Source organism: Lactuca serriola, chromosome 7 (genome assembly GCF_051521515.1).
Source record: "Lactuca serriola cultivar US96UC23 chromosome 7, Lser_US96UC23_V15, whole genome shotgun sequence".
In the NCBI taxonomy this organism is placed as follows: Eukaryota; Viridiplantae; Streptophyta; class Magnoliopsida; order Asterales; family Asteraceae; genus Lactuca; species Lactuca serriola.
The window spans coordinates 24,228,913-24,297,067 of NC_136414.1; the positions used below are offsets into that span (position 1 = coordinate 24,228,913).

At 35.5% G+C, this 68,155-nt stretch overlaps 7 protein-coding genes across 8 annotated transcripts; 2 read left to right on the forward strand and 5 right to left on the reverse strand.

The window, feature by feature from the left end:
* Positions 1-1,211: 1,211 nt before the first annotated feature.
* On the forward strand, positions 1,212-2,361 carry LOC145062521 (antimicrobial ginkbilobin-2-like protein). The gene is made up of 2 exons (XM_079010115.1): positions 1,212-1,990; positions 2,078-2,361. The coding sequence occupies exons 1-2, from the start codon at positions 1,237-1,239 to the stop codon at positions 2,155-2,157; spliced, it is 834 nt and encodes a 277-aa protein (XP_078866241.1). The 5' UTR covers positions 1,212-1,236; the 3' UTR covers positions 2,158-2,361.
* Positions 2,362-9,838: 7,477 nt separating this feature from the next.
* LOC145063801 (antimicrobial ginkbilobin-2-like protein) lies at positions 9,839-10,588 on the forward strand. The gene has a single exon (XM_079011383.1). The coding sequence runs from the start codon at positions 9,839-9,841 to the stop codon at positions 10,586-10,588; it is 750 nt and encodes a 249-aa protein (XP_078867509.1).
* A 470-nt stretch (positions 10,589-11,058) lies between these two features.
* Positions 11,059-13,580, reverse strand: LOC145063508 (kinesin-like protein KIN-14C). Its single transcript, XM_079011106.1, has 9 exons — positions 13,334-13,580; positions 12,670-12,915; positions 12,419-12,563; positions 12,240-12,349; positions 12,016-12,135; positions 11,879-11,935; positions 11,562-11,798; positions 11,387-11,461; positions 11,059-11,288 (listed from the first exon to the last, which is right to left on the reverse strand). The coding sequence occupies exons 1-9, from the start codon at positions 13,382-13,384 to the stop codon at positions 11,256-11,258; spliced, it is 1,074 nt and encodes a 357-aa protein (XP_078867232.1). The 5' UTR covers positions 13,385-13,580; the 3' UTR covers positions 11,059-11,255.
* Positions 13,581-39,404: 25,824 nt separating this feature from the next.
* Positions 39,405-41,493, reverse strand: LOC145061481 (kinesin-like protein KIN-14C). Of its 2 annotated transcripts, XM_079008963.1 has the most exons (7): positions 41,285-41,493; positions 40,765-40,941; positions 40,547-40,666; positions 40,209-40,463; positions 39,925-40,042; positions 39,768-39,809; positions 39,405-39,662 (listed from the first exon to the last, which is right to left on the reverse strand). In XM_079008963.1, exons 1-6 carry the CDS (start codon positions 41,324-41,326, stop codon positions 39,781-39,783), a joined length of 741 nt encoding a protein of 246 aa, XP_078865089.1. In that variant the 5' UTR covers positions 41,327-41,493; the 3' UTR covers positions 39,405-39,662; positions 39,768-39,780. The 2 variants fall into 2 exon arrangements, with proteins under 2 accessions (XP_078865089.1, XP_078865088.1); XM_079008962.1 differs by having other exon boundaries at positions 39,405-39,809.
* A 223-nt stretch (positions 41,494-41,716) lies between these two features.
* LOC145061482 (transcription factor bHLH115-like) lies at positions 41,717-43,997 on the reverse strand. The gene is made up of 5 exons (XM_079008964.1): positions 43,631-43,997; positions 43,184-43,246; positions 43,033-43,104; positions 42,660-42,822; positions 41,717-42,193 (listed from the first exon to the last, which is right to left on the reverse strand). Exons 1-5 carry the CDS (start codon positions 43,777-43,779, stop codon positions 41,933-41,935), a joined length of 708 nt encoding a protein of 235 aa, XP_078865090.1. The 5' UTR covers positions 43,780-43,997; the 3' UTR covers positions 41,717-41,932.
* A 5,393-nt stretch (positions 43,998-49,390) lies between these two features.
* Positions 49,391-51,650, reverse strand: CXXS1 (thioredoxin family protein CXXS1). The gene is made up of 3 exons (XM_079009796.1): positions 51,444-51,650; positions 50,141-50,263; positions 49,391-49,811 (listed from the first exon to the last, which is right to left on the reverse strand). The coding sequence occupies exons 1-3, from the start codon at positions 51,612-51,614 to the stop codon at positions 49,659-49,661; spliced, it is 447 nt and encodes a 148-aa protein (XP_078865922.1). The 5' UTR covers positions 51,615-51,650; the 3' UTR covers positions 49,391-49,658.
* A 3,764-nt stretch (positions 51,651-55,414) lies between these two features.
* Positions 55,415-60,062, reverse strand: LOC145061959 (kinesin-like protein KIN-14C). The gene is made up of 17 exons (XM_079009556.1): positions 59,802-60,062; positions 59,058-59,318; positions 58,824-58,968; positions 58,645-58,754; positions 58,435-58,554; positions 58,115-58,318; positions 57,839-58,048; positions 57,695-57,769; positions 57,461-57,607; positions 57,246-57,381; positions 56,983-57,092; positions 56,732-56,893; positions 56,462-56,634; positions 56,306-56,387; positions 56,118-56,222; positions 55,929-56,033; positions 55,415-55,835 (listed from the first exon to the last, which is right to left on the reverse strand). The coding sequence occupies exons 1-17, from the start codon at positions 59,835-59,837 to the stop codon at positions 55,659-55,661; spliced, it is 2,358 nt and encodes a 785-aa protein (XP_078865682.1). The 5' UTR covers positions 59,838-60,062; the 3' UTR covers positions 55,415-55,658.
* Between the last annotated feature and the right edge of the window lie 8,093 nt (positions 60,063-68,155).

Below are 68,155 nucleotides of genomic sequence, written 5' to 3' on the forward strand. Positions count from 1 at the left end.
AAAATGGGAAGAAGATGGAAAGCAGGAAATTAAAATTTGCAATTTACTCTAATTTTTATTGTAATTTTTTTGGTCTATTTTCTTTGGTTCTTATTTCTCTTTCATAAGGAAGTTCGTTTTTTAATCTCAATACTAGGTATATAAAACAAAAAAATATAGTATATGCGACTAATTAACTTAAGTGTACCCTCGCGATTTTCCAAATATTTTTCTAATTACTCTTTTTACTAAATAAGAGTGTATTATTATTTTGGGTAAGGTTCGAAAAAATCCTAAAATTTTATCCTAATTTAATAACTACCGGTAAAATTAGCGATTTGACTAAATCATCACTAAATTTTATCCTAAAATTTTATCAGCTAATTTAATATTTAGGTGTCCAAATCAGTAATAAAACCGATAAAATATATGTTATATGGAGAAAATTGTCAAATCATCACTAAATTTTAATTTAGGACTTGTACATAAATTATAGTAAAACAATGAGACTTTAGCGAAACACTTAAGTAATGAAACCGGTAAATCAGGAAAAAATGGTCAAATCGCAATTTTTATCGGTAATTTATGCTTTTTCGTAAACAAATTTTAGTTTGGAATTTTTTCGTAATTACGGTAAAATTTTAGGACTTTTTCGAAGATTCCTTACTATTTTACGTAAAAACACCAAAATTGCTACAAGAAGTTCTCAGAAAAATAATCAAATTTTATTTTAAGAACTAGAAATATAGTTGTACCTTAATGAATGTGACTCATCCTATCCTCATTGATCTGGTCTCCCCGAAAAAGGATAACCGTCATTAGTAAAGCTTTGCTTGGATCTAAGGTGAAAGTACGTAGGATATATGAAAGTTTCACAGATTTTTTTAAGGTGAAAGTAGGACATATGACACTTCACATGTACACGTTTTGTAAATGCATAGGTTTTTTTTCTAATGATTCTCAAACACAGACGAGTATTTTAACATAATATTCCACATATGTAGTTAAAATATAAACTGGGCCTTTATTTTAATACTAAACTGTTTTACTATTAATTATCTTATCATATTTAAATTCCTTTATGACTTATGTTATGAATTAGTCACTTGACCATGTCCAAAACTTGGTTAATTAGACTTTCATAATTCAGTTTAAGTGTTTAACACGTATGGTTTACCATTTAATTCAACTCATTATCCAAAATTCGAGCTTATTAATAGGCCAAACTCTAAGAATAACTAAAGCATCAATTCAAAGATGGAGAAGTTTATGTTATGCACATTAATGTTGTTTGTCATGACAGGGTTTGTTCATGTAAACGGTATTCTCCATTTGGGTTCTGAATGCTCACAAACTGGAAACACAACTGGTAATACCATCTACCAAGCAAACCTTAAAACCCTTTTAGATTCACTAGTCAACGACTCACCTCTTCAAGGAGGATTCCTGAATACCACCATCGGAACTGGTTCAAATCAAGTGTATGGTCTTGCATGGTGTCGAGCAGATGTTTCTCCTATCACATGCTCCAAGTGTTTGAACGAATCCATTAGCGTACCTTTAAGAGATTGTCCCGAAAGCAAAGACTTGGTGATATGGTCGAGTTTGTGCAGTTTAAGGTTCTCAAACGAGAGTTTCTTTGGTGAACTTTGGAACAGCTCTTCGTCATCCAGCTATGGTGGAAACACACTTGATGAAGCTTCAGTGTTTTCAAGAGGATTTGCGATGATGGAAGCATTAGGAAGGAATGTTTCTGATCGACCATTGATGTTTGATACTGATGTTATTGATGCTGGGAATGATGGGAAGAGATACGGGTTGGGTCAGTGTAGTAGAGATTTGAGCAAGTTGGATTGTGAAAATTGTTTGGAGGAGCTTTTAGTGACTTATCGAAGGTTTGTGATGAATCGAACTGGGTGGGAGATGTTAGGAGTGAGTTGTGGTTTGTGGTATGATGATGTTCAGTTCTCTGACGACGATTCAGGGTTGACTCCAACACCAATCGGCTCGGGTACGAGTATTTGACTTTTATTTTTAACTTATAAAAACTTAATTACAGAACAATTATCAAATATTAATTGATTAATGTGTGATGTAGGAGTTGGAGAGAGGTTGTGCACAGGAGATTATGTGATCTTGGCTTTTGTAGCATTTCTTTTATTCCATTGGATTGCATGACTTCTACAATTCTACTATGCATAAAAATTATGGTTTGGATAGAAATGCAAATAGTTCTTTTTAGGGTTGTTAATTTGCTAAATGAATGGTATATGTGATAATTCCTTACTGTTTTATAATCTTTAGTTTTAAATAAAAATGTATTAGTTGTTTAAACAAAAAGTATTTGATAATAAATTGCAATTCGCACTCTGTTTATTGAAATCCATATATATGTGGACCAAAAAGGTTATAGTTTGTTTTTCTTTTTTTCTTTTTTTTTTTTTTTTTTTGCACTACAAGAAAAAGTGGATTTGCAATGGAATGAATCTGTTGCAAAAGGATTTATGTTATGAATTTTGTAGTAGTGCGTCCATTGTGAATTCTGTAGTCCTATTTCCGTAGCTAATTTCATTCCATTTATTTCATCGTAAGTTATGTTGTAGTGGATCCATAGTAACTTCCGTAAGCATATCGTTGTAGCATATTCTATGGTGATAACTCCCTAGCAAAATCCATGGTGATGACTCCTTAGTTAAATTTATGGTGATGATTCCCTAGCAAGTTCTGTGGTTATCACTCCCTATCAAAATTTATGGTGATAACTCTCTAGCTAAATTAATGGTGGTGAGTCACTAGCAACTTCAATATTCTTGGTTCCATGGGTAAATTTATGGTCTAGATTCTATAACATATTTCATTGCAAATTACGTAGTCATGATTCCATAACAAAGTCCGTTGCCACGTTTCTGTAGCACAATCCATAGACCAGTGGCGGATGCTCTTAGAGGCCAGAGGGGGCCATGGCCCCCTTGGTTTTAAGGGTTAGAACAGGTACATATATGGTTATTTAACAATAAAAATTCATCAAAATGACTAATGGCCCCCTTGATTTTAAGCTCTACATGCGTCTATAGATAAGTTAAATTTTTTTTTTTGGAAAGTTATCAACCAAATCAGAAGACAATATAACTCATTAACAAAATTACAAATATATCGGAAAATCACTAACAAATCAAAACAATCTTTCTTTCAACTGTGTAAATGTTAAACTCTACAAAAAACCATAATCGTATCTAGTTTACAATTAACTCAAGCTTTGAGTTTAAATAAATCAGTAAACCCTAAAAAATAATTGGTACCGACAGAAAAGAATTTCTGAAATCTACCCGAAGAATAACACAGTCATCGGAAAGTTCATCTCTTGACCTTTCTCCATGCGCTCTCTTTGCTTCCTCTCCACCGGTCGCCAGATTTCTTTCTTTCTCCGTGAGCTTTCTCTCATCTAGTGTTCACTAGATTACTAATCTTGAAACTATGCTTGTTGTCGCTTTAATTTCTCTCTCGTCTCCTCTCTATCAGAAGTTGTAAGTTATCTCTTCCCTCTCAATATCTTTCTTTCTCTCACAGTTATTAAATAAGATTGTAATAGTGGGTATATCCCGTATATCTATATGAAAATACTAAACATACAAAAGTTTAGACTTAAAGCTGCAAAACACTTAAAAACAAAAGTCTTGGACTTAAAGCTGCAACACACTTAAAGAAGCATGTATTACTTTATTATAAAAAAATCAACTAATTCCGGTAATTATTAAGCGTATATAAGATTTCTATAAACAATAAAAAAATCATTAAAATCTATTACAATTTATTGGTTAGAAAGCGAAACGGATAAAGTCATAATGTGTATATATACATATGTTGTATTAACAATTGTGTTTTCTTTTTATCATCAAAACCAGTTGTCAATATACGTTTAGAATATATAACAGTTGAAAACTTTTGTTAATTAATTTTGTTATGTATTATTGCGCATCAACATAAATAAACAATATACTCTTGAAGGGTTTGTAATTCGGTACAAAAAATTGTTTATATAAATTTCTTTTGATGTTTTGGTTTCGGCCCCCTAATCATAATGGTCATGTTCCGCCCCTGCCATAGACGTATTTTCTTAGTAAAATCCATGGAAGTATTTTGTAGCAACAGTCATAGGAAATTATCAACAAACTGCTATAGCAAATTTTGTAGAAATATTTTTGTTGCAAAGCTACATAGCTACGGATGGATATTAATTTACAAATTAATTCTCTATTATTTTGTATGAATATATAAAAACAAAAATAACAAAAATATAAAATAAGATTTATACCATAAAATAAAACAAAAAAGATTCATTACATAGAAACAAAAACTGACCTAATTTAAAATAAACCACAAACAAAGAAGTACTCTATGATCTCCTAATTTTACAGTTTTTTAAAAGTGTTAATAACTGTCATTGTCGATTATAGTTGTCGTTCAAGTTTGTCACGCGATTCTTATGTTGTTGTAACTCTCCAAAAATCAAAGAAATTTAAAATTTTCAAAAGCAACCATTAACCAAAATTGTTTACAAAAGGAGTCACTGTTTCAAAAATATTATTTCAAAATCAGAGTTTTCCCAAGACCCAGTGACATAAAATAGGAAGATGTGCACGATCTCATTTACTTTTCCCGATCAACTGAAGTACCTGAAATCATAACAAACAACTATAAGCATGAAGCTTAGTAAGTTCCCCCAAAATACCACCACATAACATAACAAACAACAGCATGCATACAGAACCTTCAGCATGACTGGACCGTCACACCGGCCTACAGACTATCTGGACTGCTCTCAGAGCCTTCAGCATGACTGGACCGCCGCACCGAGCCTACAGCCTATCTGGACCGCTCTCCAGGCCTTCGGCCTGACTGGACCGCCTCGCAGACCTTCAGTCTATCCGAACTGCCATGGGTATCTTGGCCTTTAGTACCAGCTGGTCTACCTCAACCCAGTAAACCATAACAACATATCGATATAAACATTATCAGGTTTGTTGACTCACAGCACAAAGTACTACATTCTCAACCCAACCACACTACAGATCACTGCAGCATAGCAACATTCTAATTACTAGGATACAGATGTAACAAATTACTACAATATAGCAACATCGTATACACCAGGATACATAACCTAGTGGTTCGACATTGGTGCCTTTGACCCACAAGTACAGTGAGGAAAACTCACCTGAATCAAAGAACCTTGAAAGACTACGATATGTTGTTCCCTTCTGCATTGCTTGCTCCCGCGAATCCACTAACACCATAACCAGATAACATCTTAATCAATAGCCTTGACCCAAGGTCAAACTTGTTCAAGAAGTCAACAGTCAAAAGAGTCAACAAAAGTCAAATTCCAAGGTTGTTTAAGTACACCCTGCGTACTCAACTAACGCCCAACGTACCCAAGATGGTTTAGTTCACCCAACGTACGAAAATTACGCCCAGCATACTCGAGTTGGTTCCATCCTTTCCATTAAGCACTTAATCCCTTAAGGACATTTCATCCAAACTCATATCTAGCCTCAAAACATTGTCTTAAGTCATAAAGTTTCCACATTTATAACTTTCCATGGCTAGGGAAGGTCCAAAAGCTAAAAGTCTAACTTATTAATCCATTAATACATCCTTGGATGGAAGGGATAGAAGGACCAAGATCACATATTTATGGTTCCTAATAGCTCCATAATGGATAAAGTTTCCAACTTTATCCATTAGAATGGTCCTAATAAGCAAGATCTAGTCTTTAAGTCTCAAAGGGACCAAAAGTGCATCTTTTTCAACTTAATCCATTAAGTCCAAGTCTCCAACCTTTAGATCTGAATCAATATCATGTTTAGATAGATAAAGTTTCCAATTTTATCCACAACAAGGTCAAAAACTTTCAAGAGCTAAACTTCAAGCACTTAAAGTAACCAAAAGCTCATAACACCCAAAACTAGCTAGATCTAACAATTTCATCATCAAGATTCAAACTTTATACCTCCAGAAGAAAGAACAATGTGAAGAAGGTGTGGATCTACAAGATCCAATGCAACCAATTCTTCTTCAATGAGTTCCTTCCTCTCCAAGGTGAACCAATAACACTCCAAAGCACTTAAAAACATCTTCTTTTTGCTCACAAAGCTCAAAATAGGGTTAGGGTTGCAAGATAGGGTATTGGAGAGGTGGAGCCTAAGAATGGAGTGGGTTTGAGGAAGTTAAGGAGCTTAAATAGGGCTCAAACCACGAAAATAGGGTTTGGGCATTGATCACGTACGCCCAGCGTACTAAGGATACCCTAGTACGCCCAACGTACGCCCTACGTACGCGACTATCCCAAAAATCGTCCTAACTTCAAACGGTCGTAGCTTCTTCATTCCAACTCCATTTTCGACGTTCTTTATAACCACATAAAGGTGTTGAAGAGCTATAAAATATTATATAAATATCTTGGACTAAAAAATTCTCAAGCAAAAATCCATATTCCATGCAAGAACTCGGCTTGTGACTTTTCCCTTTCTACCCTTCGGCCCAAAACACAATTAAAGGGTAAAATCTCTTAACTATCATTACCTCCTTCCAAAAGGACTAAACTTTGCCTCCTTAAGGACCAAAACCTTACACAATCGACTTCTAGTTCATGGCTCATAAATGACAAGAAACATGATGTAATAATTCTCCCCCACTTAAATTAGATTTCGTCCTCGAAATCAGCTCTCGCTTCTACTTAACAATGGAACCCTTAACCGAAAACCCACATATTTGATCGGCTCTAAACCACCTCGTCTAATCGTCTTCATGATAATCCTTCACATAACTGCACCATCGCGACGAGAACCAACCGGAAAACAGAACCCCTTACTATTTACTGTTGTTGAAACCTCCACTCAAAAACAAGGTTACTCCCAACGCGAGTCTCATCTATATAACCGCTGTAGAGAATCATGTACAACGCTAGGATATTCCACAACTTCATAGCTATAAGACCAAACTTCTAGTGTGAACCACAAAGTCGCGGATTCTCAAAACTACAATCATCAAATCAACTATATCAATATGCTTCCCGAGAACGAGAACCCATCAGATCTAAACTTTAGAACCCATATTCCAGGACTGATATTCATTCATTCTTTGAACCTACCCCTTGCCCTTGACTAAGAACACCACCAAACACGCGGAATGAAGTACTCAAAACACATCGATTGCAAATTTCAACCAATTCCAAATCCATAAGATGTATCAAAAACCTTAAATAAATCCTTGACTCCATGACACACCATTACCAACCGCTACTCCTACGAGCAAAGCTGATCAATCCAAGAATTTTAACATTGCATCCAACCCTTATCAGCTGGGGTGTACCCTCACTTGGCAAATCACTCGATGCATTCACAATGAACTTCATGACTCGATACTCCGTAACCTATACCCAACCTTGGTAACCAAACCCCTAATAACATCTCACGAATAAACAAGATTTATAATGCAAACACTCGGCAAGAGACTTTCTGATGCACGACTGATACTCCCAACAACCCTTAACTGCTCACTTTATCCAAACTAGCTGGTTCGTGAGTCTCCAGACTTCCAACAATGCACCAACACCGAAAGTACCACATATAGAAGAAATAAACAATCACGATCACTAGGCCCACAGCCTATGTCTGGAAGGCTCCCAATATTACATTGATCTTATCGACATTCCATCATTCGCCTGGAAACTCACGACCAGCACCACGCAGCCTAAAGATACTTAACCTCATTCAACTGCCTTGCATGAACCCAATCAACGTCCTTCTCAATGCTAACTGAACGCAACAATGTTATACTCTTTTACCACGCACAATTTCTTTCACAGTACAAGCTGCTACCAACGCAAAATCCGATGAAAACATGGTCGCGTGTTTTAAGATATCTAATTTATATACATTGTATCCGTATTAGTAGTATATAACTAAGTTTTCTCACAAACAATCACGTGTTTTAAGATATTTTTAATTAAAATATGAATATTTGAAAAAAAAAGAGTGTTTTGCCGCATCATGGTTATTACTATGCGGATTTTTCTTGGAACGATAAGTGTTCTTTCATAATTAATTTAATGTTATTAATATTTTTTGTTGTACGCCTTAAAGGCATCAAACATACGATAATGAGTTTTTATATTAACTTCGTATAAATATAATTATTTCAAAGTTAATAATAGTGATATGATTATTTTATCAGTATTTAATAAGGTTTTTTTGTTACAAATGTTATAGTAGACATTGTAGTATTTTTATGTTATTAAAAATTGTAGTATTTATGTTTTTCATATATTTGTTATTCATTAAATACATAAACTAACATACAATTTATATACAATTTACAGGCCTTAAAATGGTCAATAAAATCATCAAATATTTATTTTTTATACTATTTGTTATTCGTTATATGCATAAACCAATATATGTTTTATATACATTTATTAACATTGTTTTTTCATTTATAAATATTAAATCACAATTTATAGAATTAAAAGAAGGGTTAAATAATTGTGTGGATGTGTGTGTTTTCCGTTAAAAAAAACTATATAAATATATTCTTGTGCAACGTACGATGATTAAAAACTATATAAATATATTCGTCAGTTTTGAGGATAAGAGGGATAATATACTTGCAATTTAATCTTATTTGTATTGTAATTTTTTGTCTATTTCCTTGTTATTTCTATTTACTAGGTGTGTGACCCTTATATTATACGGGTTGATTAAAACAAAATGTTAATATAAATGATTAAATGGAAAATTTATTTGAATTTGAAATTTGAGATAACTGAAAATTATGAGAAAAAAAACATGCAAAAAATAAATAAATTAAAATTATGTGTTTAGTTATCAAATTTACGTACTAAACGGGTAAATTATAACAAAATGCTAAACATAAAGGTTTAAACTGTAAATTTATTTAAAATTGAAATTAAAATTTAGAATTTGAAATTTGAAATTAATAGTCATTATGGTAGGTTTAATTTATGGAAGTTAAATTAATGATATATTGGAAATAAAAAATAAAGTAAATGACAAGTGGAAAATAAATATATCTCAAAATTATGACAAAATGACATGTGGCCAATTGAATGAGAGAATGACATGTGGCAAAACCATTCTTATTTATTAGGGTAGATAAGTAAGTCATTTTTTTAATCTCAATACTAGACGTACAAAACAAAAAATATAGTATATGTGACTAACTTAATTGTACTCTCACGATTTTCCAAATATTTTTTCTAATTATTCTTTTTTACTTTTAATAATAGTGTGTTATGATTTTTCATAAGTAACAACACCAAAATTGCTACAAGATGTTCTCTAAAAATAATCAAATTTTATTTTAAGAACTAGAAATGTAGTTATACCTTAATGAATGTGATCATCCTATCCTTATTGACACCAAACTATCTAAAGTTAATCAGTCTTGAGACGTTGATCTGGTCTCCCGGAAAAGGATAAACGTCATTAGTAGAGCTTGCTTGTATATAAGGAGAAAGTAGGATATATGAAAGTTCCACATATTTTTTTTAAGGTGAAAGTAGGACATATGACATTTTCCCATGTACACGTTTTGTAAATGCATAGGTTTTTTTTCGGATTATTCTAAAACACGACGACTATATCTCGACATAAAATTCCACATATGTAGTTAATATAAAAATGCGCCTTTATTTTAATACTACAATGTTTTACTATTTATTATCTTATCATAAAAAAATATAAAATCCTTCGACTTATGCTATGAATTAGTCATTTGACCATGTCCAAAACTTGGTTATTAATAGGCCAAAGTCTAAGAACAAAACACCAATTCAAAGATGGAGAAGTTTATGCTATGCACATTAATGTTGTTTGTTATGACAAGGTTTGTTCATGTAAACGGTAAAATTCTCTATTTGGGTTCTAAATGCTCACAAACAAGGAACACAACTGGTAATTATATCACCATCTACCAAGCTAACCTTAAAACCCTTTTAGATTCCCTAGCCAACAACTCACCTCTTCAAGGAGGATTCATGAATACCACCATCGGAACTGGTTCTAATCAAGTTTATGGTCTTGCATGGTGTCGAGCAGATGTTTCTCCTACCACATGCTCCAAGTGTTTGAACGAAACCATTCGTGTACCTCTAAGAGATTGTCCCGATAGCAAAGGCTTGGTGATATGGTCGAGTTTGTGTAGTTTAAGGTTCTCAAACGAGAGTTTCTTTGGTGAACTTTGGAACAGGTCTTCGTCATCCGGCTATGGTAGACACACACTTGATGAAGCTTCAATGTTTTCAAGAGGGTTTTCGATGATGCAAGCATTAGGAAGAAATGTTTCTAATCAAGCATTGATGTTTGATACTGGTGTTATTGATGTTGGGAATGATGGGAAGAGATACGGGTTGGGTCAGTGTAGTCGTGATTTGAGCAAGTTTGATTGTGAAAAGTGTTTGGAGAAGCTTCTAGTGATTTATCAAAGGTTTGTATTGAATCGGACTGGATGGGAGATGTTGGGAGTGAGTTGTGGCTTGTGGTATGATGATGTTAAGTTCTATGACAACGATTCAGGGTTGACTACTTGAGTCAGACACCAATCGGCTCCGGTATGAGTATTTTAATTTTACATCTGACTTTTAAAAACTTAATTACAGAGTAATTAATAAAATATTAATTGATTAATGTGATGTTGGAGATGGAGAAAGGTTGTGCAAAGGAGATTATGTGATCTTGGCTTTTGTAGCATTTCTTTTATTCCATTGGATTGCATGACATAGAATCTTACTATATATATATGACTTATATCTTCATCTTAATAATTATGGTTTGGATTGAAATGCAAATAGTCACAAATAGGTATATAAACTATCTGTATTTTTCACATAAAAAGGTATCATCAGAATGTAAGAAACTCAAACTTTATGATCACAAAATACACTTATTTATAGTTTTGTAAAAGAAAAAAATAGTTTGTTAGTTGTTAAACCATTTACGACATTCACCCAAATCAAAAACCATGTTCCATGGTGTTTGCAAATACAATAACCAAAATTAAGAACCTAAGAAAATTGATAATTTTTATTTTACCAACAAAAGATTAACGCAATAGAGAAAAGTCAAACCCACTATTCAAAAATATCGAGCAAGGTCAAAATCTGGATACCTTCAAGCTAAAGTTGTTATTTTTTAAACGGAATTTATTTCCAATCTACACAAAATCTGGCTACTTAAGAAAAGTCAAACATACCTCTGTTATTGATACATTATGTTCTTCCCTTTTAGCTCCTGAAATTATAAAAATAACAAATATTAAAACCCAAATGAACATTGAATTATTTGTCTAGACCAATTTTTTTTTTTAAATGAAGAGGATGTAAATGTACCTTTATTTTTTTATTTGCAGCATCTAACTGAAGTTGGAGCACAGATATTTGCTCTCTTTGAGAGGAACAAGTCTTCTATAAAACAAAGAGGGAATGGAAAAATGTTTAACATATTGGCACCTCATTATAATAGAAAGATGAGAAATTAACGTGTTAATGAAAAGACTAAACTAACCTCCATAGCAATCGATTTTAACCTTAATATACTACACTCAGCAGCAGCAGTGTGCCCTGTTTTTTCTCTTTCTCTTTCCTTTTCTCTGTATCTATATCTTACAATTTCAGAACCTAACTCCTGTAATTGTGACAGGTGGCGTTCACGATCTTCCCTTAGTTGAGTCAATTCATCTCTGAGGATAGCCACCTCTTTTACAGCCATTTCTTTTTGTTTCACTGCATCATCTCGTGAATCCTTTGATAATAACACAGGGTCAAATTGGGAACAAAGTAGTAAAATGTACTTTCAGCCAAAGTAATAGATGAAAGACTTACTTTAGCAGAAGTGAGTTCATTTTGCAACCTCTTATACATATTTTCTTGTGTTTTCACCTGAAACAGATGATTTGAAATCAAAAAACTACATTTTGTAGTTTTACTTCTGTAAATGTTGATTCTCTTATTTATATTACCTTCTCATTAGCAATCGATGCATTCTGTTCAGCCTTTAAAAGCTTCTCCTTTAGAGAATCTTGATTCTTTTCTAAAGCCATCCTAGCTTCTTTTTCTTTATTGTGAAAATCAATGGCATTCTAGTAATTAATACATGAGATTTGAGATAAGATCATAAGAATAAGAAACAAACGAGATATGATTGATAACACAGAGTTGTTAGACTTTGTATCATAAGGCTTACTAGCTTCTGTGACTCTTCATTTGCCAAACTTTTTTTTAAAGTAGATATATTGTTTTCCAATTTGATAATAGATGAGTTCAAATCTTCCTCCTTAAGTTTCATTGCAGCCTCTGTAAACAGATAAAAAAGACTGTTGAGATGAAGTTGTTTCTTATATATTGAAGTTACTTTACTTTTACCAGTTTCCACACGTTTTCTTTCTGAAGAATCCAGCAATGTACGCAAGTGATCCTTTTCTTTAACAAGATCTTCAAGATTCTCTTGAAACCATTTTATACAAACCTTGAGCTGTTTAATATACTCTCTCATCCACTCATGTTTTCCCTGAAATATAAAAGATGAATTGATGTTATACCATAAGTAAACGAAATGCAGCTCAATATGCAATAGGAACAGAAATCAAGCATAAGATAACATAAGAAAGTCATACCTTTGAATCAAACTTGTTCCCTTTAAACTTGTCATTCAATAGCACATCGACCTCCTCCTCCTTTGTAGATTCAACAATTTCCCACTCAGAAACCTGAGTTTCAGAGGGTGCTACAGTAACATCCTTTTGATTGTTTCTTGAGGCAAGTGATTGACTGCATCCACTTGCAGTTGTTGAGGCCATCATCCAACCAATGTCAATTTCCCTAAGCTTATCAATAAAAGCATCATCGATAGCTTGATTATTCTGCAAGTACATTACGAGATCAAGTCAGTAACTGTTAACAAAAACCCTAAATAGAATCTATGAAACATAACCATGATTAATTCAAAAACGTTGTTGAACAACAATAGATTCTTATCAAGTATTCATCACTGATAGATTGCTAGAAAACATCCAAGAGATGAAACGAGATTTGCGCAAATATAAATCGACTTGTATGTATGATCAAAACAATCCGGATATAATCAACGTCGGTGGACATGAAATCAGAGCTAAACAAACAAGAATATAGCGAGCACACGATATCCAAAACAGACTATCAATGACAATAAAAACAGAGAAAACGATCAAGCAACAAATACGCAAGTTATACACGAATACAAAAGCACATATTTCACGGTCACCGAGCATGATTTCAAATTTAGATTAATCAGAAACTTACATTCACAGGACTGCGAGGATCAGACGGCTTGTTTTGGTTCCGAGAATTCATTATTTGAATATGGAGAGCTTTGTGTGAAATTGCACCAAATTTGAAGTGAATTAAATGTAAACGATGTGTTACTGTCTATCTCCGATATCGTATCTCTCCCTAAATTTTGGAAATTTGAATCGAGGATAATCATCCAACTCGGCTAAAAGTAATCTTCTATAATTTCTTCCTTGTCCACATACTAACCCAATTCAACACAATTTTTAGAATACATTAACAATTTAAGTTACACTTTAGGAAATGTATAAAAACCTTCGGTTGCATTTGGGTACCCAAAAATAGTTTTTATTTTTCGTTTTTCTTTTTATCTTTTCAGTTTATTTTTTCTATTTTTATTTTTTATTGAAAAATTTAAAAAACGCGTTTAGCTAAAACTTATTCATTTTTCATTTTTAGTTTTAGAAAATTAAAAATATGTTTAGATTTGTATTTTTCTATCGTTTTTATTTTTTGAAAACGGTAGTGGTGGTAGGGTGGAGGAGGCGGTGGTAACGGGTCAGCGGCGTTGGTGGTGATGACAGGCCATGGTGGTGGCGGCAGTAATTTTGGAAGTGGTCGTGATGGTGGCAGCGGTGGTGTTGGTGTTGGTGATGAGGTAGTGGTGGTGGTGATGGTGATGGTAGGTCGGTGATTGTGGTAGTGGTATTGGGTGGGTGTGTTTGTGTGTGTGGGTGTATGTGTATGTGTTTGTGGGGGTGGGTAGGTGTTTGTGCGTGTTTATGGGTGTGTGTGTGTGTGTGTGTTTGTGTTTGTGGGGCCGGGGGTGGGGGTGGGGGTGGGAGGGTGGGTTTGTGTGTGTGTGTTCGTGGGGGTGGGGTGAGGGTAAGGATGGGTGTGTGTGTGTTAGGGGGTGTGGGGGTGTATGTGTGTTCATTGGGGTGGGGATAGGTGTGAGTATGTGTGTGTTTGTGGGGGTAGGTGTATGGATGGGGTGGGTTGGCGGTAAGTATGTGTGTGGGTGTGGGTGTGTGTGTTCGTGGGGGTGGGGGTGGGGGGGGGGGGGGGGGTAGGGATGGGTGTGTTTTGGGGGAGGGGGTTATTTGTGTGCGTGTGTGTGTGTGTTCGTGGGGGTTAGGATGTGTGTGTGTATGTATGTGTTTGTAAGGGTGGGTGTTTGCGTATGTGTGGGTGTGGGTGTATATGTAAGGGTGGGGTAGGTTTGGGAGTTGGTGAGTGTGGGTGTGGATAGGTAGGGGTGTGGTGGGTTGGGGTGTTAAGGTGGGGGTAGGTAGAGGTGGATGGAGTGGGAGTAGGCGTGTGTTTATATTTTAGAATTAGAAAATATGGAAAACAATGATTATCAATTTTCCAAAAATTTCCAACTTCTTTGGACTTTTAGAAAACGGAAAATTTTCATTTTCCATGAAAATTTTTAAAAAAATAGATGAACTAAACGCGTTTTTAAAAAAAATATTTAAAAAAATCAGAAAACGGCTCATTTTTTCGCAACTAAACGCAACCTTAAATTTTTAAGTTCTTATCAATTTTACCCAAAGTTATATTTTAGGTGCATTAATACCTCAAATTTGTAGACTTTGTTCATATTTGCCATTTATTTGGTTTTCAGGTGACTTCATGCTTAGGTGTCACTGACGTGTGGCTGCCACATCAACATGTTTTGTCCATATCTATAAAATGGAAGGGTAAGGAAGAAAACATAGGATCCGAGATTCGAACCCACGGCCTCACATTCTCCATGACAATTGCATTACCATCGATTTGGTTAATGTATTTGTAAGAAATTATATATAATATATATAAACTATAATATTTTATTTTTGTTGTTGTTATTACTTATTACTATAAATACGATCAAAACTCCGACAAGCATCTTCAATGAGACCAAAACTCCGATGACCATCTCCAGCGAGACCAAAACGACACCACACCATCGTTAGTGAGACCAAAACCCTAAAGCCACGGTCGTCCTGAAGACAAACCTACCACAATGCCCTGAAAGCCACCATCGGATGCCACCTCCGCCACTCAAAAACCACCACCACTACCATCAACCATCGCCAAATAGATCTAGTTCAGGAAGGCGATGAAAAAGAAGATTTAGCCAAGAAGGGAGGAAGACGGGGTAGATGGTGACGATAATGGAATGGAGAGAAGCGGCGAAGTGGCTATTGTCGGCGATTCATGTGTTTTTCAGTGGTTTTCTTCAACAATCTTGGCTTTCTTCAACAATCTGGTGGTTTCAATGGTGGGGGAATGACTTCCAGAGGTTCTAAGGGTGAAGTTGTAGGAGATTCTTAGTGATGGAAGAGGAAAATTTCAGATATGCCGATGGTGGTTGTCGATGGTTTTGGTGTCGCATGAGTACAAGTGTTATCGGTCGTAGATATGTTAGAGGTGTAATTGAGAGATGGAGAGGAAAAGAGTGTCTTGGTTCCAGCTCTATAGAATATATTTAATTTCAAAGAAATATATTCAAATAAACTAATTTTGCTTGGTGGTAAGGAAGCTACCATGGATAATGTGAGGTTGTGAGTTTGAATATCGAATCCCACTTTTTCTTCCTCAACCCTTTCATTTTGCAGATGTGGACAAAACATGTTGGTGTGGCAACCAAACGTCATCTCCACGTCAGCTAATACCGACACATAAGCACAAAGTCACCTAGGAACCGGATAAATGGGAAATATGAACAAAAGTCTACAAATTTGAGGCATTAACGCACCTAAAATACGAACTTTGGTAAACCCGACAAAAACTTGAAAACGTAAGGGTTTTTTTGGCATTTTCCCTTTATTAAATAGGAATAATGCCATAAAAATCCTTAAGTTGGCAAAAAAATAATTGTTTTATTTTAAAACGAATTTTATGTACTTTAAAGTCGGATATTCACTCGATTTTTTGTATTTATGACATTTAGCAGGTTTCTAACCTTTTAACCGGTTAACCTAACCAAATAAAAATCCTATTGAAATGGTCAACACTGTTATATTACCCCCCCCCCTCCCTCTTTTTCCCTCAATCAAGTGCAATACCACAGTTCTCGTACACTCGAGTACACTCGAATGACAACATCAAAAACAAAATCAAGTGTCGGTGGAGTTTCAAGATGCAAGAATATGTGTTATGTACAACGTATAATCCATTCCAGGGTTTTGTGGTTTTCCCAATTATCAAGTAAATATGTTATATTGATGTCTCCCACCATCACCCTTTCTTCAGGTAAAAGTTTTTTTATTTTGTAAGAACCTGAAGGTGAAGGTGAAGGTGATTGTTGTTTTATTTCAAAGGGAGAATTTCGTTTACACCCTTGTTAAACGTCAAAATATCATATATCTCCGACCTAACTTCAAAATATCATATTTACTCTTATTAAGCTATCAAAATATCAAATTCACCCAAATCCTATTTGTTAACATTTTTTAAGCATTTTTTTATTTTAAAATCATTATTATTGAAAAAAAAAAAACTAAATGGACCATATTGTCCCTCCCTTCTAAATTACAGGAACCACTTTGGATGTCCAACCGCATGCTTATGTATCAACTTAAAAACTACATAAGGCGATATGAATAATACAAATGACAATAAAACAGAGAGTTGAAGAATCTCTATTTCATAACGTACCAAAGGGACAAGATATGTCACCATATAAAACTTTGACTCTGTAACATGATTCTATTTTGGAATTTATCTTTCTGTTGTTTCAAAGTTCAATCAGTACTTGTATCACTCAACTGATGGAAGATCAATGAATTCTTTAATCCCCAAAACCCTTTTGTATCTTATTCATTGGTGAGATAACCATAATTAGTGATCAATAAAAGTTATGTAGGTCATTTGACACCATATAACCATACTAACCTTATGTATCTTTCATGTTTGAACTTCATATCCAAATTCCTATGTAATGAAGCCTCTGAAATTATGAAGATGTTATCAATGTACCTAATCAACAAACAACTAATACTTAGAACCAAGAAATAGAAACCAAATAATTGATTATTAAATGTATGGGGTATCAATGTACCTGCGAATTACTTGTATGTGTATACATCACTTGAAAAGAAAATCACTCATTTTAAAATTTTATAAAACTCCTCAATAATTACATTCATCACTTATTAACTGCTAGTTGATCAAAAAATCTACCAAGCAATTAGATGTAATCAGTAATAGTGACGTAGGTAATATAAAACTCCTTAATTGTTGTGTATAGCCGATTGAAAGAAGGAAGATGGAAAGGGAGTTGTGAACGAAGGCGTCGATGATTGTCTGCTACTACTGCTTATAATCGATTGAAAGAAGGAATATTGAAGTGAAGGACAATGGTGATTGATTACGCTCCTGTTACCGGTTAATTTAAATATCAAAAGGAAGACGACGTGATATACATCAAATTGTGGTTCTTTTAATTTAGAAGGGTAGGGATAATATAGACCATTTAGGTCTTTTTTTAATAATAATAATTTTAAAATATAAAAAAAATGATTAAAAACTGTAAAAAACAAAAAATTAGGCGAATTTGAAATTTTGATAACTTGAAAAGGGTAAATATGATATTTTGAATTTAAGTCGGGTAAATATGATATTTTCACGTTTAATGAGGGTATATACGATATTCTCCCTATTTCAAATAAGTTATTGATGAAGAAGAATTTAGGCCTTTTAAACAAGCAACTACGCCACCCAAAGTAGAGAGAGACGTTGACTTTGTGGAGTTTGACTGTAGGCATGCTAGTGGCTATATTGTTTTGTCTTGTTTTAGTGATGATAAAGATGTAATTTAGTTGTAATCTTCAATAAATTGAAGTGTCTGTTTCCTCCATTGTTAGTTTGTACTTTATGATGGATTCTATTGAATTTCTAACCAAATATTTTTTATTGGTAATAAAGTTGTTTATATTTAACTTGTTTGAATGGTTATGATCTAAATGCTTAGGACACTAGTATTCTATGAATGGTAGTGTAGTAAACTGGAAGTACATTGCCTATTTATTAAATGGTAATCTGTAATTATATAAGGGGAATACATGTCATATGTCCTAACCAAAGTACATTGCTTATTTACTACAAGATCAACACCAACACAATAGAAATGAAAGAAACAAAACATAAACTATAATAAACACATTGATCATAACATAATAAAAGGGGGGTACATTGCATAAGGTTTGTTTACATATCCCTAATATGTAGCAGTCATCCAATTGTACCCAAAAGCCAAAAATAAATAAATAAATAAATAAAAACTTTATGAAAAGGAAACCTAGATGGTAACATAAAATAAATGGATGTATATTGTATTCAGTGAATATTTGACCTCCAACCTAATGTGCATCAATACTGATAGAAAAAATCATACTGATAGAATTTTGTTGTTTCATCTATTTGCATTACTTCAATCAAATTTTGATGGTGATACTTAAGGTTTTGGATGAAACAGATCCACCAATTTGGGAGTTTGCTTTCTTGTTAATATCAGGAATGTTGAAGAATCGGGTAAAAATTTAATTTTTCATTTCGTATTGTTATAGTTTAAGTTTTTTTATCACACAATTTTATTTTTTTCACCCACTAGTTTCTCTAGAAATATGTCATGGGAGATTCTATTGAGATTGTAGTTGAAAATTTATCGCATCTTACTAAAGATACAATCCCAAAAGTAAGTTTTATCATCAAAATTTTAGTTGTTTTGATGAAAATTGCTATTTATATTGTATTAACTAAATACATGTATCAAATGAAGTAGAATGTGGCTTAAATGTTGTTGTTTTCTCTCAATATGATCCATTTACATGTTTAAGAGTAAGTTATTACACATATTGCAAAATGAATCTTTTTCCTTACATTTTCACCTTTTGTATGTTGGCTTGTAGGTTTCTATCGTGTTATTAGTTCCTAGATATGAGATAACTCTTGTTGTGTGTATAAACAATTTAACCAAGGTAAATTTGTAACACCGAAAAAAATTAAACAATTTTTCGCATTTTCAAAACACATTTTCCAAACACATTTATTAATAAAATGTCATTGTATCATATCCTTGTTTCACAAAACATCCACCAAGATCGAAATACATAAAATCCCATGTGTGTGTGTACGAATCATGTCGGCGCCTTCCCGCGGTCATCACGGGTACCTGAAACACATAACACGTAACACTGTAAGCATAAAGCTTAGTGAGTTCCCCAAAATACCATTCTAACATGTATTAGCCACTTGAGGCTATAACTCTGTTGACCCTCTGGTCAATGTGTCTCAGTGGGACCCTCCAACCCCAACTCTCTGTGGGCCCTCTGGCCCTAACCCTATGGACCCAAAGGTCCTAACTCTATGGACCCACTGGTCCTACTCTGTAACTCTGAATCATGCATATCACATATCACAATAATCACAACACATAAATAACATGCAAATACACTGGCACATAACTCTAAAATACACTGTCACATAACTCTGTTACCACGCTAGGTAAAGTATAGTGAGAAGACTCACCTCTGGTATCTCGGTAAATCTCTATCTCGGTAAACGCTGGCCTAGCCTCCGCCTCTAAGTGTAGCCCCTTTCTCTGTAGATCTCATATCCAAAATGGCACTTCAAGCTTTAGCTTCCAAGAGCTCATTTCCTTCTTCTTCACTAAGTCACCAAAACACAATTAGCTCCAACAACACTCACACACACTAAGGACGATGGGAGGCTCTCTCTTAGGGTTTCACTCACTGATATGGAGGCTGAGAAATGAGCCTTAGCACCCTTTAAATAGTGCACAAGACGGATTAGGGTTTTTGCTCCTGAGCCGGGTACGCCCAGCGTACTTTGGTGACTCCGCGTCCAAACTAAGCGCAAGAGTACGCGCAGCGTACCCCTCTGGTACGCCCAACGTACTCACTTGCTAGTTTCCCTCCATTCAAGGACTAATCATGACCAGTTGACAAAGAATAAGGGTGAAAGAAATGCACCTGAATCTCGGGGTGTTACAATTCTCCCCCACTAGAACCAGACTTCGCCCCCGAAGTCTCATTCCTCGAACAACTTTGTATGCTGCCCTCGCATCTCCGACTCTGACTCCCAAGTCATCTCGGACCCCTTCCGATGTTGCCACTGAACCAAAACCAAAGGCACTTCCTTGTTCCTCAAAACCTTGATCTTCCGATCCCTGATCGCCACCGGTCTCTCAGCATAATTCAAGCTCGCATCCACCTGAATATCCTCCAATGGCACCACTACGTACTCATCGGCTATACATTTCCGCAACTGCGACACGTGGAAAGTGTCATGAATCTGCCCCAACTCCTCAGGTAGCTCCAAACGATATGCTACCCTGCCCACCCTCGCGATCACTCTAAACGGACCAATATACCGGGGCCCTAGCTTGCCTCTCTTCCTGAACCGGATCACTCCTTTCCAAGGAGATACCTTCAGGAGCACAAAATCTCCGACCTGAAACTCAAGCTCGGACTGACGCCTATCCGCATAACTCTTCTGGCGACTCTGAGCAGTCAACAACCTCTGTCTGACCTGTTGAATCTGCTCCGTCGTCTGAAGTACTATCTCCGTACTACCCATCACACGTTTCCCTACCTCTCCCCAGCAAATGGGAGTCCGACACCTCCTCCCATACAACAGCTCAAAAGGCGGCATACCGATGCTCGAATGATGGCTGTTGTTATAGGAAAACTCTGCCAAAGGTAGGTACGTGTCCCAACTCCCTCAGAAGTACAATACACATGCCCGAAGCATGTCCTCGAGCGTCTGAATCGTCCGCTCGCTCGGCCCGTCAGTCTGTGGGTGGTATGCGGTACTAAAATGCAGCCTCGTACCCAATTCCTCATGAAATTTCTTCCAGAATCTGGAAGTGAAACGCACATCTCGATCTGAGATGATCGAGATCGGTACTCCATGTCGCGATATCACCTCTCTCACGTACAACTCTGCCAACCTCTCAGCGGAAGAGCTCTCACTGATAGCAAGGAAGTGGGCGCTCTTCGTCAACATGTCCATAATCACCCAAATTGCATCGACTCCCCTAGCAGTCCTCGGCAATTTGGTGATAAAATCCATGGTAATCTGTTCCCACTTCCACTCGGGAACCTCCAACGGCTACAACTTACCATGCGGTCTCTGGTGCTCGACCTTAACCTTACGACAGGTTAAGCACCTCTCAACAAACCACGCGACATCCCTCTTCATATAGGGCCACCAATACTCTCTCTTCAGGTCCAAATACATCTTAGTGGCCCCAGGATGGATCGAGAACTTCGATCGATGAGCCTCTTCCATCAAAATGGTACGCGTCCCGCCCACAAATGGTACCTAGATACGACCCTGGAATGTCATAAGCCCCCGGCTATCGGTAACGAACTCCGATACCAACCCGACAACTCGTTCTCTCTTCTGGTCGCTCTCCGCCCTTCGGCTCAATGCATCGGCTACAACATTAGCCTTACCCGGGTGGTATAGGATCTCGCAGTCATAATCCTTTACCACATCCAACCATCTCCTTTGTCGCATATTCAGGTTGGGCTGATCCATCAAGTACTTCAAGCTCTTGTGGTTCGTGTATATGGTACACCGAACCCCATACAGATAATGATGTCAGATCTTGAGGGCGAACACCACTGCCCCCAACTCTAGATCGTGGGTGGGATACCTCGTCTCATGAGGCTTCAGCTGCCTCGATGCGTATACTATCACATGCCCTCTCTGCATCAGTACCGCTCCCATCCCCGATATCGACGCGTCACAACACACCACAAAGTCCTGCACCCCCTCCGGAAGGGCTAAAACTGGGGCTTCGCACAGTCTCTGGCGAAGTGTCTCGAAGGAGGCCTGCTGCTCTGGGCCCCATGAAAAAGCAACACCCTTCCGGGTCAACCTGGTGAGTGGCACGACGATCTTGGAGAAATCCCTGATAAATCTCCGATAATAGCCTGTCAGCCCTAAGAAACTCCTGATCTCGGTGGGTGACCTCGGCACCTCCCAACTCATCACTGCCTCAATCTTGGCCGGGTCGACCAATATCCCTTTATGGTTAACGAGATGCCCTAGGAACTGGACCTCTCACAACCAGAAATCACACTTGGAGAATTTGGCATAAAGCCTCTCCGATCTCAGAACTCCGAGGATCTCCCTCAAATGCTTCTCATGATGCTCTCTGGATCTTGAATACAACAAAATATCATCGATGAATACGATCATCGAGCGATCCAACATCGGCCTGCACACTCTGTTCATGAGATCCATGAACACCACCGGTGCATTGGTGAGTCCGAAAGGCATCACCACAAACTCGTAATGCCCATAACGAGTCCTGAACGTTGTCTTCTGGATGTCCTCATCTCGCACCCTCACCTGATGATACCCAGACCTCAAATCGATCTTGGAGAACCAAGATGATCCCTACAACTGATCGAACAAATCGTCGATCCTCGGCAACGGGTAACGGTTCTTGATCGTCAGCTTGTTCAACTCCCGGTAATCAATGCACATCCGGTGTGAACCATCCTTTTTCTTGACAAAAAGGATAGGCGCTCCCCACGGCGAGCTGCTCGGCCGAATAAACCCCTTTCCCAGCAACTCCTGAAGTTGCGAGGATAACTCTTGCATCTTTGGAGACGCAAGGCGATAGGGAACCTTGGCGACAAGCGCGGCCCCCGAAACCAAATCGATACTAAACTCCACCTGCCTCACGGGAGGCACACCCGGCAACTCCTCCGGAAATACGTTCGGGAACTCACGCACTATCAGAACCTCATCAACTGACCTCGGTCTCTCTGAATCAACACTCGTATCCATCATATATGCTACAAAGCCCCTACAGCCCTGTTGTATACACTGTCTCGCTCTAGTGGCCGAACAAAATGCTAACCCAGAACGTGTACCCTCGCCGTACACTGTAAGAACTCCCCCACTAGGGTCTCGTATGGTCACCATCTGTCGCTCGCAGTCGATAACCGCTCCGAATCTGCTCAACCAGTCGATGCCCACTATGACATAGACACCCCCCATCGCAATAGGAACTAAATCAATCGGGAATTCAACACCGAAAATCTCGAGTACACACCCTCGAATCACCTCTGTGGCATACACCGCCCTCTCATCAGCTATGGAAACTCTCAGAGGTCGACTCAACGCCTCACGACTAACACTGATGTGCTGACTAAAAGCCAAAGATAAAAAAGACCGACTCGCACCCAAGTCAAATAACACCAAGGCAGGTACAGAACTCACAAGAAAAGTACCTATGCATAACATAATATAAGCACAATATATCAACATCAAAATAAATACACGAAAGAATACATACCAGCCACGACATCGGGCACTGCGCGGACCTCCTCCGCGGTCAATTGAAAGGCTCTCCCTCGTGCCTTCGGTGCATCGGCCTTCACTGGCCGGCTCTCAGTAGCTCTGATAGCAGCAGGGGCAGATCCCTGAGATGCTCCCTGTGCTGATCCCCGCAGCTGTGGACACTCTGCCTTCCGGTGTCCGGTCTAGTTGCAGTGAAAACATACTACAAACCCCTTGGGGCAATCCTTGGCCATATGCCCCTCCTTGCCACATTTGTAGCAAGACCCTTCTCTGCACACCCCATCGTGGCTCTTGCCGCACTTGCCACAAGTGCGGCCCCTCTGACTCCTTGGTCTCGAATCAGCGGGCTTGGCCCGCTTGGCTACCTGCTGAGACTGCACCGGTCGCCGATCCCTCCCCTAAGACTCAGCCTCTTCCCTAGCCTGGGTCTCCAGCTCTATCTCCCTCTTCCGGGCATTTTCCTGAAGCTCGGAAAACATCCGGTACGTCGAGTTCGCCACGAACTCTCGTATATCCCTCCTCAAAATGCTCAGATATCGGCTCATACGTGCCTGCTCGGAGGACACGTGCTCTGGGCAGATGTGACATCCCCATTTTCACGGCCAGAAAAGACCGATTTTGTTTATGCTTTATAAAAGTCAGAGTACTTCTTTTCATAAAAATGTTACGGAATTTGTTCCCAGAAAAACACGATACATACGTTATTAAAACATTTTCTAAGAAACGTATTTTATTCATTTTAAAACATTTGGGATGTCATTATCAATACAGAAACATAAGCATAAACAGAACTTACATTTATTTACACTAGTGATATACATCTCTTTAATCTCTCAGTGTAATGTGACTTCATATCAACACCTGTGATATAAATAAACTGAGTGGGTCAGGTTGGGAAACCTGGTGAGTACATAGGGTTTTCAACCCACAATAATATAATTATTATGTTTAAACAATCAAGCAATTAAACCCAATTACCCATCCCCATTATCTTCTTTACTCTTAATGATCTACCCTAAGAATCAGCTATTTCTCGTTCATTCATTCCTAAGGATTATCCTAAGGAATCGGCACGAAGTCCATCGTTACCAAAGCTTATAGATTACAACTGGTGAACACGTAGTCCAAAACATCTGGTAAACACTTAGTTCAAAAGTAACTAGTGAACACACTTAGTTCAAAATACCTAGTGAACACACTCAGTTCAAAGATACGTAGTGAACACACTCAGTTCAAAATACCTAATGAGCACCTAGTTCAAAAACACATACAGGTTATGAGCTTACTAGCGTTCCACCGGACCGTCTAGTATCGCCCATGGTCATCATCTATACTCCACTAGATGACTGGATCACCGACAACATTGATGTCTCCCATCATATTATCACAAAACAACTATTTCATCTACCCATGTTTTACCCAACACATTTTGTAGATATAAAATACATATATAGTTTAAATCATTTAAAACATGTATAAAAATCTTTCACCCAGCATAGACAGCAAGTATTCAGACAATATGCACACACAGCACGTAATTTATATTAAAATACATCATATCTATGTGTAAGATGAAAGGGACTATGCACTCACCTGAGAAGGTGGTGACTTGGTACTCGGACAGTGCTTCGTTTACTTTAAAATAATTTCCTTCGACGAAACCTAGTATTATTACCACTAGATTTTAGTCTAATATTTACCGTGACTAATTATTAGTCTTATTATTATTATATAAGCGTTTAAACAATACTTTCCAACCACTATGTACAGACAGGGGCCAAACATAAAACACCGGAGGGCAGGACCATTTTGGCATATAGCACTTCTGAAATCCAACAACCCTATGCGGCCCTTTAAACCAGATACCCCGTACCGCGAGTAGTTAAAAAGATATTATAACGACACTTATATAAGTCATAATAATAGCTCAAATATTTATTATAAATTTATTATAACAATACTAATTTTAAATATAAACTATATTTAAAATAGGGTAAGCATAACTTACTTACAAGGGGATTTTAGCTAGGAGTCGGGCTCTGTAGGGACAGAACTGCGTCGCTGAATCTTTCTAAGAAAGATTCGTGCAGCGCTTCAGCGCTCACCTTACTATACTAAAACTACAGAAAGAGAAGTCGAATCACGAGGGACCGAAATGCTCGGGGGATAAGGAGAGAAAGACTCTTGAATCAAGAGAATGGTGCAAGAAATATGAGAGCCCAAGCCTCTTATTTATAGTAATTGAATTTACAAAAACTACCCTCCATAATTACTTAATGACTTTATAGTTATATAAACAACTAAACACCCCTTTATAATACTATTTTAAATAGATTTAACAATATTTGCACTAAACTAATGTCGAAAGAACTCAACATTAGTCTTATAATGACCGCATCGTCGATACATTTCTAATGATATATACATATGTATATATATGTGTACGTATATATGATTTATACTTTATTTTAATACGTAAATATGCTATTATAATTTGTAACTCGTTTATACGAACTCCGTTTTTGATGTTCTTTAAATCCACGCGTAGGTGGAGACGTACTCTACAACTTTCGTTTAGACTCTGTCGGCTAATTTTGACTTTATTTTTAAAGTTATATTTTTAACAGGCCGGGACAGGATTGGTCCGTTAAATCCTCATAACTTCTTCATCTGACGTCCGTTTTCACCCATCTTTTTCTCGTTATGCTACTCTTAATGAGATCTTCGATTCTTGTTCAGGTCGTGTCGGCTAAAAATCGCTCGATCTAATATTCGAATTTCGGGCTGTACACTGCTAATCTGAAACTTCGAAAAATCATAACTTCTTCATACGAAGTCAGATTTGGGCGTTCTTTTTATCGAAGTTCTTAGTTTAACATATTCTATGACTTTCATTTAGAGCGCCAAGGCTAAATCTCGCTCTATCATAAATTCACTATTTACGCCTCCCGGTATCGAGGCGGTTCCGTCGCGAAACTTCGACGGGTCATAACTTCTTTGTTATAACTCGGATTTCGGCGTTCTTTATATGTACGGAAACCTAGTGACATATACTACAACTTGGTTCAAATTATTTATAAGCTTCTGTCGAAAAGTCGTTTTCGACACTTATTGCCTCTAATTTGACTAGCCCGGATCTGCGGGCGTTACAGCAGAACATCGCCCGCTCATGGAACACCCTCGTAATCACTGTAACAGACTCAGTACCTTGATTGAGGGTCAGAAACTCCTGGGACAAACGCTCCCTCTCCACCTAGGGAACGTACTCATCTCAGAACATAGCAGTGAACCTCTCCCAGGTCACTACAGCAAGCTCAGCAGGCGTATAGTGTGTTGTCACAAACTTCCACCAATCCTTCGCTCCCAAGCGAAGCTAGTTCAGCACGAACCGGACTCTCAAATTCTCTGGAGATGAGCAAGTAAAGAAACACCCCTCTATGTCTAAAATCCACCTCATCGCCGCAATCGGGTCCTGGGTCCCGTCAAACTCCGGGGGTTTTATGTTGCTGAACTCTCGGAACAGCAACGCATCACCACCCTACGGCCTAGTCGCAGCTATAGCTGCAGTGGCCGCAGCAACAGCAGCCTCAGAAAGAGCAGCGTATCTCTCATCAAATGTCTCTATCAGTGTGGTCTTGATAGACCCAAACATCTCTGGTATCTCTGCCCTGATGGCCGCAGCCACCTCCTCGTGGATGATCCTACGGATCTCCTCGTCACTCGTACCGCTGCTCTCTGGTGTGTGGCATGTCCCAACCATGATCCTCCTCTCTCTGAAATACAACATAAAAACATATCAGGGACTTGCTCGAGTATACTCACACTCGACTACTCCACCCTACTTGTTTCTTGGTACTCTAAGGATTCTTACTTGGACTGTGCACTGACCCGGTGTCTTCAGTAGTACGGGCCCAATACTACCGTCCACACCACATCAGCATTCACCCCAAGTTCTCCTCCCAGAGTCCCAATCCCAAGCACTCTACTCTCTCTAATCATATGATACTCACTAGCAGATCTCTCATAACCTCCTCGCTGCTATCTAAACACTCTGAAGCATCTCTAGCAGCAAGAATCCTAGACTAAGGCATCACATATCAGGCCACTCTAGTCCTAATAAGAATACCTAGTCTACTCTAGCATGCATAATATAACTCATCACATATCATATCATATCATATCTCATAACACTTATTGTAATGGTATTTTGGGAAATCACCGTTCGGGCGTTGGCTGTTCGTACACACGACTCTGCTCTGTTTTGTCTCGAACACTGTAAGCATAAAGCTTAGTGAGTTCCCAAAAATACCATTCTAACATGTATTAGCCACTCGAGGCTATAACTCTGTTGACCCTCTAGTCAATGTGTCTCAGTGGGACCCTCCAGCCCCAACTCTCTGTGGGCCCTCTGGCCCTAACCCTATGGACCCGAAGGTCCTAACTCTATGGACCCACTGGTCCTACTTTGTAAACTCTAAATCATGCATATCACATATCACAATAATCACAACACATAAATAACATGCAAATACACTGGCACATAACTCTAAAATACACTATCACATAACTCTGTTACCACGCTAGGTAAAGTATAGTGAGAAGACTCACCTCTGGTATCTCGGTAAATCTCTGTCTCGGTAAACGTTGGCCTAGCCTCCACCTCTAAGTGTAGCCCCTTTCTCTATAGATCTCAGATCCAAAATGGCACTTCAAGCTTTAGCTTCCAAGAGCTCCTTTCCTTCTTCTTCGCTAAGTCACCAAAACACAATTAGCTCCAACAACACTCACACACACTAAGGACGATGGGAGGCTTTCTCTTAGGGTTTCACTCACTGATATGGAGGCTGAGAAATGAGCCTTAGCACCCTTTAAATAGTGCACAAGACGGATTAGGGTTTTTGCTCCTGGGCCGGGTACGCCCGACGTAACTCTGGGTACGCCCAGCGTACCTTGGCGAATCTGCGTCCAAATTAAGCGCATGAGTACGCGCAGCATACCCCTCTGGTACGCCCAACGTACTCACTTGCTAGTTTCCCTCCATTCAAGGACTAATCATGACCAATTGACAAAGAATAAGGGTGAAAGAAATGCACCTGAATCTCGGGGTGTTACAAAATTCTCATGAAACTAGAAGTTAACAATGTACTTTTGGATATGTACAAACCCAACTTTCTATCAACTTTGTAGGATTCTGATAATTTGTCAAGTTACAAGAAGATTAGAATTTACAGTTAAACTCATCTGAAAGAAGTTCAAGTTGGGATTGTAGGAATTAAAATTTTATAATTGTTGGTTTGATGTATTTGAACACATATTGTTCATTTGGTTGTTAAAGACTCTTGGATATGGTTGTTTTTTGTTGCTATTTTCATGTTTCTAATGGTTGTTGTGTGATGTGCTTTAAGAAAACAATGTTAGTTTGATATGTTCTTTGATTATGAACTTTGTTAAGATACATTTTCAGTTTTTAGTAATCCATCGTTTTGGATATTAATTGTGATCATAGTTTTTGGATATTCAAATTAAATTATGAATTCTAAAGTTATATTATCTAGCTTATAGAAATTGGTCATCGTAATCAAATTTTTTTAATCAAGTTAAGTTATAGATCATATCAGATGAATCATTATTTTGTGATCATAGTCAATGACACATTATAGTAAGATTAAATTATCAAGTGTTATGATGTTATGATTGATGGTCTATCTTATATAATTATCTTTGTTAAATAATCAGAAAACTTTATCATTCGTCGGTATTTTTTTAATCATATAAATTGTTGATCATAACTTTTGGATTATAATTTTTTAAAAAACACAGATGTTTGCATCCTAATTAATAGTAATGATGTAAAGTTTATGATACATCTTTTATAAAGCATTTATGATACATAATCATAAAATGTATGGATCATGTTAAGTTATGGATCATAGTCATCATCCAAAAGTTTTTTATTCTTCTTATATTTTTGGGTCATATAAATTGTGTCATATATTTTTTTAGATCAAAAACCTTTTGAATGAAAAACATTTTTATTAGACGTCATATTTTCATTCCAACAACATACTACCAACTTTCTTTATCCATGAATTATAATGGACAAAATCTATATACCATAAAATTATATTTCCAATGTTTTGATGCAAATTATCAACTATAATCCAAACATATAAAACTATAGAATGTACTTTTCTTTAGTTATGTATTATAAAAACTATACAAAACTGATATCATTTTTACATTATACTTCTAATTTTTTTGATGCAAATTATCAACCTTCATATATTATTGTTAACCAAAACATATAATGATCCAAAAGTTATGATTCAAAACTTGTTATGATCCAAACATTTTATGAGGCGACACTTATGTAAAAAACCTGAGACGATTCAAAATTATAAAATTCAAATTTGATATCATTTTGAATGTTATGATGCAAAATAATTTGATTCAAAAATATGACGATTTGATGTGTCATAACACATTGAAAAACATGATATAAACAAAAAAAAATCATGTAACAAATGATATGATTTAGAGTATAAAACTATTTGCATCATAACAAATTAATAAGTGATGATCCAAAAGTTGTTATAAAACCAAAACTTTTTGATGAACCATAAATTATGTGAAAAACTTAACTTGATTAAAAAAGGATATTATTCAAAATATATGATCCAAAAGATATGATTCATAATCGGATGATTCAAAATTGATATGATTACAAATGATAGATCGTATTTAAAACTCTATTATGATCCATGATTGTGCAATGTTCATGTTCCAACAATTTTATGATTCAAACATGTGATAACCCATAAAATATGTTAAAGTGGAGAGTTTTTACCAATAATTTTATGATTCAAATATGTAATAAACCATAAAAGGCCCCAAATTACATAATCAAACCAAAAAAAAAGATAATAGTTAATGCCAACAAGATGAATCTCAAGGGTAAACATATGCCCTCAATCATGATCAATGAGAAGCAACTTCAAAATAAAAGACAAGACCTCCCAAAGGAGGTCATTACAAACAAACTTATACAAACATTTAGAAACCATCAGACATAATTTTTTGAACACAAGAACATCAATTATAAATCAAGATGGGCAATTAAGTTGTCCATAAGATCACGAACAACATGGTACTTGTAAATATGCACACAACTGAAAGAAAATACACCTAAAACACACCTACTAAACACGAAAGTAAACAGAGAAAAAACCCCAAATTCAAAACTTGTGAACTCTTTCCAGTATTTTATCAAGCACCTACAGTGCATTATTAGACATAAGTTGATAACTATTTTATCTTTTAAATTTTCACACTAAATTTGCTTCCAAGTATATATAACACATATAAAATCAAATATTTAATGAAACAAACCTAAAGCACATGAAAAAATGGTTTTTTTTTTAACTTAGTGTATATATGAACATCATTGTGTAAATCTTGTTTTCAATCACCAATTGCATTGAACAACATGGTACTTGTAAATATGCATACAACTGAAAGAAAATACACTCAAAAGACACCTACTAAACATGAAAGTAAACTGAGAAAAAAAAATCCAAATTCAAAAATTAAGATATCTCTCAGACATTTCATCAAGCACCTGCAAGGCTCATTAAGCATAAGTGCATAACCATTTTATATTCTAATTATAGCACTAAATTTGCTTCCATATATATAACCCATATAAAATCAACTAATTTAATGAAACAAACCTAAAGCACATGAAAAAAAATCTTTCTGGAATTGAGTGTATATATGAACATCATTGTGTAAATCTCGCTTTCAATCAGGAATTGCATTGATTCACATCGATTTTCAGTTTTAATCGGCATGTTTACCAAAAAAATAGAAGAAATAATTGTTTCTGATTTGCGATTTGAGTCTTTAGTTTCTAGAATCGATTATATAAAAGAATCAGAGAATCTACTGTTAACAACTTTTTTACAATCGACACGCAATCATAAATTTAATTAATCGATACTGACCAAATTAAATGAGAAATTGTAGATCGAAGCAGTAATGGAAGAAAGAAATTTGTTTATCAAATGATTTGATTTGGTTTGGATATGGAAGTCGCATCTAGGAATACGAATTTTTTTCATATCAGATCAATGCCAGCCCGTATAAGTTTCTTTCTTCTCAAGCCCATATAATTTACTTGCATTATGACCCAATTACCCTTAATGAACATGATTGGATGAGAATTGTCCTCACCGTCCTCACCGATTTTCGACTCCTCACTGGATCCGAACCCTATATATATATATATATATATATATATATATATATATATATATATATATATATATATGGTGTTTGATGGATATAATTAATGGTTGCAATTGCATGCACACATGCGATCCTAGATAAATCCAATAACCTATAACTACAACCCTGCCCTCTAAGTCCACCTTAAAGTTGTAACAACCTCTTTTAGCTTCAAAACCATACCCTTAACTATGAACAATACACCAAAACCTACATTTATTGTTAAATTCCGTAACAATAGTAAAAGAAAATCAATAAATGTTAAAGTAAGTCAGATACATACCTCGTATTCTTCCCAAACAAGTTCATTTTCCTTAATATTGTTGGACAACATTGGAATTCCGTTTACAACTTTCCTTAGTCATGTGGTTACCTATCCATTATGTATATCATGATCTCTTCAAACATGGTCATCAATTGTAACATCCCAGGTTCAGAAGCAAGAGTTCAAGGGTGCTTAGTGTAAATAAAGAGTGGACTCAGCGAGTAGGAGCCTTAACTCATCGAGTCAGAGCGGGTGTTGGGCACGTGATAAGTGACCCGACTCGCCGAGTCGGCGGCTGGACTCGACGAGTCGGTGTTGGGAAGAGAAACCCTAAATTTTAGGGTTTGCACCCTATTTAAAGGACTTTATGTCCTCAGCCTCCTTATTCCCCTTTGAGTGCTAGTAAACCCTAGAATCGTGTGAGACTCCATTGTTGAGGAGATTTGAGCTTGGAAGAGGAAATTGGTGAAAGGAGCTAGTGGATTAAGAGGCTAGCATCAAGGAATTCGTGTGGATCTGGGATCTACATCATATTGGGCACATCTCTGAGGTAAGAGGTCATTTCCTTAAGCTATTTCTTTCTAGCTTCATCCATGGAGGTTGATTTGGGGCTTCTTAGCTTGTTTGAGATCCATTTCGGGTTTAGAGACTAGATCTGAGGTTGCAACTTCAGATCTAGGTTGGTTTTGATCCATGAAAGCATAAAGCATCAGCCCTTGGACATGTATGAGGGTGTCCTTGTCTTAAACCTTCCTTCTAGCTTGTATTGAGCCTATATTGCTTTGCATGCACATAAAGTTGGAAACTTTACATGTGAAACTAGCCCTAGGAGTCCAGATCTATGAGTTGGAAGCAGTGAAATGGTCTGAAATTGTCTGAATAGGGATGACTTAAGTGAACTTAGCGAGTCTGTTCTTGGACTCGACGAGTTGGGTCGCAAACCCTATCCCATCTGGTTACGATGCGAATCAGTGAGTCGAGTGGACTCAGTGAGTTGGGCAGGCTAGGACTCGGATTGAAGGACTCAGCAAGTCATAGGGTGAATCGGCGAGTCGAGTCGTAAATGGTGGGATTCTGAGTTCATGAACTCGGCGAGTCATTAGGATGACTCGGCGAGTAGGGTCAACCAGGAAGGTTGACTTTGACCAGGACTGTGACTTTGACCAAGAGTTGACCAGTTTGACTTCCAAGGGTACTCTTGTATTTTGGGCATTGATGGTTATGGTTTCATTGAAGTTTTAGGTGGTGGAGTTTGTGGCGGTGATCGGGAGTTTTGATCTTATCTCTTCGAGCTCGGCTTTGCAAGGTGAGTTATCCTCACTATATCAACAGGGTATAAGGCACCAAGGCCGGCCCTTTATCGGATTGGAATCTAGGTATTTGTTTGATATGTTATTGATTTGCTAGATCTGCATCCTGGTAATTAGGATGGTATTATATTAATGACCTGGTTTAGGTCGGTATCCTGGTATATAGGATATTGCTATGTTAGTGGCCGATTAGGTCGGTATCCTGGTTAGGATGTTGTTATGCCATATGATCTGCTAGATCGGTTTGTTTGGTTGAGGATTGTTATGTGATTATCTATTTATGTGCATGTGGATATTGACTGGGGTTTGGGTTGAGGCAGGTCCTGCTTTGTGTTGTAGGCCAACATGCCCAGGGCGGACCGGATAGGCCGAAGGCCCAGCGAGCGGTCCGGATAGGCTGAAGGCCCCAAGAGGGCGGTCCAGACGTGTTGAGGCTCATAGAATGGACCAAGCAGATTGAAGGCTCGGTGAGGTCGGACCAGTCATACTGTAGACTTAGAGGGTGGACCAGGTGGACTGAAGGCCCGGTGCGGGCGGACCAGTCACACTGTAGACTCGATATGCATGGTTGTTTTGTATTGTGATATGATATGATTATGGTTATACGAGGTTGGTATTTTAGGGGTAACTCACTAAGCTTTCGGGCTTATAGTTTCAGTATACTGTTTCAGGTACCTTAGGAGATCGTGGCAAGGCGAAGGCGTGATCGTACCGCTCCTCATTTTTATGCTGATATTTCTAGGATACTCTGATAATAAACTAATTGAAAACCTTTTTGTAATGATTAATGTATTTGGATTTTTTTTTCAAAAGTTTAAATTGGTTGTAAATTTATGGGTGTTACAGTCATCAAGGGTTTTTTCCTACTGTCCACAATAATTTAGTTGAAGCACTCATAAATTCAATTCCCAATTGTTTCACAAGCATAAGCACTGCACCATGTTTTTGGTTGTTTTACATCAAATACTCATATGCAAATGAGATCAATTTCTTAATGATTTCCATTTTCCTCAAAAAGTCACCTTCAACACAACTCATTGCTGCAGTCCAAAATAATTTCTTAAACTCCAACCATGTGTATGCTTTCCTAAAATTGGTATAAATGTGTCTAGCATATTACATGTGTTCAACATGAGGCAATATATCTTTTACATCTTCACGCAATCCCTAAAGAAAAGTATTGAATTGGTTAATATGCATAATTTTGATTTGTTAACATTTATAGAAAAATATTGGAAACTAACCTTATGTTAATTATCACTACTAGTCCTCTACCGTCATGAAGGTCTACATCATCTCTTAGAAGCTCAATAAATGAGATCCAATTAGGCTTATTTTCAACATCCATAAGCCCAAGCTATTAGGTACACTTGGTCATTGGTATATCTACCAATGGTCGTCAACAATTCACCCTTAACCTCTCTCTTCAATAAGCATCCATCCAACCCAATTACTCTTCTACACCATTACTTTTCCACATGTGTGACATCCCCATTTTCACGGCCAGAAAAGACCGATTTTTGTTTATGCTTTATAAAAATCAGAGTACTTCTTTTCATAAAAATGTTGCGGAATTTGTTCCCAGAAAAATACGATAAATACGTTATCAAAACATTTTCGAAGAAACGTATTTTATTCATTTTAAAACGTTTGGGATGTCATTGTCAATACAGGAACATAAGCATAAACGGAACTTACATTTATTTACACTAGTGATCTACATCTCTTTAATCTCTCAGTGTAATGTCACTTCATATCGATACCTGTGATATAAATAAACTGAGTGTGTCAGGTTGGTAAACCTGGTGAGTACATAGGGTTTTCAACCGACAATAATATAATTATTATGTTTAATCATCAAATAGTTAACCCAATTACTCATCCCCATTATCTTCTTTATTCTTAAGGATCTACCCTAAGAATCAGTTATTTCTTGTTCATTCATTCCTAAGAAGTATCCTAAGGAATAGGTATGAATTCAATCGTTGTAAATGACACATCTGTCAAGCACAACTGCTAGTTCTGTGACTTAGGCGCAGCTGCCAAAATTGTGACATTCTCTATGGGGCGCATCTGCCGGAATAGTCCTTTTAGGCGCATCTGTCGGGGTTATGAGGTTCTCTATTAGGCGCTTCTGCCGGTAGAGTCCTTTAGGCGCATCTGACGGGTTTGATTGACAGTAACGTTTTCGAGAGTCCACTCGCAATACGTATCAATGGGTTTTTAGAGTACACCGGTGAACACGTCGTTCACAACACCTACAGGTTGCGAGCCTGCTAGTGTTCCACTGGACTGTCTAGAATAGTCCGTGGTTGTCATCCATACTCTGCTGAATGACGGGGCCATCATTTGGGAAAAAGGCTTCTCACATCGTCCACCTCTCACCCTCACCTCACGGTCTATTTCACCTCTCAACTCATCATCCAACTCATATTTCATCTATTACATCTACCCATGTCTTATCCCAACATTTTCGTAGATATAAAATACATATACTGTTTAAATCATTTAAAATGTGTATAAAATCGTTCATCCAACATAGATAGCAAGTATACAGATAATATGCACACACAGCACGTAATTTAAATAAAATACTTCATATCTATGTGTAAGCTGAAAGTAACTATGCACTCACTTGATTAGGTGGTGACTCGGTACTTGAACATCACTTCGTTATCTCAAAACAATTTTTTTCCTTGACCAAAACCTATTATTAATACCACTAGAGTTTAGTTTTAACGTTAATCGCGACTAATTAATAGTCTAGCTATTATTACTATTATATAAGCGTTAAATAACACTCAATATAACTCATAATAATAACCCAAACAATTATTTTAAGGTCCTAATAATGTTACTATAATTAAATAAAAGCTATATTAAATATAGTATAGGCGTAACTCACTTACAGCGGGTTTTTATTAAAAATCGGGCTTCGCTGGAGCAGCGTTTGCGAGCCGAAAGCTTTTCTTCTCGGAGCCGTCGGGCACTCCGGGGCTTTCTTCTCGTGATAGGGAGGCTCCCTAGACTTGGGAGGGGTTTAGGGAGGTTAGAGAGAAGTTAGAGAGAGAAATAAAGGTTTGAAGGTGTGAGGAAATTATGAAGAGTTCATCTCTTATTTATAGGAATTGTATAGTAAAGTAGTCTCCAAGCTTCGTTCGTAACTTTTGCATACGAGCTCCGTTTTTGTCTGTCTTTTTACCATTGAGTTCCTATTAATGAGATCTTCAACTTTCATTTAGACCTCGTTGGCTAATTCTCATTCTATCTCGGATTTACAAAACTGTATCGAATTCGCCGCGCTCGAAAAGTAGGGACTAAGCTTCGTCCATAACTTTCGCATACGAGCTCTGTTTTTGTCTGTATTTTTACCGTTGAGATCCTATTAATGAGATCTTCAACTCTCATTTAGACCTCGTTGGCTAATTCTCATTCTATCTCGGATTTACAAAACTGTATCGAATTCGCCGCACTCGAAAAGTAGGGACTAAGCTTCGTCCATAACTTTCGCATACGAGCTCCGTTTTTGTCTGTCTTTTTATCGTTTAACTCCTATTAACGATATCTTCATTTATCGTTTAGATTATTTTGGCTAAAAATCGACCGATCTAAAATTCAGATTTCGGGTTGTGCACTGCTATGCTAAATCTTAGAAAAATCATAACTTCCTCATACGAAGTCAGATTTGGATGTTCTTTTTATGCACACTATCGGTTTAACATATACTACGACTTTCGTTTAGATCGCTAAGGCTAAATCTCGCTCTATCGTAAATTCACTATTTACGCCTCCCGGTATCGTGTCGGTTCTGTCGCGAAACTTCGACGGGTCATAACTTATTCGTTATAACTCGGATTTCGACGCTCTTTATATGTACGGAAACCTTGTAAAATATACTAAAACTTGGTTGAGATTATTTATTCTTAATAATCTTTTGTCGAAAAGTCGTTTTCGACCCCTATTGCCTCTAAATTGACTAGCCCGGATCTACGGGCGTTACAACATGTCACTTAAAGCTTTGAAACCTATGTGAAATTTGTGGAATCAGACAAGCAGTTCTTCTTCCAATTTGGATTGCCTATGACATAAACTTTGTATGTAGAACTTGGATTAGACCTAAACAATTCACGGCATAGTCTCATACCCTTGCATAATGTTTTGATAATTTTCTTTAATCTGGCCCATTTTTTCCCTACGAACTTGGCATGTGGACACTACCACGGTTCTAAAAGGCGTGAGTTTTGGCGTGGCGGCAAGGCCAAGCCTCAAGCTTTACGACCAATGGCGAGCCATGACATTTTTCAAGGCGTGATGTAAGGCAGCAATTTTGTATTAATTTAAAATAATTTACCACATAAATATAGATTTTTATCAAATCTAACCAGTTTTTAGAAGTATTATATCCACACCTAATAACAAGAAAGTTAACAAAAACCACAATACTTATATGCTCAATCAGAAAAGACATAACAAGGGGAAAAAACGTGTCTCAAACGAAAAAAAAAGTGTCATATCACGCTTTGTCACGCGTTACACCTAACAGCAGCGTCATGAGGCTTTTCGTAAGGCCGGAGTCGCACTCGTGCCATGGCACACCTTATAGAAGAGTGGACACCACGCACACCAACCTTTGTTTGATGTCAGAAATCATCTCCCTAAGTTTCATCTTAGGTTTTTTTGAAATTTCAGTAATGTAATGTCTACAGATCTGATCTATTAAGGGGAAACAATATATCCAAATTTAAACTTCCTAGAACATCCATGAGTGTCAATCAAACCTTAACCTGAAATGATCTTTCATTTTCATTGAACATCCCTCCTGCATATAATTTGAAAGGGCATTCATTCTTTTCTTCCTCTTCCGACATCTTGCAACTAATATTGTGTTGTCACACTTCTCCAAGTAAATCCGAGACCCATTTGCCCCTGCATTATTTTGAATAAAGAACTTAAGTTGTGTAGGAGACAGAAATATATCACCAGCCTCCGGTTACATCTTGTCCATGGTGTATCCGAATCATGAATTATGTACTTGTTCTTCACATCCTCTTCAGCATCTCATCACTCTGCCAATCATTAGCATGATACACTTGTGCTCTTATTTCATCATCTATGCTTGAATTACTTAAATTCTCGTCACTAAGTAGAACATTAAGGAAGACGTCCTTACTTCATCAAAGTCATTACAAATACCTGCAAATGTGTCTTTGTAAATGCCATTTGATGAAGCCATTACAAATACCTACAATATCACACATTTTTGCAATATCACACAATTTTAGCAAGTCGATTTCAAGAAGTATAAGTTGACAATTGTTTTGATCATGGAATGTAAAAACTTATTGCTTGAACACCTCAACTCCAATCACCAAAATTCCTTGTGCATGAACAAGTTTACCAACAATATAGCCCTAATGTTCAAATAACCTGCTTTCATTATGATTTTATTTGTTTACCCAAGATATTATGAGATGCAAGTACGATTTTCAATGAAAGATAATGTGCAAGTGTCAAGGTGTGGTGCTCTATTTCTAACGTCTCCAAACGACGTTTGGTTTTAGCCTTGTCGGCAAAGAAAAGGTCATGTAGTCTTCTCATTTGGTGAAGATAACTTGTTAAAATGTTAGAAAAACCCGAATGTCATTAATGCAAAAAGTGAAAAACCCAAGCAACTATCCGTTATTAATAAACCTAAAATTCATCTTAGGGTAAAACCGTCATTTTTTACCAAACTTAAGGTTTTTTATGGCATTATCCCTATTAAATAAATATAACTTATAATTAATTTTTATTTTATTTAAAATATAATCTATAATTATTTTAATACTATAAAAATTGTCCTTAATTATCATATTCAAGTCTTTAGATGATAATATACACAAAACCATAACAATCAAACCCGCTATAAATTTTAGAAACAAATTTCAAGTTAACAATATACTATAGACTGCGTTGACTCTTGGGAAAAGTCAAACCCACTGTTCAAAATTTAAGGTCAAAAAACCATCAAACATTTTGAAAAAACGTGTCATAATAAACCAAAATTTCAAGTCTCTGTCCTCAAACTAAGCATTGTTAGTGTTTTCAAGCCTCTGTCATCCTGATTTCCTTGACAATTAATTGTGTGTTGTCACCATCATAATTTCTGTACACAAAAGTGAGATTAGTGTACAAAGGAACACCCATAAAAATAATGATAGGAATTAATAACTTCAACTTATATAACCCTTAAGAATAGAAAAAATACTACTTTGAAGTTTGAACTACATCAACTTATATAACCCTTGAGCTCCTGCAATTATAAAAGCGATAAATACAAATAAGCATCTGAGTTATTTGTCAAAACATAATTAAAAAATAAAATGGCAAAAAGGGTGTACTAAAATGGTATTGTGGGAGCTTCTTACTCAATCTCTCCTCTTCAAAAAGTAGTCCTGCTTCCAGCAATTGGTCCTCTAATTTTGAAACAATTCGTTTTTGGTCCTCGTATTTTCTTCTTATCTCTAATGAAGATAAATCCACCATCTATTTGGAAAAATAGTAATCAGTCACAGTTTTTTGAAAGTTAACTATATACTTAAACACACCAATAAAGATGAGAGTAGTTTACACTTTTGAGACCAAATTTGAAAAAATCATTTATACTCAAGGACCAAAAATGTAATCTACTCTAAAGATAATGAAAATGTACCTTAAGTTTTTCATTTGCAGCTGCTAACTGATGTTCTAGGACAGATATTTTCTCTGTTTGAGAACAACACTGCTGCAAGAAGTTGTAATGTTCCTTTAAAGTGATGTGATTTTCCAAGATTGCAGCTTTCTCTTTTACAAAATGTTTGTTTGCATCAATGGCAGTAAAAAGTTGATTTTGAAGTTGGGTATTGTACTGTTGCAAACTTCTGTTGTACTCTTGCAAAATCTTGTTCATGTCTTGTTGAGTTTTCACCTAAAGAAAGACAATCTGAAATCAGAAACATGTTTTGTACGTAGTTTTATTTCTATGATTTTAGATTCTTTAATTTATATCACCTCCTCTTCAGCAGTTGATGCATTCTGTTTAGCCTGTAGAAGCTCTTCCTTTAAAGAATCATGATTCTTTTCTAAAGCCATCCTAGCTTCTTTTTCTTTGTTGAGAAAATCAATGGCATTCTAGTAATTATACAAAAGATGTAAGGTAAAATAAAACAAAAGGAGAAGGTAATGAGATAACATTACAGAGAGTTGTGAGATGAGATCACAAGGCTTACTAGCTTTTGTGACTCTTCATTTGCCAAACTTTCTTTCAAGGAGGAAATTTTATTTTCCAATTTGGAAATAGTTGAATTCAACTCTTCTTCCTTGATTTTCATTGCAGCCTCTGTAAACAGATAAGGCTTAATAGATTCAACAATTTCCCACTCAGAAACATCAACAGCTTGATTATTCTGGATGTACATTAGGAGCTCACGTCAGTAACTGTTAACAAAAACCCTAAATAGAATCTATGAAACATAAACATGATTAATTCAAACACGTTGTTGAACAACAATACATTCTTATTAAACGTTCATCACTGATAGAATGCTAGAAAACATCAATAGATGAAACGAAATTTCTGCAAATATGAATCGACTTGTATGTATAATCAAAAAACCAATGTCGGTAGACATGAAAACGATCATAGAAAAAACGATCAAGCAACATAAACGCAAGTTATACACGAATACAAAATCACATATTTCACAATCACCGAACATGATTTCAATCTTAGATTATTCAGAAACCTACATTCGCAGACGACTTGTTTTGGTTCCGAGATTTCATTGTCATCTGGTTACTGTCGCTCTGAAATTGCACCAAAATTGAAGGGAATCAAATGGAAACGATACGTTGCTATCTCTCTCCGATATCGTATATTCGTATCTCTCCCAAAATTTAGGAATCGAGAAGAATCATCGACTCGATCAAACGTAATCTTCTATAAGCTCTTCCTTATCCACAACTTAACTCAACTTATATATTACTATTAAATTAAATAAATATGATTTATAATTATTTTTTATTTTATTTAAAATATAATCTATAATTAGTTAGTTTTAATACTATGAAATCGAGTTCTTTAGATGATAATAATCAAACCCGCTATAAACTTTAAACACAAATTTCAAGTTAACGATACACTACATCATTGCGTTGACTCTTGGAAAAAGTCAAACCCACTGTTCAAAAATTCCAGCAAGGTCAAAATCTGGATACCTTATACCAAGAAGTCAAAATTACACTTACTACTGAGTACTGATCATGACCATGTTCGTCAATAGCTCATATACATATATAAAAGATTACACAGAATAGTTTTTTGTTTTTTTTTCACATAATTTCTTTCCAATCTGCACAGATTAAGATGGAATGGAATGGAAGAATCAATTTCTTGTATCATGCAAGTGGAGATCGAAGAACATGATCTTTGGATGTGTCGACTGCATTTGGGGAAGCAAATTGCCACATGGGAACTCCTTGGAATCCCATGAATGGCATGAACTTGTTGGGGGTGGAGACCGGGATCACAGGATGAGCTGGCGGATAGAAGGCGGTTGGTGGCCCACAATAGGTGGTGGCGGCTTTCAGTTGCTGTTCTAGTCTCTCTTTATCTGATTTTAGCTTCTGCTTTTCGTCTCTTAGTTCGTTCTTCTCAACCTTATGGATAAATGATGTTTACAAAGTCAAAAGGAATTAAATATGAAAAGAAAAAAAAAAAGGTATGGTCATATATATAATTATTATATAAGCTTTCATATTTTGTATCAACGTGTACAGAAGTACAAATCTTGAAAAGAAAAAGAAAAAAGCAAAGAAGTACGTATATCTACAATTAAATATATATTTTGAGTTTGTGGTCAAACATCCTACCATACAAAGTATGGAACAAGTTCCAAGAAACTAGAGAATCTCCAAGGTTCATAGTTTTGTATGTTGACCTCAAAAGTTAAATTATATTTTTTCTCATAAGTCATAAACAAAAGCAATGAAATCCTCACAAGTCAAAGTGTATCTTTTGTCATAAACAAATGGAATAAAATAACATCAAGTCTACATTGTTTGCATTAGAATGGACCACACTAGTAGTAACAGATAACAGATATCAGCACTCCAAAAGATTTACCTTCAACTCATTGATTTTGACAAGCAAATCCTGCGAAGAGTCTTTAAGCTTGGCCGCATCGTTCCTCAACTGAGTGACCATTCGGATTGCGTCCGCCAAAATAACGCTCTTATCCGTCTTGGGTGACCTTCCCGGGTCCAACATTTCATTCAATTCTTGAAACCTTTTCAAACCAAATTCAAAATTCAAAACATTAAGACCATATTTTTTTTCTACTTAATCCAGTAAGCTATATATAAATCTTCTCTTTCACTTAATGCTTTTTTAGAAAAAACGACACTTTCCCCTTTAAGTTCTAGTTTTTGTTTTTTTAGATTTGCCCATATTTGAAATGGACAACATATTTTTAATGGGAAGAAACTAGAAAGTGTACCTTTCATTCAGCTTATCCCTTCTCTTCTTCTCTCGGCATGCTTTTGAATCAGAGCACGATCCAGGGTGGGCCCTACATACAATAAACTCACACCGTATGTAATAATGTGTCAGGAAAAAAAGAAAATTGAAAAAGATGAAAAGAATAGTACCTCTTTCTGGACTCGTCTTCTTTGGTAGTATTTGATTTTCCTAATGAATCCACAAATTCTTTGCTGCATATGTAAAACAAGAGGGGTATGATTATTTCCACTAATTAAAAGTTTATTGTAATTGAAGCTGAAACAAACCAAAATAAACAAGAAACATGGTCTTAAATCAAGATATCTAAAGCTCAGATTAATTAGGGTCAACATAAGAACCAATAAAACAGCTTAATGATTACATTACAATCCCTACCTAACTCTAAACTCATAACTATCTGATAATCAGACTTTGATTCCGATTCTGTAAGTAAAAAAGCACATCCAAACACCCTCGTAATGAAATTAAAGTTAGCAATGTAGAAGAGCTACAGACACAAAGGGATAATACAGAATATGATCAAATAAACTGCACCCATGATGAAATTGACTGAACGAAGATTTAAGCAAACTGACCTAAGATTAGCTGAATCGGGAAATGGATTAGACGACCACTGAAAATCCGTATCGAGAGAGGGAAGTTCGCCTCCGGGAACCGGAAACTGTTCGATCAAACTGAAATCGAAGAAACAATTCGAATTATCATCCTCCTCCGGTGTAACCATTTCCTGTTTTGAGGAAACCGTAACCGGAATTTCACTATTCCGGTGGGAAAATGACCGGAGAAATCGATTACCCAAATGGGAATTTTGTGGGTTTTTGCGTTCCAAAAACGTGAAAGGAATTATAAATTGGGGAGACTTTTAGAGGGCAATATTCGGTGGGTTTGAAAAGCACATGCGAATTTGGCAATTTGGGGAAGAAAGGGGAAAATCGTGGAGATTGAGATTGTCACTGGGTGGCGGGTGTTCGTCCTAGTAACACGTAGCCATAGTATTCAGAAATGACAGAATAAACCATTTTACTATAACCTTGTTTCACATAGTACCCCACTTATTATCAAAATGACATTTTCAGTCCCACTCATTAGATTGGATCAATCTCACCATGGGCATTGTTCTCGAGTTTATTTGTGAATTTATTTGAGTTTATTTTTAAATTCAATAAATGAAAGAAAGAAATGGAGGGGATGGAAAAAATTTCTTATTTTGTGTTCCAAGTTCGAAGTAAATGAAATAAAAATTTTAAGTTTTTGTGTTCCCAAGTTAGAAAAAAAAAAAAAAAAAAAAAAAAAAACTAAGAAATTTTTCTTCTCCTCACTTTCTTCCCGAATCCATGCAATTTTTGAGGAAATTTTGGAAGGAAAATATGACTCCAAAATCTTTTTCTTCCTCGCACTTTCCTTCCATCAATTAAACTTGGGAACACGATTTTCCTTCGATATCCCTCACTTCCCCTCCATATCCATTCATTTCCGTTCTTAAGCAGAACATTTACGCATTGATAACAATTTTAATTATTTATTAAAAGTTTTAAACGTACTAACAAATTATACAACCTTCGTACCAAATTGATAGTCCACTTTTGATTTTTGAAGTCTTTTTTCTTCAACTTTTACCTTAAATATTTTTGTTTTTTATAGATAATACTTGCTGCAAAATATATGAATGGATTGCATTTTAAATGTTTTTTCATTGTTATAAGTTTTATCAAGTAATATATAACACAAATAAAACTATTTAAGGTCAAAGTTGAAGAAAAAAATTTCCAAAGTCAAAAGTGGACTATCAATTTGAGACGGATGGAGTATAACGTATGAATCGTATAAATCGACGATATTGTTTATGTTTGTTGTATTTACTAGGGTTGTGCATGGGTCGGTTTTGGACCCAAACCCAACCCTATCCATTAATGGTCGGTTTCTAGTTTTCAGAACCCAATAGGATCAGTTTCTAGTCAGTTCGGTTTATCGGGTTCTGAGGTCGGTTTTTAGGTTTCTTGGGTTCAACCCATATACTCACGAATTCTGGGTTTAAACCCATGGGTTTTAGGTTTTAACCCATTTTCTATAAACGAAACAACAAGCCAAAAACTTAAAAAAACACCAAATTGAAGTTAAATACTTCAAAAAAACATGAGTCTTACAACAAATAATTTATTACAAGTTACAACCAAAGCCCGAAATAGTCTGTTACAACCAAAACACAGTCAAGTATGGGTGGTTTCTTGGGTTGGATGGGTCGGTTTCTTGGGGCGGTTTGTCGGTTTTGAGTATGGGTTGGTTTCTCGGGTTGGATGGGTCGGTTTCTAGGTAAAAACCGAAACCGAACCCGATTTTTTGGTTTTTAAAAATATCAAACCCTAACCGTCGGTTTTGCTTCGGTTTCGGTTTTTCCGGTTCCGGTTTCGTCTGTTTTAATCGGTTTCTCAGTTTTTTGGTTTGCGTTTACTCACCCTTAGTATTTACTCTATTTGCGACTCTTTTGCATAATGAGAGGGGTTCTTTAGAATTCGTAAAAGTTTGATAAAGAAAGGAATAAAAAAGTATCATACCAAGAGACGTTTTATCGTTGATAAAACTAAAGAGACACAACAACCCTTATTGAAGGGACAAATTGATTTAGATGATGCGTACATAGTTCTAAAATCCTCCGAAAGATGTGTTTGTTATGTGAGAAATAACTGAAAGGGACTGGATTCAACTGGACGAGACTAAACAAATTCATCAGGGCTATTTCCGATGATAAATATAAGAAGGCACACGTGTCTTTTGCGTAAACAAGAGATCAAGAGTAAGTCGTTGTCCCACCTGGCCCTATATTTTTTGTAGGATAAAGAATTCAACTTTTGCAATGTTATCATAGTCTTAGTTCAATTACATCAAACACAATATAACATATTATGTCTAATGTTATCTAAGAACACGACATAAACTTCAGTAAAACAACGATATTGTTTTTGTTTGGTGTTATAAAATAAACAATGCGGAAGCAACCACAAAAAACACATAATGATATAGAGTGGAAACCCGAAAAGAAAAAAAAAACACCATGAACGGCCACTACTTATTGAACGTTTATATTATTGATAAATCTTTACGGAGAAAATAGGAAAATCATCTCGATGTTTTATTATATATATATATATATATATATATATATATATATATATATATATATATATATTTAAATATCGAGATGATTTTATATAATAATCTTACAAATAGTGAAACAAATTCAAACATGTAACAAATAGGAAACATTTCTAATAAATTGCTAACTTGAGAGCCAAGCAAAGAGTTTCAGAACATATTCAACATTTAGTGTATTTACTTTGTTTGTGATTCTTTTGCATTATCAAAGGGTTCCTTTAGAATTCATAAAAAGGTTGATAAAAAGAGGCATAAAAAAGTATCACACCAAAAGACGTTTTACATAAAATCATAGAGACATAACAACCCCCGTCGAGGGGACAAATTGCTTTAGCCGAATCATACATGGCTCTAGAAGCCTCCTAACGATGTGTTTGTTACGTGAAAAATAACTTAACGGGACCATATTAGAATGAAGTAGATTCGACTAGATATGATTAGGCAAACTTATTAGGGCTATTTATGATGATTATTAGGGCTATTTATGATGATAAAGATAAGAATGACAATCATGTTGTATGCATAAACAAGAGCCGGAGAATAAGTCATTGTCTCATTTGGCCCCACATTTTAATAGGACAAAATATTCATTTTTTTCTTTTGCATTGATATGATAGTCTCGATTCAATAACATCAAACACAATATAACTAACATATTATCTCTAATGATGTCGTACAATACAACAAAATTTTCATAAACACCGTTGCACAAGTTTTTAGTAGTTCATTTGCTTCATATATATATATATATATATATATATATATATATATATATATATATATATATATATATATATATATATATATATATATATATATATATATATATATATATATATATATATATATATATAACATGCGAGATCGACAATTTATTCAAATATATTTTAAAATTAGATTATTATGGGGTATTCGATATTGGCCTACTTCATATAAAAATCCATTCTTTCAATAACTTTGATAAAAAGTTTATGATTAGATACTTATATTCGATATTGGTCTATCTCTAATCAGATTCTGATTTAACCTATCAATGTTTTTACGCATGGAATTAGATTCTTGACGATGTGAATGTTGAAAAACAAAATACACCTAGATTATATTGTATAACCTCAAACTTGTAAAATATAGTACTTTATTTGTAACACATATTAGAAAGCGTTAGTGCCAAAATTTAACTAGTGTTTGGATGATAACAATGGTTCATCAAACTCGGACAGATTCTATACATTAAAGACTAAAATTACCCAAGCTTATTGTTTCAATTGTAGCATACATATTTTTTCGACAAAAACGAAAAACACTTTTACTAACCCTAAAATTAAAAAAGGTATGGATTGCATGATATTGTTCCGCATGTAGATCTTATATCTTCTTGTATGTGTTCAATTGCTTAGTATAGGATAGAGAGTAATTTCTTATATGTAAGGAATTTATATCTAAGATCATATAATATTATTATCTCATAACTTGAGAGATTATCAAAAGAGTGTTTACCTTCCACATTGTAAACACATTATCCTTTCAAGTTTATACAAACCAGAAAACGTTATAAAGATTTATAATTTTGTTATTTATTTACTTGTCGGTTATGCTTTAAGAAAATATTTACAAAAAGGCTATACTTGTATTCAACCTCTCCCTCATTCTACAAGTATTTTATACGTATTCGGACCTAACAAAAACATACTTACATTTTTTTACTTGCATTTTTTAGATGATAGCCACATACTTACAATTCATTGTCAATAATATTTTTATATGTACTTGAACTTTTTCAGATAATAACAACATACTTACAATCATTACCGATATAAGAACATACTTAAAATCATTACCAACAATAACAACATACTTACAAATATTTACATATAATAGCAATATGTAAAATGAAGCTTATAAGTTGCATGGTTCATATTACATATTGCTATTATAGGTAAGAAAATATAAATACATTGTTATTATAGGTAAAAAAATATATAAATACATTACACATCATGCATATAAATTATTCACTCGTGTAAATACTATGAGTTTAGTTTTTTGTGCAAAGTATACATCGAGTTAAAGAAAACAAACAATTACTTTAGACGAATCATACATAAGCTTTGCAAGCCCCTTAACTATGTGTTTGTTACGTGGGAAATAATCCAAACAAGATAGGACTAAACTAAATTGGATTCGACTTGACATGGCTACACAAACTTACAATTATTTTCGATAAAAAATACATGTCCCACCATGTTCCACTTCTTTTGGTGGGATAAAGGATTAAAAAGTTTTCATTTATATTATTCGTAGTGTCAGTTCAATATATGTCAAACACAATATAACAGCTATCTCATATGATGTCCTAAAAAATGGAGTAAATTTATGAAGACCATTGCACAAATTTTTAGTAGTTTTCATTTAAACACACTTAGGGTATGTTTGGGTTAGCTTTTTTATGTCAAAAGTGATTTTTAAGAAAAGTGCTTATTAACTTATAGTTTTTAGGAAAAGTTGGTTTTAAAAAGTGTTTGGATGCGAAAATCTGCTTTTTCAGGAGTAAAATGGTTAAAAAGCTAAAAAAACTAGGATTTTCCAGCTTTTTGAAAGCTTTATTTTTTCTCGTCCAAAAAGTTGTTTTAAAAAACGTTTTTTAAATAGACAAACACTTTTTTAGGTTATTAGCTTTTTAAAAAGCTAAAAAGCTAATAAGTTTTTTTTTTTTAAAAGCTACCCCAAACACCCACCTAATATGCTAGATGGCCAATTGGTTTAAAAAAAGTTAAAAATTAGATTCTTATATTCGACATCTTTTGGTGGGATAAAGGATTAAAATGTTTTTATTTATATTATTAGTAGGGTCAGTTCAATATATATCAAACACAATATAACAACTATCTTTTATGTTGTCCTAAAAAATTGAGTAAATTTATAAAAACCATTACACAAATTTTTAGTAGTTCTCATTTAAACACACTTAACATGCTAGATGGCCAATTGGTTTAAAAAAAGTTAAAATTTAGATTGTTATATTCGACATCGACTGATTCTTAATCATTTAAAAATTCAATCAGTAAAATTTTGATAAAAAAAGGTTTAAAATAAGATTTTGATATTCGATAATCAACCTGTTTCTCAATCAGATAAAAGCTAATCAATTCAAACAAAGAATCGATGTTTTTAGGCATGGAATACGGTTCTTAAAATGTGAATATTTACAAAATATTCACAAAAACGACATGAATTCAAATCTTACAACTTACAGAAAACATTGCTTTGACAAGATGCTTTATGTACCACTCACAAAAAGTCCAAATTGAGTGAACACAAATCAATCTCATATAAAGTCACTTCCAAACAAGAATCACAACGCACAACAAAAGTCCCCACAAACCAAGTTGAATAGCATACAAAGTGACTTGGAATGTACAAGAAACAAAGCTCATGGTACTTGTTAGAGTAGCACTAGACCACATAGGGAGTGTTGGATTGAAGAAGAGTCTCAATCCTTTTCTTGATCTCATCAGGATTTGCTCCCACTAATTTCCCAACGACTTCACCTTCTTTTATCAACAAGAATGTTGGCATTGCCTTCACCTCATATTTGCTTGCTATATCCTACAAAAAAAATATATCAAAAAACAAATATCATTCCCATCAATTTCCAATAAAGAAGATATGCTTTCAACAAATTGCATATACCACTTTTGACATATATGATTATATAGCACTATTATCAATGAAGACATTAGGTATCATTTGACTATTCACTACTTTTATGATATTTTCTGGAATATTTTAAAAGTGGAATTTAAAGACAAAGAACAAGAACCCATGTTAAGCAAATCTTTCATTTATATTCCCTATCAATTTCCCATATAATTTTATATGATTTCATCAATAATATAAAGTTATTTAAAACAAAAAAGTAAAGGCGAAAAGATTACCTTTAAATCATCAACATCAACTATAAGAAAAGTTATGTCATAGAACTCCAAGGCCAACTCTTCAAAAAAGTAGTTCATCGCCACTGATGGGATGCACCATGAAGCTGCAAAATGTGCCACAATCTACAAATGGCAACAAAAAAAAAAAAAAAAAAACGTTAAAATTTAATAAAATTTAACAATCAATTAGGATGATTAAACGTTATTTGACCTTTGAAATTTGAATCATGAAATCTCTAAATAAAATGGTAAAAGAAAGCGAAAGGTATGACTTTTTAAAAGTTATTCCATTTAACTTGAGGTTTGGAATCGGAATTCAAACTCAATTAGTGGAAAAAGTAAGGGTCCCAAATTTGAATTCCCAAAATACCCTTTGACGTTATCCTTCTTCCTTTTACACAGTTTGTAAATGTAATGAAAAAAACAGCAACGAAAGATTCAAATTTAGCTTCAAGGAGCAATACACAGCAGTTTTTTTGTTTTTTACGACACAATATATGATCTTTTTATACCGAACTTAATAAAGAAGTTCCTTCAACAAAAATTTAAAAACAAAGTTTAAAGTTTGCATACCATTAGTATTTGATTGAATAAATTCGTTGTTACTTTACTTCCAATGAAACATATTATGATCCGAAAATGGACCCTAATAAAAGATTCAACATAGATTGAAATTTACAATTAAATCAGCAACAATCAGCTGTTTTTGCTACAAAATATCATATTTTTCGATGTAAAACATAACTTAGAGTTTGATTGAATAAAATATTTTGTTACATTAATTTCAATCACCTAATCTGTAAAACCAGCAAAACCCTAATCAGAGATTAGCATTAACAGTTCAAGGAGCAACGATCAGTCATTTTGCAACAAAAAACAATTTTTTCAATGCAAAATTAACAAGAGTTGGTTCCTATAAACTAAAAAAATTAGAAAAATAGGGTATATAGAAACCCCAACTGAAAAAATGAAGCAAACATATCGTTCAAGATCTGGGATGGAGATACTTAGATAAAGCTTTTATTTTTTCAAGAAAAAATAATTTATTCACGTCAACAGTTCATGGGGATGAAGATAAAGAAAACTAATTTACAGAATTCACAGTAACAGTTCTAGGAGCTATAATCAGCTATTTTTGCGAAAGAAAACAATCTTTTCATTGTGAAATTGAACAAGAACTTATCCTCATAACCCAAAATCTGGAAGAAGAAGAAGAAAAGAAAAGTTAGGGTTTTAGGAAAAACCCCAATTGAAAGAGAAAAAGAAAAACATAATTGAAGATAACGGGTATAGAAATACTTACAGGGGTTCCATCAGACTTTGATTGTTGCAAAAGGGAATCCCATGATTCAATTGACTCAACCTTGACAACTTCTGGTTTCGGGGTTTCTAGATCGCCTTCCATCTCCGCTTCGTTTACAAAGATTCCACTGGCAATTTGATTAAGAACAATAAAGAGAGTGTGGATAAACATAGATTGGGTCCCATTTGTTTTCAAATCAACTCCACCCAATCCTTGAAGGGTTGCCACCTGGAATCTGTGGATTCTGCAGCCATCGGTTTGATCAGATACTTCGTGTATCTAGACAAGAATAATGATTTGGCAACAATTTTATTTAAAATAAAATTAAGATATTATATTTAACTTTTACATAAAATAAAATTAAGAAATTATATTTAATATCAATTTGCAATGTCGGTAGAGACCCTTCCATTTTTATTAATTATATAAATATTCTATTTTTTATTTTTTTTTATTTGTATATTTATACTTTCCCTTTCCATCCATCTATTTTTTTTTCATGTTACTTTGATCCTCTTCATTTTAAACTCATAAAATACTTTTTTCCATTTATTATTTAAATCTTTATATTAATCCTCGTAATATGTATGTAACTGTGTATGGGTATAAATTCAAAATATCAACATTCGTGTAAATTTACAACTTTTGTTTGTTAATTTTATAAAAAACATGGTGTAAATATCGATATAAATTCTATGTTTTGATGTAAATTTTTTAACGTTTTGACCTAATTTTTTTTTATGTTTTCATTCTAATTTTTATGTACGTTTCATACATTAAGTCAGGTCACGCATAATACATTTTTTATTTTTTTGAGCTTTCGTTTGTTAACTTTAAAACAAAAATCTTACTTATTTTAAGTAGATGTCAGTATATGTCACAACTAGAAATTTTTAGGTCAAACCAAACCTAAGGAATCTTGTATGTAAGTATATATATGTAACTTTGATGCAATAATGTTATTTGAAAGCCAAGAGGGCACCATTTGTATAATTAAAGATAATATACACTTGGAATTCATGTTGAATTAGGCCTTGAAAAAATCATGCAAAGCAAACAAGAATCAAATGGTTATAACATAAGAGCATGTAATTATGCAAGGATCTTGAATTCTAGAGTTTAAGGCAATCACCCTTGAGATCTATATTACTTAAAGCCGCAAACAACTTGTCTAGAAAACATAAGGATCGAAAACACATCCTAAGGGTCCACTAAGGCCGAAAACACCACAGGATAAAACCTAGGACCAAAATCAAAAAGTAAGGTCAAGCCTAGGACCGAAATCACATGTGATTTTGGTCATACTAGGGTGTTTCATAAGGGTTTGCGGCTTAGGATAAGAAAAATGTAAGGAAAGTTAACTTTAGGATGTGATAACTCACCCATTTCCAATACAATCACAGTAAACCACGTAATAACCACCAAATAACAATGCTTAAACCTCCAGTAAACCAAGCAACCATCTTATCATCTCCATCCTTTTATCAAGGACGAAAACCACTCCCTCACATATCACAATTCCATTCTACTTCCAAGCATTAAAGAGGCTTATTTCTTCAAACATTCTTCTTAGATTTGGTAAGTAAATTCGAGACTTCTTAGCATCCTTTACACTCCTATGTTTAGATCATTCCATTTACACACTTAAAATGTGTTAAAACCTTAGGATAACATTATTCTCAAAGAAGATCATCAACTCCATTTAAGTATTTAGGCTTGAAAAACTTCTCAACGCCCCTTCGAATCCACCCATCAAAACCACTCAAGGTGAGTTCATACCCCCACATTTTCAAGCTTTTTCATTTTTTTTTTTTACCGGGGGGGGGGGGGGGGGGGATACAAGCTAAAAATTTGTTTATTACATGAATATTTGTTGTTACTTCTTGATGTTGAAGTATAAACCATTATTTGTTCAAGATAAGATTATCACTACTTTTACACAACATTTGTGATAAAATAGTTTTGATATGCTAGGTTAACCAAAAACATAACTTATATTATGTTACAAACATCACCAAGAAAATATGATTGTAAAATTTCAAGGTTTTGGAAACTTTTCACCTAAAAGATAGTTTTTCTAGCAAAAATAGTTACTTTGTAGCCACTTACTATTTTGGTAGGTTTCATCCCAGATATATCAAGTTTTACTTTCATATTTTGACACTAGATAAGTAAATATCTTTATATTTATATAAATGATTATATAAATGGTCTCAACAAACACACAAGATAAACTATAATTGGTATAGTTTGGAGAGTCACAAAACTACACTTTCATTTTAGAGGAAACATTTAGTTTTCAAGGGTATATTTATTTTTTTACAAGAAAAATGAATCATAGTTCATGTAAATCTGTTGATGCTCTTGGGAAACATTCTTTCACCGTACTTTACCTAAAGTAACCCTTAAGTCTTGCATTATAATCAGGCTCTCCTGGAGGGAGAGCGAGACCGTTGGGTATAGATCTATACGGGATTGACAACCCCGCACCTCAGTCCTCAGCTGTTCGCTACAGTTAGACTGACAAGTCTAATAACTCACATAGGGATTAACAAAACGACTTGGTTTACAGAGTAACTTACACTTCATTTGTTTTACATAAAAATAAAATTACATAGTATTTCCCGATCCAGTATAACTTACATTTTTTGTCGTAGAGTTTAAGACTACATCTTACATTTAAGAAAAAATTGGATTTTCTAGAAAACTCTACGCTATCCATTACAATGAAACATTACTGATTTTATGCATACAAAAACGCTTATGAACTCACCAACTTTAATGTTGATGGTTTTCAAAATTGGTTGTGTTCTCAGGAAACCAGTGAGCAGGTATAACAAAAACATTTTTGAGGGCAGGCGTCACAACGTCATGATTCCGACTTTTCAAGTGTTTGTACTTAACTTTTGAGTAAACAAAGTCTGTAAACAATGTAAACTTGTATGAAGTCGCTCCATCCGCCCCAGTCGTTTCCGCTGTTCTGGTTTGGGGGTGTGATAGTATAAATTAGAGTTTCTTTACGTTTCGACATAAATTTTTTGTACGTTCATACATATGAGTTCGGTCGAGTATAATACGTTTTTATTGGACCGTATAAATTGGAGTTAGTTAGTTGTAGCGACCTTTTGTATTTATCTACCAACAAACGCAACAGTACATACATTTTATTAATACAATTGTCAAAAGTCAACTTATAAAACAGATTGCTCGTACCATAACACACGGGGGCAAATTACTAGGTAATCGAACATTAATAAATCTTAGTTATCATCGTACAACGAATGAGAAGGCAAACTTGCAACAAGTTGTGCTCTATTAAGAAGCTCCACCGCACCCGGCACAAGGAAACCAAACGTATATATGAAAATGGTATGAACACGTGTTGATATTCCATGCACGATTTCTCATGTTTGGTGACCTTGCATGTAGCAACTTTTAATGCAGTCTGTCCCACCATGAAACCCCGACCCTCAAGCCTACGAGAGGGGATACCCCTGTAAGGTTCACACATACGTGTTTCCCTCCAAGCCATCCAAAAATCAAAACGTCAGTCGGTCAAAACATCCATAACCATATCGTGCTTGTATTTAAACCCCGTATGTTCTATGCAGCGAATTGCATGCTCTCCAAAGGAGTCCAAAGATTCCTTAGGAGACATAGGATAGTCAAGCTTATCTACGGGGATAGCTAAAAGAAAATCTTAAACATATGATTATCCACATATTGCAAAATGCAAACTCAAGAAAACGTATACAAGTTTAAGAAATCAATCAAAATGGGAATCTATATTATAACCATTTTAGTTTCATGTACAAGATTAATTTTATTAAAATATGACACTTTTTACCATTTTAATACTTGTCTATTTAGATTTTTCTATAGAATTCATTTATTTAATAAATTTTACAATTATCTCTTGGAAAAGAATATGTTAACATTAAAATCAACTTGAAAGAAAATAAGACATCATCTTTATGTATGAAAACACTAAGAAAATGATAAAATAAAAATTACAAATCACCATTCATAACCAATAAGAAAAAACACTACCCGCATCTACATCAGTTACAACAAATATAAATTTCACAAACCAATCACCATACAACTACAACTTAAACTTGTTTGTTAAAACAAATTCCCCACTCTCAACAAAAAACAAATCATATTTAATAGTAGCACAGGTGTCATAGGGCATATGACAACAAAATTACAAATTTACCCACAACTCAAACGCGAATCAATTGGTCGGCTGGTTTGACGACGCGGGATTCCAATCTCACACGAGTTGACTCGTGCAGCAAATTTCAATGCACAGAGTGACTCGTTCACTGACAACGGGTCAGGTGATACATTCACAAACATCAATGTCTTCGAGTCTCCTCCCAAACATGGCTACACAAATTGATTGCATAATAACTTTTTATTAATACAAAAAATTAATTAAATAAAAGAAAATTTGTTAGTATTTTTAAATTTAAAATACACCTGAAGAAGATAAGTGAGCTTGGAGTTCCTATATGGAATATGATCTTCCTTCTTTCCAAGAGCCAAAATAACCTCACTCAATGCAGATAAACTCTTATTGATATGCTGTTACATTTTTAAAACATAAAAATCAAATTAATTAAAAAAAATGACAGTTATAATAATAATAAGATATAAAGTAAAATATACCTTAGTTTCAGTTAATCTATCTCCAGTGGCTCCACTTTTTGAAAGCCGTTCACTCCCGGCTAAATCAATAAGATTTAAAACTCCTTGAACTCTTTGTTCCGTGTGCTATAAAATTTGTGAAAATAATTAAATTAATAAAAAGAAAATGCTTAAATTAGCTTTTCGTATAATTTAATGTAAAAACTTACAGGATTCACACCATCAATATTTAATGTAAAAACAAAATGCGATCTGGATGACTGCTCGTTCATGTCTGTCCTCCCAACAGCCCTGAATTAAGAATAAATAAATTATGTTATATAAAATTTTCTATATATGAAATAAATAAATAAATAAATATATACCTGCTTTGAGAAGCCCTTTTGAGAAGCTTTGAAACCTCATTCTCACTGGTGACATCAACAACTGTAAGCCCTTTTGTCCTCCCTCCAACCACTTCTACACTTGAAGAATCTCCGGTGTTTGATTTTAACAACAAATCACGAATTGTTTCATTGTAGATTTCCAACATTGATGCCTAAACATATATATATATTTTTTTTTCAAATGGGTAAATGCCACGTCATCATAATACTAATAAAAACTTTAATTGATATTGATATTTGATATATAACCTGCATTTTGAATTCCCAACCCTGAGCAGCAAGTGTCTGACTTGTTTCAAAGATCTGTTTTAAGGAACGTGGAATAAGACCTTTACTTTCTTTTGGAATTTCGGGCCCCATCATTGTATATGTTTTCCCTGACCCTGTTTGCCCATATGCAAAAATACACACCTGTCCAACATTTTTTTTTTCAAAAAAAATCAATATTTATCCAATTTCATTTGATACTTTACTAATAACAAATTTTTAAGTAAAGTAACCTTGTATCCATCCAAAGCACTTTGGACAAGCTGTGATATTTCCATAAAAACATCTTCTTGAGATGCATTCTGTTTAAACACTTTGTCAAATGTGAAAGGAGTTATTTGTCCTGGAATTAATAAAGATTTCATCAGTTTTCATGCCAATATCACAAAAACAATTTAAACTTCACATGTGTTGTTGATATTCAATTTCCCAATTAAAAAAAAAAAAAAAAAAATTAGTTGTGGATTTGTTGAAAAGGTAAATTCATATAAGTTACCATTCTGAACTATTTCAATGCCTCGTTCAGCTAATTCAACTGAAGTTGGATAACAGACAGTGGCATCAGCTCCAGGGGCATCATCAGAAAGCATAGGCCTCACTCTACAAAAAACTCTTATGTTCCCTTTTAGCTCCTGCAATTATTATTATATAAACATTAAATCAAAATAAAATTTGAGTTTTGTATCTGAACATAATTAAAAAAAAGGATACCAAGATAGTATTGTGAAGCTTCTTCCTCAATCTCTCCCCTTCATTAAGTTGACCTTCCTTTTCCCTCAATTGATCTTCTAATTTAGAAATCATTTCTTTTTGTCCCTCGTATTCTGTTCTTATCTCTGAAGAAGTTAAATCCGCCATCTAATTGGGAAAATAGTAATTATTAAAAAAAAAAATTCAACATTAAACATAAAGTGAATAAAAAAGATCAAGAAACAAGTTGTGTACCTTTAGTTTTTGATTTGCAGCTGCTAATTGATGTTCAAGGATAGATATTTGCTTGCTTTGATCAGAACATGTCTCCTATAAAAGAAAAGAGAATATGTTAACATCTTGACACCTTTAACGGGTTGGTGAAAAGACAAAACTAACCTCCAAAGCAGTTGATTTCAAGCTCAAATTATGGACCTCTGCAGCAGTTCGCCCTGTATTATCTTTATATCGAAGAATTTCAGATTTTAAATCTTGTATTTCTGATAGTTGACTTTCACGATCTTCCCTTAGCTTCTGTAATTCACTTCTAAGTACCTTAACCTCATTTGTAGCATCTTCCTTTTGTTTGACTGCATTATCTAGTGAATCCTGTAATAACACAGGGTCAAAATGGGAACAATTGGGAAAAAGATTGAGGTGAAATAAAAAGCTTACTTTGGCGGATGTGAACTCTTTCTGCAACAAGCTATAATGTCCCCTTAAAGTGCTGTGGTTTTCCAAGATTGCTGCTTTTTCTTTTTCCACTTGTTTGTTTGCATCAGTGGCTGTTTTAAGTTCGTTTTGAAGTTTGCTATTGTATTGTTGCAAACTTGTGTTGTATTCTTGCAACCTTTTATACATATCTTCTTGTTGTTTTACCTGAAAACCGATTATGGGAAAAGGTGATTAACTTAACAGGTTATCTGTAATCAAAACTTAAAACCACATATTGTAGTTTTACTTTTATGGTTGTAGATTCTTTTGTTTATAATCACCTTGTCATTAGCAGTTGACGAATTCTGCTCAGAAACAAAAAGCTTTTCCTTTAAAGAATCTCGATCCTTTGTTAAAGCCATTGAGACTTCTTTTTCTGTATTGTGTCCATCAATGGCAGCCTAGTAATTATAAAAGAGAATTGAGATAAGAAACAAAAAGGGAAGGTGATAAGATAAGATAACACAGGGTTGTTAAAAAAAAATGCTTACTTGCTTTTGTGACTGTTCGTTCGCAAGACTTTCTTTCAAAGAGAGAATATTGTTTTCCAATTTGGAAATTGTTGAATTCAACTCTTCTTCCTTGATTTTCATTGCAGCCTCTGTAAAAGGATAAAAAAGAAAGTCAATATGAAATTGTTTTCTATATAATGAAGTGAGTTTATTTTTACCTGCTTCCAAATATTTTGTTTCAGAAGAATTCAGCATTGTACGCATGTTATCCTTTTCCTCTAGAAGGTCGTCAAGACTCTTTTGGAACCATTTTATGCAATCATGGAGCTTTTTAATGTGTTTGGTCATCCACTCTTGTTTTAACTGTAAATACAAAAGATGTCAACCACATAGTTCAGACAAATGATGAATATATGATACTACAAGCATAAGATAACATAACAAAATCAGACCTTTGTATCAAACTTTTTCCCTTTGAACTTGTCATTTAATAGCTCAATGACCTCCTCCTTTGTAAATGTGATATCTTCACACTCAGAAACCTCAGTTTCAGAGGGTGCTACAGGAGCAGGAATAGAAGCATCCTTCTGATTGCTCATTGGGGCAAGTGCTTGCCTGCCTCGACTTGCAGTTGTGGAGGCCATCATCCTACCAGTACCAATTTTTCTTCGCTTATCTAAAGGAGCATCATCAACTGCTCGAGTTTTCTGTACCTATATCACCAACACAAGTCAATAACTGAAAACCAAAACCCCTAAAACGAATCTATGAAACAAAAACATGATTAATTCACAAACGGTGTTCAAATGTAAACAGACGATTTCTATAAAAGTATAAAACATTCAGCTCCAGGTAATACAAATCAACTTATTAAGCCAGTTTCATTTCCCTTAATTGTTGCAGTAGGATCTCCATAATGTAACAAAATGTGGTGGAGAGATGAAATGAAATCTGCAGGTATGAATGGACTTGTATATATAATCTAACTATACATATATTCAGAACCCCATTTGTAATTATATAACCACTATAGGTAGACATGAAATGACGGCCAAAATGAGAAAATAGCAAGCACACGAGGTCGACAAATGTAACTATCAAAGAATATAAAAGCATAGAAAGCAAATCTAACAACATATACGCAAATTTCACAAATTCCAGTACATGGTTTCAAATTTGGATTATTCAAAACTTACATTTACAGGCGGCTTGTTTTGGTTCCGAGAACTCATTGGATTTATGTCTCTCTCCGATACCAGTTGAATACGGAGAGCTTTGTGTTGTAGCCTTGAACTTGCACCAAATTTCAAGCGAATCAAACGGAAACTATGTTTGGAAGACGATAATTGATTGAAACTTCAAGTTTTAGGTGTTCGATTTTGGGGGAATGGAACGTTAAGTTGTCGTTAGGGTTAGAGAGAGAGAGAGAGAGAGAGAGAGTGGAGAGGCTCCTCAAAATTTTGAAATTTTGAATTCAGATCTAAGCGCTCTTCACCAGCATAATAGAATGTTTTCAGATGGGCCGGGTCACGGGCCGGGTTTAAGTTTAAGCCACATAGCTAGTTATCAAGTAAGATTATTGATTATATGTAAATTTGCATCTATTCAAAATTATCTAACTTTTGTGATATCAAATTATCAATAATCAAGTTACAATAGAAAACGACTTTTTGGTCAAGGTTTTTTTAAATCAGAAAAATCATACTTATAGGAAAAAAAGGTTACAACAAAAATGGGTGTAAATATTATCAAAGTTTATTCTACCGGGTAATTATATAATTATTATCCTAATATAGGATTTTCAATAAGCTAAGATGAGCTTGAGCTTAATCTCATTTTCCCATGCATTAGGGAAAGCTTGAACTCGATTTATAGTTCGATGATCGTTATAAACAATACTAAGTTAAGTAGTTATTTTAGAACGGCGATAATTTTATTAAAAAAACTATCAAAGGGCTAAAAATTACATAGATGAAATAGATATACTAGGATTGTGTAACCATCATACCCAATTAATACAACATTTTGCCCTCCTAGCCGTAATCCAAAAAAAAAATGAGAAACAACAAAATCGCACAAAGCCATTTTCAAAGGCTTTTTATGATCAAACAAAAGTTTATTCCGAAAATCCAAATGGCCCACACTAAAGTCGTACCAACCATATCGGGGTGTGCAAAACTAAATCTATCCAATTTGAAACAATCGACTGCATTGGATATACAATTATAATTGGATTGGAACTGTTTTAGATTTCAAAATCCACTTTGATTAGATTGATTATTAGATCACCTTGAAAATCAAATGGATATCTGAATAGAACCAATCCAATCATGCAATTGGATTTTCAATATTGATCATTTCATTACCAACCAGTTAATATTATAAAAATTACAAAGAGAGCCATTTCTCTTAATGATTTTGCATGTTTGAACCAGTGAAGTTGAAGATTTGAAGTGTTGTTTGTTCGTCTTATTTATTGTAATTGTGTACGATTTTAATTTTGATTATTATAATTATATTTGGTTGTTATTTGATAGAAATAGATTATAATTTGTTGGATAACCGATAACTAATCAAATATATCCAATGTATAAAATCGATCCAATCCAATATGTAAATTGGATTGCTTCGATTCGGTTGCATATAACAAACTGGATTGGATTAGTTTACAAAATCCAACATCCGGTAGACAATCGTATTACATCGGCTCCATCAAAATCTATTGTCTTTAAACTGATGAGCACCCCTACAGACAAATACAACCAACTTACGTCATCCTTTGATAAGAGAACCAAGTTGTCCAATCCATTAAAAAAAGACTAACGTATCCACGTTCCATCATCTAGCACAAAGACTTTAAAGATCATAAGCCATCTCACAATTAGAAAAGGATGATTGACCGTCTCCACATAATTATCACAAGTCGGACATAAATCTAAACCAATGCCAATTCCATTATGATCCAAATTGACTTGCGTAGGAATCTTGTTTTATGCAAGATGCCACTAAAAGATATTGACTTTCATAGGGATTAACTTAATCCACTTACATGCCTCATAGAAGTATTAACATCAATGAAAATCCTAGCATATGCAATCGTATATATAGAATAAGCATATAAAAGCCACACCTATATGTGTAACATCCCAGAAATACGGTCAAAAAAAATCGTTTTTAAATCATTATTAAAACCATAAATATCATCACCATAATATAAAATCATAAACCATATATCTCAAAATATCATAATATATGTCAATATATCAAAATCTCATATCAAATATTAGAGTAAATCTCCCAGGCTAAAAAAAACTATGATGTGTGTCACGCGATCATCTCGAGCCCTTCCCTTTGCTAGCTGAAGTACCTGAAACCAAACTGAAAATTGTAAGCACGAAGCTTAGTGAGCTCCCCCAAACTACCACATACCGTACACATATATCATATAACAGATAACACAACTATGGGACACCGCCCAGCTGCATCGGGACGAACCCAGCATCGGCTTACCCGGCATCGAACTCCTGCCCGACATCGAGCTCACCCCGACATCAGACCAAGTCTGGCATCGGGCTCACCCCGACATCGGGCTTACCCCGGCACATACACAACATATCATATATGATAAACACATAACATAAGCATATAACATGTAACATAACTTTGAGACACCGCCCTGCTGCATCGGGGCGAACCCGACATCGGCTTACCCAGCATCGGACTCCTGCCCGACATCGGGCTTGCCCCGGCATCAGGCTTACCCCGACATACACACAACATATCATATCTCATAAACACATAACATAAGCATATAACATACATCAGGCTTACCCCCGGCATCGGACCGAAGCCTAGAGCACATAATAACTAACATATAAGTTAACATGCACGGGCTTGTCCTAGCATTGGGCCTATGCCTGGAACACATAACACATAACATGCATGAATCACAAAAGACATCAAGCATACATATACACTTCTCAGGACCGCCTAGGCATCAAAACGAAGTCCGGAATACATAATATGCACCGGGCTACCCCCGGCATCGGACCGAAGTCCGGCATATGCTAACATACATAAACAAGCCGAAATTGGTGCCTTCGACCCGTTCCTATTGAAGGAAGACTCACCTCACACTGCTGAAGTCCCGCTGACAAAACCCTAGCTGCTGGATGACAGAATCCTGAATCTTTCAACATCAAAATAACACCCAATTAATAATTGGGTCCCCAACACATATCCATAAGTCCATGCTTGGGGTAAAAGACTACTTTACCCCTAACTTAGCTTGACTCAAGCCCAAGGCCCAAAAGTCTAATAATGAACCAAGGCCCAACTATGGTCCAATTTTCCAAATTGGGCCCAAACCTTTACATGGTCTTATTATAAGGCCCAACCATTTAGTCCAGTCCAAAACATTTGGCATTTCTAATGGCCCAATATTTCATAATCATAAAGGCCCAATTATGGCCCATCTATGGCCCAATTTTCCAAATTTTGGCTCAAACCTCTTACATGGGCCTTACCCTAAAGTCCATTAAATTATTCTAGTCCATATGCTTGCTTTTTGGATGGCCCATTAATAGCCCAATACCAAAGCCCAATAGAAAGGCCCAACATAAAGCCCAAGTGAAATTAGGGTTTTCACATAAAATGACGATTAGGGTTAAGTGTTTCTCACTTAACCCATTAAGGACTTAATCCATTAAGTCCATCAATCTATTGGGTCGATCATGTAGTGTGGTCGGGCTTAATACATAATCTCAATCCGGTCATCCAAAAATGCGGGTCCTGACAACCCATAATCCATACTACCTCCGTCCCAAATTGATAGTCCACTTTTAACTTTGGAAGTCTTTTTTCTTCAATTTTGACCTTAAATATTTTTGATTTTGATAGATAATAGTTGATGCAAAATATATGAATGGATTGTATTTTAATTGTTTTTTCATTGTTATAAGTTTTATTAAGTAATATATAACACAAATAAAAATATTTAAGGTCAAAGTTAAAGAAAAAAGACTTCAAAAATCAAAAGTGGACTATTAATTTTGGACGGAGGGAGTATATCCAAAATTAAGATTTTCTAAACCCTAATTAGGGTTTCTAACCCAATACTAGCCCATTATGCCCAAAACTAAGCCTTTAGATCCATTAGGGTTTCATTAGGCCAATTAGGGTTTCATAAGTCAAGCACCACCCACTACCACCTCGGGTAGTGGTGGTCAATGGCGGCTCACGGCGGCGGCTACCACCTTACAGTGATGGTTATGGTTATAGTTAAATCATGTCCAAGAACTCCAAAAGCAATCCAAACACAAACTAAGCACACCGCCACCCAACACGGTGGTTGGTGGTGGCAGGAGGCGGAAGCCACCACCCTACGGTGGTGGTTGTAACATCCAGGATTTGCAAGTATTAATATTATTTGTTTTTATTGAATAATGGGTTGTTTTTGGTTTGGGTCTGGATAGTTAGGCTTTAAGATTTGGGCTGAGAAAGGCATTACACGAGGCGTACCACGCCAGGTGCACGCAGCGTACTCAAGAGGTTGGGGCAGGGAGGCCATGAACGTATGCCCAACGTACCAAAGGGTACGCGCAGCCTACGTGTGCAAGCTCTAAAACCCTAACTTTTAGGGTTTGATCCCTATATAAAGGATCTTATGCCTTTTGTCCAGCATCCCTCTCACCTCTATGCAGCCACCACGAAAACCCTAACCCATATTTGTGTGTCCTTGTGATTTGGAAGCCATTTGAGAGTATTTTGGTGTAGTTTTGGTGCTTTGGAAGAGAAAGAAGCTTGAAGAAGGAGCAAGGATTCACAAATAACTTGTAGATCCAGAAGATTGGCATCATTTCTCACTTTTTTCTGGTATCATGTTCCAAACTTGACCATTGTATGCTTAGATTTATTTATAGGAGTGTTTAAGGTCACTTTTGGACTCCATTGTTGAGGGTTCTTGCATCTTAATGATTTCAGACCATAAAAGTTGTCCTTTTGGGTTCTTAGAGGCACTGAGAGTCATAAAAATCGAACCTTGATGGTTAAGCCATAACCATGCAAGTGTTTGATGGTCATAAAGCTTGTTAAAAAGGACCAAAATCATGTTTTGACCCCAACCATACATGTAAGTGAATAAAGTTTGTGACTTTATGGATTGGGTGGTCTTAAAGGACCTGGATCTACATTTTGGACGTAAAGACTTAATGGACTAAGTCACAAATGAAGTCACAAGGAAGCTGGCCAGTACGCTAAATGTACACCCTGGTACGCTGCGCGTACTGGGTCAACTCCCCGTTTTGGTCAAGGTCAGTGTACGTTGGGCGTACATGCCAGGTACGTTGCGTGTATGCATTCAGAGTGGCTATATTGGGCTTTTTGGGCCTTAGGGAACTGGGCCTAGACTATTGGGTCTCGTGGCCCACTGTGGAGTATAGTTTTGGGCCTGGGAATTTGAAATTAGAAGTATTGGGCCTTTTGGGCCACATTAAGCCACTCGAGACTATTTCATTTTGGGCTAAGGACTTATTAGTATTGTGAAAAGGCCCATTTGAAGGGTTGGGCCCAATTTAGAAAATTGGGCCATTAGTGGGCCCTTAAGGAGCCTTTGATGGGTCATGGGTGCATTGGATTTAATAAGTTAGAATTGGGCCTTAGGAATGGTTTAAGTTATGCTAAAGGGGGTAAAATGGTCATTTTACCCTAAGTAGTGTTATAGATTATGATTGGGTGTTATTATGATTATGGTAGCCGGGAGTCATCAGATCAGCTATTAGAGATTACTTTCCGTGAGATTTGACACTCAGCTTTACGAGGTGAGTTACCTTCCAGTAGAAGTGGTTCTAAGGCCACAATGTCGGCGCACTAGTAGATGCTTGTAGTTAGATGATTGCCTGTGTGATAAGTGTTTGGTATGCCATTATTTGTTATGTTCTATGTGCCAATATGTTATGATTCTATGTGGTAGTGGTAGGGGTGAAATAGTTCATGATATCCAGTTGAAATAGACCGAAGGGGTGGCCAACACCCATATATGCTAGGTAGTTATCCGGTTGAAATAGACCGAATGGGAGGCCAGCACCCAGATATGCTAGGCAGTTATTTGGTTGAAATAGACTGTAAGGGAGGCCAACAACCAGATATGCTAGGCAGTTATTCGATTGAAATAGACCGAAGGGGGGGGGGGGGGTTGGCACCCAGATATGCCTGGCTAGATATGTTATTGTATGGTATGTGGTATGATGGGGGGGACTCACTAAACTTTGTGCTTACGGTTTTCAGTTTTGGTTTCAGGTACCTCTTCGTTGAAGGGGAAGGAGCTGGCATGGTAGCAGCGCATCACACACACATATGATTTCCGCATTTTGAGATCCATGGGATCGTACTCTGATATTATTATTATTCCACAACATGTTTTATGATATTTGACTTATGAGATTATGGGTTGATATGATATTGATGACGTTTTTAGTAAACAATTTTATAAGTTAATTAAAAATGAAATTTTTGGTCGTGATTTTTGGGGTGTTATAATGGTTTTGAGTTTTATTTTCATTATTTCGACACTATTACAGTTAACAATACAAATCCCAATACACACACACTCACTAACATAAACACACACACACACACAGCCACCCTTCACGGTGGTTGGTGGTGGCAGTAAGGTAATGGCCACCATGGTTGGTTGCCATGGTGGTTCCCATGTCTTCCAGCCAATATAGAGCATACAAATAGCTTCAAAATACAACAGCAACGCACACACCTGCACAAAATTCGCTGAAACACGCCCCAACACAACCACCATTATGGTGGCAGACGGCGGTCGGAGTTCGCTAGTATATTCCGAACAGCTGCATGGCGGCGTGACAGAAGGTGAGACAGAATAAGAAGAAGGAGTGGTGGCAACGGAGGAAAACGAGATTGCGACCTCGCCGATCTTCACAGCCACCAGCGGTGGCAGTTGAGGTAGCTTGGCAGGTGATTCGCGAATCCGACCATGTCTAGGAGGCAATTGATCGGTCTTCATCATGCCTTGGGTTCGTCGGCACTCGTCGGGGGGGGGGGATCTTTGGTGGCTCACGTCTTCGACAACGGAAGGTGTGGCGACGCCGGCTAAAGGGGTCATAAGGGTGGCGGCTGGTGAAGAGCTAGGTTCAGGGTTTGGGAGTAACGTCCTTAAGACGTGAAGAATAGGTCACCGGGTTCAAATCTCGTGTTCATGCAACTTTCACTCATTTATTCATTATTAGTCCCTCCCTACAATATCTTCTCTAACTTAAAACCAAAATTTACCTTTTAGCCCCTAATTCCATAAATTCCTTTCATTTTAGGTCCAAAACTTACCAAATAGCCCCTACCTTCATAAATCTTTACAAATTGAATTCGGAATTTACACTTTTAACCCCCAACTTCTATGATTGTAATAATTAACTCCTCGAGACCAACACCTTTCTATATTATTATTATCGATTTTTAGGGCTACTATTCATTCATTAATTTGTCTATTTATTTATTTAATAAACGTGGTGTTACAACTCTCCCCCACTTAAATTAGATTTCGTCCTCGAAATCATTCCTTACCATCCCTTACACGCCCAAAAACTTGAATAACATGGGCACAAACCCGAGCATAACCTAGCTTTTCCAAGGCAACCAAAACCATCCCTCGCAGGGTTCTTAGAACCTGAAGATGCATATTTCCTGAAATTATGATCACATTACTCAATCTAAAATCCAAAGTCTCGATATGGTCTGACTTCCTGACAGACCGCCCATATAGAATCATCATAGTTGGATCCTGTTGTGGGTGACTTAGCATCAAGGTTGTAGAGCTCACTACTCGGTACCTGCTCAGCCGACTGGGGAGTAGCGAGTACTCGAGAGTACTCGGGGAGTACTCGGATTCAGGAATTCATGTAGAAATATTTTTAGGAAAATTATATGTATCAAAATCATAAGTTAAAATCATAATTTGATTGAAATAAATAACAAAATTAGATACATGTGAATACATAAAAACTGAAATACATACAATTGTCTCACTTTGTGAATAATTACTAAAAATTTAAGATATATATGTAGTAATAATCACATGTGTGTGTTAAATAATAAATCATTAAGTTTATTATACATATTAATATTAAAATTCTTGATTTTTTTCTCTTTTTATGATAATTTTGACCCTTTGACCGAGTAGGCCCGAGTAATATCGAGTAGGCCCGAGTTAGAGTGATTTTGACCGATTTTTGACCAAGTTTGACCAGTTTTTCACCGAGTTTTACTTAATCCGAGTTTTTTGTCCGAGTTCACATTACTCGCCTTGGTGGAGGGCCGATTCCGAGTACTCGGCCAAGTAGGCCGATTTTTGCAACACCGCTTTGCATTACTCACCAATGCTTTATTCTAACCATACATGAAATCCTAAAATATTGTTACTGCTTTAGACCTGAAACTGTCTGAATAACTGATCTGCCTGAAACAGTATGCAGCCACATGGTTGCTTCCTAAAATCCACCGGAACCAGAACCAGAACCTGAACCACCTC

Excerpts from the sequence above, each read along its gene's own strand:
- LOC145062521 (XM_079010115.1), top strand. The coding sequence starts at position 1,237 with ATGGAGAAGTTTATGTTATGCACATTAATGTTGTTTGTCATGACAGGG. Across the intron at positions 1,991-2,077 it reads TCCAACACCAATCGGCTCGG|GAGTTGGAGAGAGGTTGTGC; the intron begins GTACGAGTATTT and ends TGTGTGATGTAG.
- LOC145063801 (XM_079011383.1), top strand. The coding sequence starts at position 9,839 with ATGGAGAAGTTTATGCTATGCACATTAATGTTGTTTGTTATGACAAGG.
- LOC145063508 (XM_079011106.1), bottom strand. The coding sequence starts at position 13,384 with ATGAATTCTCGGAACCAAAACAAGCCGTCTGATCCTCGCAGTCCTGTG. Across the intron at positions 12,136-12,239 it reads ATGAAGAGTCACAGAAGCTA|AATGCCATTGATTTTCACAA; the intron begins GTAAGCCTTATG and ends ATTAATTACTAG. Across the intron at positions 11,936-12,015 it reads CATCGATTGCTAATGAGAAG|GTGAAAACACAAGAAAATAT; the intron begins GTAATATAAATA and ends CATCTGTTTCAG.
- LOC145061481 (XM_079008963.1), bottom strand. The coding sequence starts at position 41,326 with ATGACAATGAAATCTCGGAACCAAAACAAGTCGTCTGCGAAT. Across the intron at positions 40,667-40,764 it reads ATGAAGAGTCACAAAAGCTA|AATGCCATTGATTTTCTCAA; the intron begins GTAAGCCTTGTG and ends TATAATTACTAG. Across the intron at positions 39,810-39,924 it reads TTTTGAAGAGGAGAGATTGA|GAGCTCAAGGGTTATATAAG; the intron begins GTAAGAAGCTCC and ends TTATAATTGCAG.
- LOC145061482 (XM_079008964.1), bottom strand. The coding sequence starts at position 43,779 with ATGGTTACACCGGAGGAGGATGATAATTCGAATTGTTTCTTCGATTTC. Across the intron at positions 43,105-43,183 it reads GAAGACGAGTCCAGAAAGAG|GGCCCACCCTGGATCGTGCT; the intron begins GTACTATTCTTT and ends TATTGTATGTAG. Across the intron at positions 42,823-43,032 it reads AGGGATAAGCTGAATGAAAG|GTTTCAAGAATTGAATGAAA; the intron begins GTACACTTTCTA and ends TGGTTTGAAAAG.
- CXXS1 (XM_079009796.1), bottom strand. The coding sequence starts at position 51,614 with ATGTTTATCCACACTCTCTTTATTGTTCTTAATCAAATTGCCAGTGGA. Across the intron at positions 50,264-51,443 it reads CAAAGTCTGATGGAACCCCT|ATTGTGGCACATTTTGCAGC; the intron begins GTAAGTATTTCT and ends TGCCATTTGTAG. Across the intron at positions 49,812-50,140 it reads TTGATGTTGATGATTTAAAG|GATATAGCAAGCAAATATGA; the intron begins GTAATCTTTTCG and ends TTTTTTTTGTAG.
- LOC145061959 (XM_079009556.1), bottom strand. The coding sequence starts at position 59,837 with ATGAGTTCTCGGAACCAAAACAAGCCGCCTGTAAAT. Across the intron at positions 59,319-59,801 it reads AAAACAAGCCGCCTGTAAAT|GTACAGAAAACTCGAGCAGT; the intron begins GTAAGTTTTGAA and ends TTGGTGATATAG. Across the intron at positions 56,223-56,305 it reads ATATTGATGGTGTGAATCCT|CACACGGAACAAAGAGTTCA; the intron begins GTAAGTTTTTAC and ends CAAATTTTATAG.